The sequence below is a fragment of the Grampus griseus genome (assembly GCF_964374135.1).
Source record: "Grampus griseus genome assembly, chromosome: 15".
In the NCBI taxonomy this organism is placed as follows: Eukaryota; Metazoa; Chordata; class Mammalia; order Artiodactyla; family Delphinidae; genus Grampus; species Grampus griseus.
The window spans coordinates 1,557,806-1,628,649 of record NC_139009.1 but is presented as its reverse complement, the minus strand read 5'-3'; positions in this window follow the sequence as shown (position 1 = coordinate 1,628,649).

Genomic DNA, 70,844 nt, shown 5'->3' with positions numbered 1-70,844 from the left:
TGTGCATGGACCAGAGGTTATGGAATGAAGCTGCAGGTGTGACCAAGGATGCTGAGGTGGGCAACAGAGTTACGTCTCCTGGTACCGTTAACGAACAGACATCTGCCTGGTGTTTCATGGTTCAAGGTGTGAGTTCATCTTCCCTTCCTGGCAAACCAACCCCGTGTACTTTATAGAAAGGACAAGTGAGGGCAGAGGGATGACGCAACTTGTGTGCATCACGCAGACGTTACATTTTTGGCCCCGGATTTGAGCCTGTGTTTGGACAGCAGCTGTGTCATCTTTTCACTGAAACTTTAAGCTCTGTCAGATCTTGTCACCGTCCATGTAAAATTGTCGCCAATGTCAATATGAGCTTTGGGGCCAGAGTCTGAGATAAGTCAGGAAGGTAGAACAGGACCTCCGGGCAGAGCGGCCAGGCTGGCTGTGCTTGTGCTTGGCCGAGGGCCTGGCTGGGATGGGGGTAGCTGAGGCCCACCCAGTGGTCTGTGCGTGGAGGAAGGGGAGGTGGCAAGCCGGCCAAGCCGTGTGACCGCCACATGTCTCCCTGCCCCGAGATACGGGTCCCTCCACGGCACAGGCATCGAGTGCTTGGCTCTGAGATCCAAACCCGGTGTCCAGGGAGCAGATCAAAGCTGACGGTTCCCAGGAGGGACGTGACCCAGGTCTCCGCATTAGAGGGACGCAGGGGGGCGTAAAGCTTCTCCAGGGCCCTCCAGAGCCCCATCCGCTTCCTGGCCCCTCCTCTGGGAGGGCGTCCTCTCTCTCCGGCCGCACTGGGGCAGCTGGGAATGTTACAGACCTTCCTAACGTTTCAAGGTCAGTGAACCCAAATCTACTTCCTTGAAGTTCTCCCTAGACTTGAAGTTTTCACAGCTCACTGCTTCTAGATGTTGTCCCCAGAGCAGTTTGGCCCTGTCACCCTGTCTTCTGCTCCGGGTGAGATGGTCAGGAGAGGAGACGCATGGCGGGGATCACAGGAGATTGCGTGCGGATCCCTCCCTGCCACTCCACCGACCCCGGGTTATCAGTAAGATGCGTCAGTGAGCGGCTGTCTCAGCCCAGATGCCCCCAAGTTCTGATGACGTCGTCTGGTTTACAACCTATGAAAACACGCCTTCCTCATTTCCTCAAGGCCCTGCTGGTCTGAACAGCTGAAGTGCTGATGAAAGACCCTGCCTGCTCCTGGCCCGGAAAATACCTCTGTCCTCGCCGTGCCCATCAAGGCCTCAAAATACAGAGAGCAGACGCAGGCATTTCCAGCACTGTAACAGGACCCGGGAAGTTTCCGTAGGAGGGCTACGGGGTGACCTTCAACCACGTGGCCGTGCGCACAGTGCGGTACCAGTTTCAATAGGCGTGAAAGCAGCCTGGAGTTGCAGTCGGGAGCCACCGTCCCCCCGCGAGGGCTGCTCTCACAGGCTAGTCGCGCATCAGAGGGTCGTCTAGAGCCTCCGTGTTCCAGGGAAGCACAGCGCTATCCTAAGTGCCCACGGTTTGCTGAGAAAGGGAACTCGCAGGTACTTCTGTGCCATTTCTGTGCCAGGTTTGCCACAGGGGCGAGACCCCGGCTCCTGTGGGACCCCAGGGCAAGAGTCTAGGGGTCCAGGGAGGGCTTCACGTGGTGGGAGGTGGGGACGGGGGCTTGGGATAATTGTGTGACCTGAATAATAGCAACCAGGCGGCGGGGACGACGCAGTCTATTCTCATTATTCATGGCAGTTACGCTCCCGAAAAGTGGGCCCAAGCGCTGAGTCGGTGAACCTGGCCCGTTGCTCTTGGGAGATACAGGGTCCGTGTGTTGGTCAGGGCTCCCCAGAGAAACAGGGCCAGCAGGATGTGCATATGCACAGACTGTCTGTGATGGTGGAGGCGGGTGAGTCCACGGTCTGCAGCATGGCCAGCAGCCTCAGGCCCAGAGCAGAGGGGGCGCTGCAGTTCAAGTCCAAAGGCAGCTGGCCGCAGAACCCCCCCCTTGCTCGGGACGGTCAGGTTTTGTTCAGGTCGGGCCGTCAACTGATGGGACGTGGCCCACCCACCCTGGGCAGGGCAGTTTGCTTCGCTTGCAGTCCACTGGTTTAAATGGGAATCTCATCCAAAAACAGCCTCAGAGAAACACCCAGAATAATGGTTAGCCAGATATCGGGACACCGCAGCCCAGCCCAGTGGACACATACAGTGAACCACCACAGAGTCCTGCTGACGTCTGGTCACAGCAGCTTCATTCACCAAACAGTGCACCACCTTGTTCTCTGTGTTTCTGTTTGAAGACACCCAACTTAATAGACATCACTGATGCACTAACATTGAACTCGGGGCCAACAGCCCGTAACTCGTGCTGTATGGAAGCTCCTCTGGGAGGCCCAGCACAGCCTTTGTATGCTTAGGACGCTAGACAGCACTGCAGCGTGACGCCTGGGGACCATTTTAGACAGAAAACCACGAACAAGATCACCAAGATGTGAAGAGCGCGGCTCTCAGTAGACCACGAGGAGGACACCTGTTTGCGTGTGAGCTGGACGGAGAAGGCGGGATGTGGTCCTGTCCCAGTGGAGCCAGGGCGGTGGGTCTGGACGTGCACGTGTTTCCCTGCTCTGCGATGTCTGAGGACGCCCACGAAGGCCCCACGAGTGCTGACTGCAGGTCACTAATAGGTCTTGGTGCGCAGGCAGATGTACCAACACGGAATCCCAGACCAGTAAGGACTGACCGCGTATGAAGCTGGGCGGCTGTGCGCCCGCCTGGTGGTGACTCACGATCAGGTGGAGCCGGGGGTGGCCGTGGAGGTGAAGCTGGACAGCGCAGGGCTGGGGACACGCTTGGGGTTAAAGGACTTTCTCCTGAGCCTGGACTGGGGGTTCAGCTATTGGAAGTGATTGAAGAGTTTTGGAAAGCGAGTGGTGATCTGCCTTGCATTTTTGATGTGTGTAGATGTTTTCATCTATAAAAGTGGATGAAAAGGGGAGGTGCTGGACCTGGGGGGTCCTGATGAAGTCTGCTTCTGGGATCCCAGTGAGAGAAGGTGATGCTCTATGAGGGGGCAGGGGGTGCGGAGCTGGGAGGAGAGTCGGGGGGAGGCCAAGGCCCCGCGGGAGGCTGAGGCCGAGGAGAGGTTCTGTGGTACCCAGGTTCAGGGCTGCATCCCTGGAACAGAACGTGTCTGCAGCCCTGCAACCACGGATCCTGACAGCACCTTCCCCAGGCTTCCTCCACACCCGCGGCAGCAGCTGTGCTTCCTTCCTCCTCTCAGACTTCCCCAGGAGACGCCCCAGCCCCCGCGCTCTTCCTGGACCGTGTGTTCCGCATCCCAGCGTTGCCCCGCACGCCCCGTCTGAAGTGCTGCAGAATCCCCGCAGCTGTCCACAAAAGGGGCCCTCTTCCTTCGGTCTTGGGGGACGATTCCGTTCAGACCTGTCACTCCTGTTTAATAAATCGGGTCCCTCTCCACCAACGATGGTGACGCTCGGTCCCATTCCTGCCCAGAGCTTCCTTGCGGTATTGGAGGGCGGAGGTCATGGCTAAGCAGCCCTTCTGAAGACTCAGCAGACGGGGACAGATCTGAGCGGAGACTCTCTGGGGACTGCAGCCCTGGCCCTTTGTTCACCTCTGAGCTCTGAGCCGCTCTGCATCTTGAAATGAATTACAACCCACCCACAACGAGGTCTGCTTCTTGTCTGCCCTCCATCGGGGCTGAAAGCGTGCTGGTCCCCGTTCCCATCTGTCACTGTCAGCCGGCACCCGAGGACACCACCTTCTCTACGCCAGTTTCATCCTGGGGCCTTTTAAGCTGCTGAGCCCAGTGGAGATACCGACATGTACACCGTAAGGAATAGGTTTTCCATGACCAGTTACAGTCAACCGGGTCTCTCTCTTCCCCCAGCGCTTGATCCAAATATTTACAGGGAATTCCGATCAGATGCTCACCGTCCAAATTAGTATTATTTCTTCTGAAAATGCAAGAGTGTTTTCATCCAAAATCAGCTGGTTTTGAGTCAGTCAGCGTATTATGTGGCAAAACACGGTAGAGGTAGGTGACAGGGGACAGCGTGTGACGTGGCTGGTCAGTTACAGAGAGGGCAGTGTCCCGGTGAGCGTCCGCAACCCAGGCCATGCATGGAGTTTATCGAAGTCCCGAGTCGCCTGTCCCACCCTCTGGTCCCTCCTGCGTGGCCGTCACAGAGTCCCCTCCGTGGGGACCTTCCCCCGAGGGGCTCCCCACCCTGGAGGGGGAGGTCGGCCAAGTGCTGTGGGCCTTGGTAGCTAGTTACACTTTTATTACGATCCTCAGGCGACCACTTCCTCACAGGAGTAAAGAGCAGGGATGGGGGACTCCTAGGCCTCCTGCTGCTCGGACAGCTAAGTGGCTGGGGAGCAGGCGTCCAGGGTGGGCGCAGGATGTGGTCCCTGTCGGGCTGGACGCTGCTGCTGCCACCTCCAGGGCTGTGTGTCCAGACGAGCAGCTCACCTGCGAGCGGCAGGAACAAGAACTCCTGCTCCCCAGAGACCACCATTCTCTCTTCTCCCCCATTTCCTCCCCTCCCCCACCCCGGGCCCCTCAGCATCCGACATCCTTGGGGATCCCTGAGCCCAGACTGTCTCCTGGGGACCCAGGTCCACGTAAGAATGCGGAGGAATACACGTGTTCTTATTTCTCTCCTAATTAAAATTAACTCAGAAAATGACTTGTTTCTGTCACATCTTTACGGAAACTGGAGTCACATGGCTCATGTCCTGGGACTCTGGCCACATCTCCTGGAGGCTGAAGCTAAGCTCCCCCGGCGTTTGTGTGCCGTCTTCCCGTTTCTTATGTCACATCCTTATCTCACCAGTCCTGTATTTTGCCTAATATTAAAAAAAAACTAATCCCAGTCCAAAGCGATACCATCTGTGGGAATTTGGTCTGGTAGCGAGATGTTTCTGAAAAAAATCTTAAGTAAATTCTATTTATTCTCATTCTCCTGCCCACAGGTCCCCAGTTTAATGCAAGTTTGGGCTGGCTCCGTCCTCTAGGGAAAGGGCTGCTCCCCAGCCCCAGGGGTGAAACAGGTCCTTCCCTTTGCCAGAGGGTATTTTAGACTCAGATTTGTAGCGTGATCTGGCCCAGAGGGGTGGGGCCCCGGAAAGGCTTTCCCTGGAGAGCAAAGAAGATGCTGAGGTACCAGGGCCCATTTTCACTTTCTGGATGTTTCATTGACAGAGGCGTCTAGAACTGTTGTGGACTTCTGGCCGTCGTCCGAGGGCTGTCCCGGGGGACAGCAGGAAGGCCCTGACCCGTCAGAACACCGTTGAGCTGCTCACACACCCGCCTCCAGGGATCAGCAAGGTAAGTCTGGGATAGAATCTAGAAAACTGTGTTTTTAGCAACCTGCCCTGGGAATTTACATACAGGTTTTTTACCAGCCAAAATATGTGAAACATCGTCTTAAGCCAGCTTGATAAATTGCTTCAAGACGTCGAATATGTTTGGATCTCAGCCAGGGGCGTTTCTGCCCCGCAGGGGACATTTGGCAACATCCCCAGGTGTGTTTGAGGGACGCTGCTGTCATTTAGTGTGGAGGGACCTGGGACGCTGCTAAACATCTTATAATGCGAAGGGCAGTCCCCACGGGAGTTACCTGCCCGACGTGTCAGCAGCGGGTGGGGAGCCTGGGCTGACAGCCTGGAGGGGCCGTGAGGTCCTTCTGTGAAGCGTGGATGCCTTGAGGATCAGAAAAGAGGAAGGGAGTGAAAGAGAACAGTCTTGGCGAAGCTGGGGACATTCGTGGTCCATTTAATGTCTTGATGAGCGTGTGCCCACCGCTCCTCCCCCAGCAGGGGTGTTGGACGTGAGTCTAGACCTGAGGGTCCTTGAGAAGAGCCTTCATGGGTGGGGGGGCGTATGCGGACACCGTGCTGATCAGGTGTCACTGAGGAAGAACATACTTTGGGCAAATAATTTCGCCAGCTGACCGAGATGAACTGTTTTAAGCATAATTTTTCATTAAAAATAAACAACCTAGCGTACTTTACATTTTCTATATCTTCACAATTAGACTGTGGACCACAGTCTCGTGTCTGCAGGGTCATCGCCAGCACCGATTTATCACATTTTGCACAACAATGCCTTCGGGAAACTTGCTCTAAATTAAACTAGTCACTCCCTCCGTCGCCTCCCAGAAGCGGAAATTCTGAAGTTCGTGTACCTTTTTCTTCTGCAGTTTCCACTGTAGTGGCCAGGCCTGCTGCAGGTCCTCCTGTGGTTTGAGTTCTCTCCTGCGGATGCAGCCGCGGCACTCAAGGCCGCTCAGAGCACCAGAAGTGCTCGCCCGCCGCAGGCCCTTGGGGCAAGGCCAGGTCCAAGCCCCAGGCCGACGCAGAGCGGGATGCCGAGGAGATAGCTCTGGAGGGATGGGCCTGAGGGAGTGAGGGGACTGGGCAGTTACCGCAGATATGGGCGTGTAGTTCCCATTTTTCTTTAGGACTGACAGCATGGTAGGTCCAGTTAGTTTAATAACCGGACATAAATAGGGTGCTGGGACATAAATATCCTTGACTTTGGCATGAGAGTTACTTCTCTTTGATCCTGTCTAGTAAAATGAATGAATTGCTGTTGCCATGTTTTTTCTAGCTGTTTCAAAGCCTGTGATGTGCACACAGACTTGCACCTGCCGCGTGGTCCACCATCGGGAGGGCCCTCAGGTGAGCGTGAGTCAGTGAGTTGCAGCGGGAAGCCCCTAAATACGGAGCCTCGCGTCTGCTCTGTTGGTGCGTCAGCTGCCACTGTGGACCAAGGCTCAGACCTGAGAGGCTCACCAACACGGGGTGAGCAGGGCACGTCGGCCAAAGCAAATCCATGGTCGTGCCCAGGATTGGGGCAGGGAGATACTCCCTTCCCGCGGAGGGGCGAGGTGGAGTGAAGGCTCACTAAACAACAATATAACTTACTTTCACTCTCCTTAGTGCTATACTTTAGGTGGAAATGTCAGGGGCTTCACGTGGTGATTTTGGGAACACGGGGAAACGTCGGGATGCTAGGTGTCTCTGGGTGTGGAGAAAATATGAATGACCAGTGAAAGGTGAGCATTTTCCTGGTAATCACGACTCAAGCAGACCATATGCTTACACTTTGTTCTAATCGGGGTTAAGGAAACACCAGATTTTTCGTGGGTTTTGATGGGAGGAAAGAAGGAGTGGTTTCTAGGCAATGAGGATGTGGCCCCTCGCTTTGCCTGTCGTGGTTCACGTTCTCTCCGGGTCTTCCTGGTCCTTCCTCATCCTGGCGGAAGAGACACTGGAGCAGGTGCCTTTGCACCGCAGGCTCTGGGTCCCGTTCTGGTCAAGGAGGCGCACGGGGACCCGCTGGCTCTGCTACCAGGCTGCCCCGGGCACCGTGCCTCTGCCTGCCCTCTCCCCCCACCCCCAGCTATAATGGAGGGAAGTGACCTACAGGGCAGGGGGCAGCCCCCAAGGATTCGGAACTCTGCATTGGCCGGGCGCCGAGCGGAAAGAAAGGGTGACTTGGACAGTGGCCAAGCACAGAGCTGCCCTCGCATTGTTGGTGCGTCTCCCCCAGGCCTCCCCGGAATCTCAGGGGACCTCACACAGGTGCACGTGAGAGCCTGTGACTGTCACACACCCCCTTCCCTCCTCTTTGTCCTGAGAGCCTCCAGCTGGAGTGTGTGTGGCCCCTGCCCTGTGCTCAGCAGTGGGTTTTGCGGTTACCTTGTGAACTCGGGGTGCCGGTCCAGCATTTAGATTTTATTGTGTGTGGGTCACCTTGTGTACGGAGCATCTCACTGATTCGAATCCATCGATCAGTGCATATCACATAGGAGCTATTCTGAAGAGCACCGCCAGCCGCCCCGTGACAGCCGCACTGGGCCTGGAATTAAGAGGCTGTCAGGAGGGATTAGAGCCTGAGTCCAGCTTTCCCTGGACCGGCTGTGTGCCTTCGAGGAATCACATGGTCTGGCTCAGGCTTTGTTTTCTTGGTACAAAATCCAGATACAAAGGTACTCTGGTCTCTCGGGGCGGCCGTGAAGATCCGAGGAGATAGCGGGCATGGGCGGAAGGGACGGCCCGTGGCCAGTGGCACTGCCACGTTGCAGGGCAGTTCTAATACTCGGGACCCCGGCTTCGGGGTTCAAACACTGAATGGGCGCTGACCTCCCTCCTTCCCTCCCACCCCAGTGAAACAGCTGCATTTATAGAGCCCGGCGACCTTTGATAAGGCTTTTGCCAGGTGTTCTTAAAGCACCTCCTTGCTCAGGAAACCTTAAAGAGAGTGGGCACGTGAGGCAAGGACGAGGGGAAATGGTGATGGGAATCTTGCTTCCGGTACCGATTTGCTTAGCGAGTCCTTTCCCACGGAAGCTGAGCCCCAGCCAGGCCACGTCTGAGTGATGGCAGAGCCTGTGTTGGAGAGTCTCCTTCATGGCGTTCCATTACGTCAAGGAGCACGTGCTTGGCCCATTTCTGATGTTGATGGGAGCATCTAAACACCCACTCGTGGGCCGGTTAAGAATACCTGCAGGTAACGCCTTTGGGATGGACAGCAGGCTGGGTGCGGCCTGTGCACCTCTGACCGTCCTGTGCCGCCCTGGGTTCCAAGCTCCAATCCGCGGATCAGCTCTGCTCGCAGTCTGTGCGTTTCTTAGGGGGCTCCTGGGAGCACGTCTCCATCCGATGGGGACCCTCCAGCAGAGCTGCCCTGCACGGTCCCGCCCCTGCCCTCCGGCACCCATGGTGCTGCCGGCTGAGGGTGGCAGGCTGTCCTTTGAGTCCACACTTGCCTGGCTCCGCCTGCCTCCAGAAACGCACGGTTCTAGGCCTGAGGGGAGCTTTTCTGTGGGGTGGGTGTCCTGTCAGGAGGTGACGGTCAGGCTGGTTCTGGAAGACTGAATAGACGTGTTTTCCATCGGGAGGAGGGGACCAGATTTTGGCAACCGACCAGGGCAGGTGCAAAAGCACAGCTGGCCTAACGCCACAATGATGGGGATGGAGGTGGAGGGGATGAGATACAAACACACGGGCCACGCGGAGGGGCGCGGGCGCTTCCTGAGCGTGATGGGGGCTGACGGGGCCCATGAGACTCCTGGGACAAGGGGCTCAGTGTCTGAGGCCCTGCTCCTCGGGGACCTGGACACTCTCTGTAGAGCTGGGTGCAGAACCACCCACTGTGCTTCCCAGCTGACCTTCTGGAAGGCAGCCCACCTGCCCGGCTGGGGACAGAGGCCACCTCAGGGCAGGCGGGACCCCAGGGGCCAGGGCTGGTGTCCCTGCGTTCAGGGCTTAGGTAGCGCCAAGGGCTGCTTTCGTCAGCAGGTGTTTCCCAGACGAGGTGAGCCTGGCCGGCCGGCGGGGGCATGTGGGGTCCCTCAGGGCTGGAGCGCAACGTCCAGATGGCCTGAGAAGGGCAGAGGGTGGTGGGAAGGTGCTGCCTGAAGGGACGAGGAACGTCTTGGAGGCCGAGCCCGGGCCGGTGGGGGGGGGGGGGCGGGCTCCTGTCTGCTGAGCCCCTGGGTGGAGATGCACCATCTCCCGGCCCCCTTGTCCCCTCGTCCCCCTCCATCCGTCCTGTCCCTCGTCACTAGCCGCCTCCCTCTTCCCCCCAGGCCCTGCCGGCGAGCAGGTCTCGGCACAGAGCCCTCCTGCCAGCGGGGCCGCACGTGCAGGTCCACTGTCGGAGCGTGCGGTGTGGTTGCTGATACTTAGAGCAGGTCTCTGGCTCGTCGCTTCCACGGGGCCGTTAGTCCAGGCATGTGGCTCCAGGGCGCCGGCCCCGAGGGAGCTGCCGAGGCGGTTAGGTGGGAAGGGCCGCCGCTTCCTGCAGGGACCCCGGCAGCAGCCTGGGCGTGGTCCCCAGACCCGGGCCTGGCCTTGGGCCATGTCTCAGGCACGCTTTCTTCAGACGTCTGCAAACAGAAAGACATGTTTCGCATTAACTGGCGATGGACGGGTACAGTCTTCTGGAGGAAACTCGGGGTAAACTTCAGGTGAGGGTAATCCCTTAGGTGGTTACCACCCAGCGATGAGGACCTTTAGTCTCCGGCCATACACGGTTTTCCTCACCTTCCTCCGAATTCGTGTCGCTCCGTACCCCTCTCCGCGCCCTGGAAATTGGGAGCCCTGATTCTGCTGGTATTGCCACGAGCTTTATTCTTTTCCCACAGGCCACGACCTCCCATGGGCTGGGCCAGACCCTCCTGCACAAACCTCTTCACGATGTGCGGCCCCCATGAGTCAGCTCTCCCTTCCGAGGAGCAGACACTCAGTCACCGCTGCCGCCAAGATCTTATACCGTCGTCCCCTTTTCTATTTACTTCTGATCTAAAAAAAAAATGAGGTGAAAAACTGGTTCACGGTGTAGTTGACAGAAAATACGTTATCTGTGCTGCACAGATAGGCCATCCTGCAGCTATTTGAGTTATAAGATTCTATCGCCTAAATAAGGTCATCGCTGCGGGACGGATTACACTGCGGTACCGGCCAGCACAGAGGCGGCTCAGGTGCCCTGGGTGAGATCGCAGGGCTGGGGAGGCTGACGAGTCACCCCAGTGGGACCCAGAACTGCGCACCGGGAGCCCTGCAGCCGGAATCGGGGAAACAGCTCAAGGCCTGGGTCCTGGCTGGGGGCTGCGATGGGAACCACCCCTGCTTGGCCGGTTCGCCGTCTGCTCCCTCTGACTGGAGTATCAGCTTGTTGAAGGTACCGTCCTTCCGGGTGGTGGCTGACACGCTGGTCTCGTGGTTGCCCCTCACGGTGGCGTGGGCAGCTACCTTCTTCTGTGGCCTCAGCTCTCTTCTCTCTGAGTGTTCGGACAGGGCCCCCCCCCCCCCCGCTCACACGGCACCGCGTGCGCTCAGGCCTCGGACCCGTGGGACCCTGACTCTGGGGAATAAGGAGCGGGGCTGAGATGCACGAGCGCACCCTCAGCACAGGTGGGCTCTGACTTATTTCACAATCAAGTTCGTCCTGGAATTGCGGCGTGGATCCCGGGGACCCCCCAACCTGGCGTCCTCGATTTCTGCCCACCAGAAACTGGGGGTTCGAGACGGGCTGTACTCCACCCAAGCTTCCCAGGGGCCCAGGCGCTCCCTGGGGCGGATGACGCCAGCCTGTGTCGGAACAGCCTTTATAGGTTTTCAAAAGCCTATTTACTGCATGTACTATACAATTTTCTTTTTAAAGGAAACCTAGTTTTTTCCTTTTTAAAAAAATCTCCTTAAAATGAGAGTCTCCCTGACCCTGCCCACGCTGAGTTCAAATGGTCACTGCCGTCCCCCCACACCTGAGCGTCTCCACACTCCTGCAACGTTGGTCTAGGGGTCTGCCTGGGGCCAGTGTCTCCTGCTGGCCCAGGTTCTGTGCGAGTGACCCACCGCTCCCCTGGCTCTGGGCCTGACTGGAGCAGTAGCTCCGCCCAAGAGTGAAGGAGAATGTGTCAGAGTGAACAGCTCGGCCCGGGATCCTTCTGCATCTAACCTCAGCGCTGACCCGCCATGGGTTACCCACTTACCCTTGGCCTCCGCATCTGTCAGGCAGGGATCGCGGTGCCTTCCTGGCTGGGTTGTCATGGAGATCTAGCAGCATCTGGTCTGTAAATCACAGAGCACGGGGCCCACCACGGGATCCCTAACCCCCTCCCCTTCCTCCCAGCCCCTCCTAGCCAAGATGTTCACGCCAGAGCTGGGGACTCAGAGCTCTGGACCTGACATGTCACCATGAAGACCCCCGACGGGACCCTTCGTCAGGAGCGCCTTTGGAGCTGTTGAGCCTGCAGTGGGTGTTCGGGTGTCCGAAGCTCATCTGACTATCCCACAATGGGCATCGGACAGATGGAAGGTTCTGGAGGTCTGAGGACTGTCTGGCAAAAATAATAATGTCCTCGTTATTGTTGAAAATTTTTATAAAATACATACAGTTACGGTAACATAGCTGACATAAAGTGGGTGCTTACAGCCTGCCAGCTACATGCCATGCGCTAGTGCTTTAAAGGGAGTATTTTATTTCGTCTTTGTGATACCTTTTCTCCTCTTTTCACATATAAGACAACTGAAGTGCCAGGAAGTGAAGCGGCTTCCTACGTCACATGTAACGGGTCCCGGGGTGGAGCCTGCATTTGTCTGACCTAGAGCCCCGCACTCTCAGCTCACCCTCTAGCTCCCAGGCTCTTTAGGGAACACGGCACCCACCTGCATCTATAGGATTTCATTTTGTTTTTCGGCTTTCTGTTTATTTTTCGTATGAAGTGAAGCAAAGCTTGGCATTTGAATTGTTCCCCTTTAGACAATTCTCAGTGCCGTTTATTGAATTAGCCCATTGTTTTCCCATTGTTTCACGATTCTTCATTTTTTATTGTTCGTGTCTTCGTTCCACTAGAATCTGGCGTTTCTCTCTGTGCTTGACGCGTCACTGCCCCCACGGACTTCTTTCTCCTTCCCTGGGCTACGTCCCCTCTTCTCCTCTTAACTGAGGTGACAGTGGATGGGGGTAGGCTTTTGTGTGACCTATGATGTGTCACACACACTCTCAGAACTTCAGCCCGTCTTGGGGACCCCGTCCTGCTGCCCACAGCAGAGGAGCAGGCGAAGTTCCAGGCATGGATGACGGTCTCATTGAAGGAGCATCTTGTCATTCCAGCTGGGGCCATGGAGCACACACGCCCAGGTCCCCCGGGCGGAGCCAGGCGTGGGGTCACAGCCAGGCGCCTGCTGCCTCACAGTCAGAGCGGATCGCTTTCACGTGGTAAAATGTCGGTGCGTCCCGAGCCCCCAAGAAGCAAATTTTCCTCTCCTGCATGTCCCCTAGTCTCTGTAGCTCGTCTCAGCATCCTCTAAGCTGTGTAAACTAAAACATCTTGTCCCCCTGAAATTCAAATCCGTCTGTCATTCTTGTGACACCCTCCACCAAATACCCGCAACCCCCCCGCCTTGTTCCTGTCCTGGCCATGCCCTCATCTGACCCAGGACAGCGTCCGGCCTGCTCACCTGCCTTCACCTCCCCTCCTGCCCCACACCTGTGCTCCACGGAGCCAGGAGAGCTTTGCAGAAGCATAAACTGCATGATGGTGCCTTTCTGCTTATAGCCCTTTGATGCTTCTAATTTTACTCAAATAAAACCTGAAGTCCTCTTCCTGGCTTACATCCTCCCTCAGACATGCCAGGGTGCTTCCAGCTGGGGCCCTGCACCGACTGCTCCCTGGGCAGACGCCGTCCGCCCCGATGTGGGCCCAGTGGGGTCCAGCCGCTCAGACCTCAGCTCCAGGGAGAGGCCACTCAGGCCCTTCGCTGCCCTCCTGGTCTCCAAAGCCACACACTGAGGCTCTGCGTTGACTGTTTTGTCCCCACCCTCACGGCCAGTGGACACCCACCGGGTGAGGCCAGGCCCTTGTGGCATCGTTCCCGTCAAAGCCCTTCGGCTGGAATTGTCCCTGGTGCCTGGAATAAGGTCAAAAACACTAGGCAGATGAACGCTGGGTTTTGGGTACGACCTTGCCCCACGTGAGTCCTTTTAATGCCCCATCTGAGGGACATCTCCAGCCAGGTAGGGGCCGCAGCGGAGCCCAGGGACGCGCCTGGTTTCACCTCCTTTGTGTGTTTGCTCACGTTTTCCCCCAAAGCTCGGGGGCTGGCAAGGGGGAGAGACCCGGGGCGAGGCCAGGGCACTGGTTTCCTCCTCAGGGCCCCCGACGGCTCCCGCTTCTGTGCGGGGCTGGGAGTTGCCCCAGAGTTGCTTCTGGGAAGTGATCGTGGGGCAGGAATTCAATTTGGTGGCTCTCCGCCGTCTGGAACAGAATCGCAGATGGCTGTGTCTGCGGAAACAGAAATATGCATGTGGATTCAAGCGGGCTGTCCGTCCTGACGGTCCGGACCGCCTAACACACTCTGGTGGCGTCTGCAGGTTTCCGAGAAGTGCGGGTAGAATTGAATGAGTTCTTCTCGGTTTCCGAGGGACGTTAGGGCCTCCACACTGAATGACCGAGTCTGGTCTTCTGGAGACTGTAGAGCTTCAGAAATGCAGTTATGATGGAACCGAGGTCCCCCTGACCTCGTGACAAGACGATGCTGAAACCTTGTCGTCTTTCGTGGTTTCCTCCTCAGATGCCTCAGAAAGCAGAGAGCGCTTCCTTGGACTCATCAGGCCGTCCTCGCTCCCCACAGCCGGTGCCCGGCGAGCTTATCCCTCACCTTTCTTGCCCGACCCCAGGGACCGCCTCGAGCGATGTGCCTCACCAGCAGCTGTGCGGGATCCAGGGCGAGAAGGCAGACGCCACTGTCCTAGCAAAACAGGACTCGTGACGGCAGAGAGCTCAGGACACACCGGGCAGCTCTGGGGCAGACGGGGGTGGGTTCCAGCTGGGAGGGCACTGTGTGTACAGAGAGACGGGAGGCTGATGCAGAGCTGGGGGCCTGGAGCGTTGCCACCCCATGTCCTGCAGACCCTCCCCTCCCACCTGCTGGTATGGCAGCATGGCTGCCCCACCCTGAGACTTAGGGGCACCTAGGTATGCCTTCCCCTGGAGCCCTCTCCGCCCTCTGAGGACCCCTGTGCTTGGCCCCCTGCTCCTGTCTTATGTGCCCTGCTCCATGCAGATTTCCTCTGGGGACACTTCCTTAACGATGCACCTGTACACAGACCGGCTCTTCAGGGCCGGCTGCCGGACAGCCCGACCGAAGACCGTCTGGGCACACAGAAGCTGCTAGGAAGTATTGGATGATTGGATGAAGAGCTGTCGGAGGCGTGGAGGAATGTGGCACCATCTTTGCTTACGTGTCACCTTCTGACCGTGAGCTGGAGAGGCGAGGGCACTGATCCTGCAAGGATGCTCTCCAGACCTCTGTCCCCGCAGCTGGTCCCCAATAACGGGGGGGGGGGCAGAGGGGCTGCTAGGGACAGACAGCTTTGTGGAGCGCTGCACCCTGTGCTCCCCTCACCGATGGTCCCCAGTTGAGACCGTGCATTTACATCTTGAACCAGTGCTGCATTAAATACACGCACTTAACTTTCAAGTCAATCCTCTCACACACTTGGCCTTGGAACCCTTTCTTCACTCAACACCGATGAACGTTCTTGGTGAACAAGAACGTTCACCTTGAGCAAGAAACACGTTGGGTGTTTCTTTCCACAGAAAACACCCAACAAAAGCAATGCTCAGAGACGGACTCCCGTGGTGCAGGAGGGATATTGGGTCTGATGAGTGGTTTGGGCGGACCGTGGGCCCCACACCAGGGCCACTACAGGACGTGCAGAGCACTCTCTGGAGGTAAAGCCATTTTCAGCAAGAGAATGATGACACATCTGTTTTCCATTAAACAAGCGAACTGTGTAATCGTTACACATTATCATTTTTTTCCGACAGGACAGGGCATAGCTGGAAATTAGGCAGATTCGATGAACAGCCAGACCTAATGAACCCTGCAAAGACTGAGCTGTCAGTGGCAACATCTGGAATTGAAGCATACTGTCAGCGAGTGAATGGTGTTAGGACACTAATTATGTGACCACGGGGCGGGGCTCGGTGCAGAGCGGTGACCAGGCCTCTGTGACCAGGGTATGTCGCTGAGGTCGGCTCTGCACACAGCCACCTGCCGGGGCGGACAGCAAGGGTGCCGGTGTGCAGAGCCCCGCTGATGGACCAGCTCCAAGTCAGTGCCTCTGGACGCCAAGTCCAGGCTCCTCTTGCCTCCACGGGGATGAGAGACGAAGCGCAGCTGTGGGCGGTACCCGCCCTCGGTACCTGACTCAGCCACACCCATGTGTGGGGCGCTTCCTGGTCCCTAGTCCCCCTCCTGGAAGATACAGGGGTGAGTAAGACACCCACAGGGGTGGTGCCTTTACCCTGGAGGGCTCGTAATCTGGGGGTGGGGGGCAGCTGGGTTAGTAGCAGCCCTGGAACAGGGCGATGGTTAGGTGATATCCTGGCAGTGGTGCCTGGTGGGCCCTGGAGCACAGCGCTGGTTCCTGGCTGGCTGCAGGTAGGCTGCGGTAATCTGGGCTCGGCCAAAGCTCTGGTTCCTGCCCATCCTTTAGTTCTTGGTCACTCTTGGCGGAGCTCAGCACACCTTTGTCGGACGTGCAGTGTTAGCGCTCCAGTGTGCAGGGCGCTAAGGTGCAGGAAGGGTGCAAACTATGACGCAGCATCTCTCCTGGGAGGCGCCCAGGCCTCGGAGGAGAGTCACACGCTTCTTAACAAGGAGGTGAGTTGGGCAAATTCTCACGTGTTGGGCGTGGGCCCAGGGCATGTGAGGGTGAAGTGGGGCAGCTCCCCCCGGAGGGGATTCGCGGAAAGCTTCCTGAGGATGGCGGCCAGGCAGGGGAGACGTCTCGGAAGAGCTGGTCAGGTGAGGGTAGGGGGTTTCGGGCTTGCTGAGGAGTCGGGGAGAGCATCATCGTGGGGAGGGGGGCGTGGAGGCTGCTCCTCGGAGACGAGACACACGTGACCGCGAGACTGGAGTGGGGTCTGAGAGGGCTCCCCCTGGCGGCCGGCGGCCGGAGACAACAGCTTCGCGGCGACGTGATGGGGATCGGGGAGGCGGGACCCTGGGCTTGGGGATTCCCTGGTCGCGTCAGCTAGACCAAGGGGCACGGCACCCCGAGTCTCCCGTTCTGCTTGCCCAGCACACGCAATCTGCATGGATTGGATTCTGTCCCAGGAAACCCTGAACCTATAACCGCCTGGCCCTGGTTGGGGCTTTCTGTGGCATGGTGGCGTGTGGTGGCCAGGGGTCTCCAGAGAAGCGGAACCAACCGGAGGTATATATACATATAAGTGCACCTGAATGGGACACAGCACAGCATTTCGGGAGCTGTCTCGTGATTACGAAGGCCGAGGAGTCCCACGGCCCACCTGCGGTCAGCAAGCCAGAGGCCAGGACAGCGCAGAGGCCCAGAGCCTGCGGAGCTGCTGGGGTTAGGCCCTGTCTGAGTCTGAAAACAGAGACCCAAGGCACCGAGGTCCGAGGGCGGGAGAAGGCAGACGCCCGGGCGTGAGCAGAGAGAGAGACTTTGTGCTCTCCCTGCCCTTTTGCTCTCCAGGCCCTCCCTGGGCGGATGAGCTCAGTTCACTCACAGGCTGACGGAAGTCACGCTGAGCAGATCTCTGGGCGGCCCGTGGCCAGTCAGGGCGACGCGTGGGATCACCCATCACACCACATCTGGGCGCAGGAGAGAGGGCCACAGCCCTGGACCAGGCCTGGCCGCTGCCAGTGCGGCGACCGAGCGCCGCTCGCGCCCAATGCCAAGGCTGGGGTCTCTTCTTAGAGACTCTTGTGACCGTTACGGACCTGGCCTTTGTCCTGAAGGTGGCGGGAGGCCCTGAAGTACTGTGAGAGCCGGGAGCTGACCGCCGGCGTGGCGATGGAGCGAGGACCCTGTGCGGCCTGCTGGAGGATGACAGCGGAGTCGGGCCATAACAGCCGGTGGGCAGGGCCCGGCTCTGGGCCGAAGGTGCAGGTGCACTTCTCCAACGGCAGTTCTGCAACTCCAGCTGATGTCGGTTCAGCTCTGACCTAACCGCCCGGCCTCCGTGTCAGCCTCCGGCCGGGTCGGAGCTCAGGCCCACACGACTCTCCCACTCCAGACGCCAGGCACAAGCCCAGGGTCGCCACATGTCTGATCAACTGGCCGTAAATTCAGGGGCTCTCGAACGACACCCAGGGACGCTGAGAACCGCTGACGAGACTTCTGACCTGAGCCCTGGGCGAGCCCTGGTGAAAGTGGCTGTTGACGAGAGGCCTCTGGGCAGTGGCCTCGGGACGCAGCGCTGCCTCGGAGGGTGGCCGGCTCTGCTCTCGCTCCTGTATCAGCCTCGCAAGTTTTCCGTGGAGGGGGAACCACGAGCGTCCCTGAGAACCTGCTCTGTGCTGTGTGATCTTGTCGGTTAGAGACGATTCTTTGTTGCAGAGGATACGTCAGTAACGCCCTCACTTGCGTTATCTTGGTCGTTGAAGCAAGTCTATGGAATAAACAGAACAGGTGTCTTTAGACACATTTTACAGATCAAGAGCGATTCAAAGAGCCTGAGTCTCCCGGAAGACTCCTAAGCAACACGATGAGGAACGAGGGCTTGAACTGACACCTGACTCCAGATTCCACGTTGCTGTGTGATTCCTCAGGTAGAGCGATTCTGTGAGGAACCGTGTGCTGCACTGCATTAAACGTGGATCCAGCTGCTATTGTGGGGTAAACACGCATCAACTAGAAAGACACCCCAAACTCCCATTGTCTGGGAAAACGTGAGATGTTTCCATCAACCTGCATTTGAGGCTGCCCTCTACTTGTAGGAGAAAGAGACACATCATGTGAGCACGAATTTACGTTGAGTGCCAAATTACTTTAGTCCCAGCAATAACGTCTGGGGTGAGTAACCCTGTCTTCCACCTTGTTGGAGTCCTGGAAGCAGCCGTGCTCAGAACGGGTTCAAACCCACAGAAGATGCCCATCAGTAGAGGCACTGCTCCACCAGCTTAGAGCTCTCGGTGGGCCGTCCAGGGATGGGGCTTAACATGATAAAGTCAAGATGGGCATTCAGCTGTACCTTTAGTTCCTATAAAAGAGACCTGTCCAGACCCATTCAGACTTCAGGGTGAGCAAGGGTTTTCTTGAAAGTGTTTTCTTTCCTCTAATATTAGAAAATAAGATGCCTGGGATAATATGAAATTATGGTTCTTTAAAAATAAGAACGTTTTAAATCCATATTTATTTATATCTGGTTTTGGGGGAGCCTGTGCTGGACGCTGGGAAGGGAGAGGGACCTGTCAAATACCGCCTGCTTCCAGGGGCCCAGGGAGGGAACGGGATTTGCCCACAGTCACAGCCGGCGGCCCCCCGGTGGAGCAGCGGGCACCTGGCAGCCGGCTCGTCCTGCCAGGAGGAAAGCGGGTCTGATGGATGACCCTCGCCCGCGTGAGAAATAGGTTAATGCATCATCTGGCCCGGGCTGTTGGCATCCTCATGGCCGAGGGGAAGGTGGCCGAGTCTCCCACGGGGCCTCTGGCTTCCTCATCAGAGGACCTGCCCACGTCCTGTGAGGTGACCGCCCTGCACCTTCCTGGAGGCTGCCCTCAGGCATGGGATGGAGGCGTGCGGCCTGTGAACCCTCCAGGAGGGCCTTAGGTGGGGCCTTTAAGCGGCCCACGGTGTCCAGGTGTCACTCTGACTCACTGGCTTAACGGGGCTGTGCCTGAGGGCCCCAGCTGGGGGAGGCACGCTGAGGTCCCAGGCGCAGGGGTCCTGGGGGAGGGTGACCAGTGTCCCAGAGCAAGGCCCAGACAGGGAGCTCTCGGGGGGCCAGTTCCCTGGCCTCCAGGCTGCAGGGCTCAGCGCGAACCAGACCTGCTTACACTGCCAGGCACATGGAGCCCATGGGGGCTGAGTGTGGCCAAGGGGCACCCGTCCCAGCTCTCGCCCCAGCGTGGACACTCCGCCCCCAGACTCCAGGTGTGGACACAGCCCCGTCGGGCCCACTCTGTCCTGCCCTGCCTGCAGCCCAGCTTCTCTTCACCGAACTCCCCTGGCCTCTCCAGGTTCCTAACTGGCCTTCCACCTGGCCTCTCCAGGTCCCTAACTGGCCTTCCACCTGGCCTCTCCAGGTCCCTAACTGGCCTTCCACCTGGCCTTTCCAGGTCCCTAACTGGCCTTCCACCTGGCCTTTCCAGGTCCCTAACTGGCCTTCCACCTGGCCTCTCCAGGTTCCTAACTGACCTTCCACCTGGCCTCTCCAGGTCCCTAACTGGCCTTCCAGGTGGCCTCTCCTGGTCCCTAACTGGCCTTCCAGGTGGAAACTGAAGCCCAATTTTTGAGGCTTGCTGCCTCCAGCTGGGAACTGGAGGCCCTAGACGCAGCTCTCCAGTCAGCTGGGTTAGTCATTCAGGGGTGACATTAACCTTTCCTTTGTGGTGCGCCGTTATTAGGTTTAATGTGTGTCTGCTTTGTGTCAGGCAGCCCCTGAAGGCTGGAACGAGGGAAGATGGTGCCCCCAGAGCCTGGAGGAGGACAGGCACGTGATGAGTGGAGGCAGCAGGGGCTGCTACTTCTGCCCAGAGAGGCCGAGGGAGCCCTAGAGAAGGGAAGGTTTGTTCCTGGGGAATAGCGTCCCCTGCAGTGACAACGGCCTGTCACAGGCCTGGAGGGGACAGGGTGTAAGGAGAGAGGAGGTGAGGGTTGTTTTCCATGAGAAGGCGTGAGAGCGGGACCAGCGAGATGCCCGTGTTGACTGGACCAGGTGCCCGCCGGCTCGGGCACTGCCGGCCGTGGTGGGGACACGGTGATGGTGCTGCAGGAGGGCGCAGGCTGAAGCCCCAGAGTTGTTGTAGGGGCTTGACTGCTGCAGAAACCACTTCTAATTCATCCAGAAAGCCTGCGGGCGCCATCTTTGAAATCCAGCCATCGTGCGAATCTCTCCCCACCCAAGAGTCAGCACCGCGGTCAACATCTCCATCAGCGCCAGGACAGCCTGCAATGGTGTCCTGGCTAGTCAACTGTGCCCACCTCGCGAGTCTCTGCCAGCGCTCAGAGGGACCCTGTAAAAACCAAGCAGCTCTGTCACTGCACCGTGGGGCCCCTCCCAGGAGCTCCTGTCTCACGCACGATAAACGCAAAGCAAACCCCGGGGCCCACCAGCCCTCATGGTCTGGCCTCTCTGCTCTCGACGTCATCCACGCCTCTACCTCTGGCCACGCCCTGCAGCAAGGATGGGCACCTGCTGTCCTGAACAGACGGGGCAGCTTCTCCCATGGCGGGGGGGGGGCTTGTGCATTTTCTCCTCCGTCTGGAGCAGCAACACTTGTGACATCCTTCCTGCCTCTTTGTGATAGGTGCCCTCCCTGTTCACACGCAGCCCCCTCCTGGGTTCTCCCACCTTCCCTGGCCTTCCTTCCTCCATGGGACCCGGGCCCTCTGTGGCAGACAGGCCTGAGCAGGCCCACCTCCTGGTGCTCTCATCCTGGGGTGAGCCCCTCCCCAGGTGTGGGCAGGACCTGTGACCACCTGTGCCTACAGAAGGTGCCCCGGGTGCTGGGGCCTCGCTTGCGGCTCATTGACAGACGTGAGACCCCTTGTTGCAAACTCAGCCTAGAGTCTTGCTGTGGTTTGCTTTGGATAACTAAGCTGTCTGCAAATGCAAGTAAGTTCTGCCAAAGCCTGAGTGAGTGAAGATGGGGATGAGAACGCAGCCTGGCCCGCACCTGGATTGCTGCCTGAGCGGAAAGCCCAGCTCGGCGGTGCCAGGGCTCCTGGCCACAGACACCAGGAGATGGTCAGCTTGTGTGTCTGCAGCTGCTGAGCATGCGGTAGTTGTCAGGCAGTGATAAAGAGCCATTACACCTTCTAACCTCGGTGTGTTTCCCTTGTTTATTTCTGCTGCCTGTCCCCCCAGCACAGGGAGGCCTGAGAGGGTGAAGACCTTTGTCCCTTGGCTCTGCTGCATCTCCAGGGCCTGAGCACACATAGAACTGTAGGCGCTCCGTGAATGTGTGTTGAATGAGGTGACATTTCATTGCTTTTATGCAGATAAGAAATAGATAAGGGGAGAAATATTATGGGCCGCAAAATGCAGAATGTTTCTGTTCTGCAGACACAGCAGTGACTTCCCATATAGTTATTTATTCTTTTTTCTGTAACCTCATTTTAAGGGCATTTCCTTGTCTTAAATAGAAACACAGGATGGAATTGTTGGAAGGGGGCTTGGTGACTGCAAGCTGAGCCCTCGTTTTATAGATGAGGGAAAAGACTCGCTTAGGGTCACACAGCGAGCGAGGGAGGGAGTGAATATTGTGCACAGAAAAGGAGGCAGAACAGAAACTGAGCCAGCTTCCACGCCCAGGGCTCTCCCCCGAGCCCGAGAAACCCCATGCAGGAGGCCGTGAAGCCCAGCCCCTCTGTCCTCCTTAACCGTGGGTGCAACGCTGACGTGAGTAGGTTACCTGCTGTTCATGAACCTAAGGGCACCAGTAATAGGATTTAATTCTGCTATTGGGCAAAGCTGTTTCTCTCAGGAAATGGCAGCACACTGGCCAGGACTCTATAATCCTAACAGTGAGGGAAACGTGACAGCGCGGGTGACGCTCTCGCGATAAGTGACTGCACGTGATGTGTTTTGGAGAATCTCACTTGACATTGGGAAGAAGAAAGACTCTTTGTGACGAGTGTGAGTGTGCGTTTTATTTTATGGAAAGCAAAGTCAGCTATGTTTTCTCTTTGTTTTCCAATTAAACATCTACATTCTCTATTTGATAAAATTTGATACTTTAGTTTACGGCAAATAAGCCTGTGGACATATTACAAATACAATTTTGAACCACCTCTTATACACTGTATAGGCTGAGATGACTTGCTATTTAATGGTAGATGTGTAATTAACACGATTAAGTCATAGATTAGATCCAAAATTCAAGTGGTGCAGCCTCATAGGCAATGTCCTCATCATGAAGTATTTGCTAGGTATTTTCATAGACATTTGATAAATATTACCCTTTAAAATAAGCTTCTGTATTGTCAGATGAGGAACTAGCAATCACACAGGCTTGGTATTCATTTTTGTCTGTTTTCATTATCTTACAGAAAAGATGTTTTATGTTCATCTTTTTGTCTGGTAGTTTGGGAAAATTGTAGAGTTAAGGTATAGTTTTTTTTCTCCTGTTTCTCCAAAGATGCATAGTATTTGCTACCGGTTACAGGGCTTGATTTTAAATGCTCACATCCCGTCACCAATACAGACCCACACAGACCCCTGCACCATCCCACCCTCTCTAGCTGAGCACACAGGGGAAGGAGACTAAGAGGCTGTTACTGAAAACCTCTTACGTGCAGGTGCTGTGTCTAGGGGAATGCTTTGGTGGATTCAGGCCGTCAGGGAGAGGATGGGCACCAAGAGACACCAGGGCCCCTCCCCTCACCTGATCATCTGGCCACCTGACTGTCACCTGGCCATCTGCCCTCACCTGGCCACCTCCCCTCACCAGGCCACCTGCCCTCACCTGGTCACCTGCCTTTCACCTGGTCACATCCCCTTACCTGGCCATCTGCCCCTCACCTGGCCACCTGCCCCTCACCAGGCAACCTCCCCTCACCAGGCCACCTGCCCTCACCTGGCCACCTGCCCTCACCTGGCCACCTCCCCTCACCTGGCCACCTGCCCTCAGGTGCTGCCTGGCCCTGTGGCCTCTGCTCCTCCCTCCCTGTGCTTTCTGATCTCGTTGCAGCCCTGGGTTTCACGGGGCTCACCCCGATAGCAAGTAACCGTCTGGGGCTGGCCGGTCTCTGTATGTACCTGCCCACGTGTTCTCTGCCCACGTGTTGGCCTCCATTCAGCCTGGCTCCCCGCCTGGACACCATCCTGCTCTAACCCGGCATCTCGATGCTACACACATCCTCACCATGAGCCCAGCCCACCAGCCTCTTCCATGTGCCCACGTCATTCAGTCTGAAGTCACTGAGAACAGCGGTTATGGCTTTGGGTTTGGGGGTTTAGGTCACAGGCTCTAGCTGCTGCCAGAAGTGGTAGGTTAGTCTCCACCTGCCCATCTCCTCTGTGACAAAGGCAGTTCAGGTGGCCGCATGACAGGGACAGGCTTGTTAGGAGCCTTCTGTGGGGTCCAGAAGAGGAGACCGGGAGGGGGAAGAGTTCCGTTTGCTGCCAGAGTCTCTCTGTGTGGAGAAGTTCCTCAGGTGTGCTGGTGGGAGCCTGGCTGTGAGACGCAGAGTGGGCGGTGTTAAGAGGAAGAGAGCCTGCCAGTCCCCGGGCACTGAGTCCCCCCGAGGCTTCATCCCGGCTCGTGTGCCCCTGCCTGCCCACCTCCTGGCCTTTCCTTTCCTTGGTGGGGGAGGTCCGGGCTCTTCCCGTGCACAGCGGGGCCTGGAGGACTTCGGTGATTATCCATAGGGGTGAGCGGGGCTCTGGGGCCTTGGAGGTTAGGAGCTGCATTTCCTGCGCCTGCGGCTCCCTGCCGTCTTCATGATCCCGGGAAGCTTCGTACCTGTAGGAAGTGTGTGGTTTCTACTAGATGCTTTATTGCTAATCTCATTATATAGCTCCAGTTTTTCCTTTCAAATGCTGAATTTTTTAAAGACCTAAAAGGCTTAGAAAGCAGATTGTCCCTGGCTCCGAGGAAACCCTCAGGGCGGACCCACCAGTTCCCTGGCCTCCCCTCCGGGTTCTCAGAAGCTGTGAGCACACTGTGCCCTCAGCTCTGCCTGCCAGGGCCTCTTTGGGAAACAGGATCTGCAGGGCGTTGTGTCCACAGCCCTGTTACTTGGGACACACTCCAGCCCCTGCAGGAAAGGGCTTTTGAGCGTCCTTGCTATGCAGCCCAGTGTGGGCTGCTCCAGGCCTATTCTCTGAGCCGGGCAGGGGGCGGAGGGTGAGCCCTGAAGGAGGACCGGGTGCTGGGCACTCCCTGGGGTCACTGTCCTTCCTCTTGCGTATTCTGTGGTTCTGCAGGGGTTTGCCAGTTCGGGTTGTATTGGACTCCAGCGATTGGCCCTCCACGGCAGCCAGCGCCTACGTCTGCGTTCCCGGCCCTCTGCGGTTCCTCTCTCCAGCGGGGAGCCTCTCCCCCCTTCTTGACTCTAGACGGGCCTTTGCAATTTGCTTCATCCATTGGATGCAGAAGGAGGGACATTCCAGAGCTTCGGAGGCCGGTTCAGAAAAACTTGAAGCTCCTGCCTCGGCCTCTTGGAAGCTTGCCTCTGATGGCCCTGGGACACTAAGTAAGAATTCCTGCTACCCACTGGGAGTCACCTGGAGAGGACTGGGCCTCCCGGGAAGGAGAGGGGCCCACAGGGGACCAACCCTGCTCTGTGCCCGCCAAGGTCCAGGCCTGTGGATGGAGCATCTGAGCCCAGCTGCTGCCATGTAGGGCAGACCAGCAGTCCTTGAATTCCTGACCTGCAAAGGCATGAGACATAATAAAATAAATAAATAAATAAAATAATAATTTTAAGTTAAAAATGAACGACATTTTAAAGTTTGGGGGAATGTGCTCTGCAGCCACGGACAGCCGGCACCACGACTTAGCGCCGCCCGTGTGGGGCGGCCAAGGCCTGGAGGCGGCCCCCGCTGCCTCTGGCACGTCTCCCACCTCGTCCTGGGTTGGGGTCTTGGCAGGCTCGGCGGTGGACGGCCGCGGGGAGCTGCCGGGGCCCAGGACTGCCGGCCGCCTTCGTAGCCTCTGCCGGCTGGGCCTCGGGTCTGCCAGGGCCTCTACGGCAGGCGGCAGGGGAATCACATTCCTCTCCAGCGCTCTTGGCACCTGGCTTGTCGTCCGTCTCTGCAGGAACTGCAGGAACTCAAGGACTGTGGCAGGACGAAAAGATGAGAGTAGTGAACCCACGTCTGCTTGCCTGGAAGGGGCGGCTGCCTGCTGCCCTGCAGGAGAAGTTAGCGCTGACGTAGTGTCGGAACCAGAGAGTTCTGTGGAAAGAGGGTAGCAAGGCAGGAACGAGGCGGGTGCACGGGCAGCGCCGCCGTCCAGGGCGGCTGAGTGGGGGGCAGCAAGGGTCATGGGGGCGGCGTTTTGAGGGGAATAATTCCAGAGAAGCAGGATGCACAGAAGGCACACACACTGCAGGGCTGCCAGCCGGAGTCACGCCTGCCCCTGGGACCCTGGACTTGGAAGTGGGAGGTGTGGGCGGCTTGTGGGAGGGAATCCACTGAGCAGACCTGGGCTCTGAGTGGTGGAGACCTGGGGTTAGAGTCTCACCTGTGCCACGTTCTCTGAACCAGCTTCCTCCAGGGCAACAGGAAAATTGGGGAAGTTAACAACAAATGTTGTAGTAGTGCAGACACGAGGTTGACACACCTACGCTTGAGGAAAAGTATTTCACCTGGAGGGGTGGGATGGGGGGAGGGAGGGAGACGCAAGAGGGAAGAGATATGGGAACATATGTATATGTATAACTGATTCACTTTGTTATAAAGCAGAAACTAACACACCTTTGTAAAGCAATTATACTCCAATAAAGATGTAAAAAAAAAAAAACAAAACCAAAAACCAATAATCACACACACACACAAAAGTATTTCATAGCTCAGGTGCTGGTCATCGTGGTTTAGCCGAGTGGAGAGACAAGAACCCCTAGAACCCCCGAACCCTGAATCGCTGCTCTCTTCACACATCGTGGGTGGTGGTCAGAGTGACGGAAGGAAAGGGCTGCATTTTCCCAAAGAACCCCTTCAATTGTCAGCAAAATTAAATCCTGCTCTATGTAATTTTTTACTTAATAGACTTCATTTTTGGAGCAGTTTCCAGTGTACAGAGAAACTGGGTCTAAAGGTCAGAGGATTCCCCACGTTTCCCCCCCCAGTTCCTCCTGGTGTTCACGTCCCGCGTTAGCATCTAGGTTTGTTGCAATCAGTGAGCGTTTCTGATGCGTTACTATTAGCTAAGTTCATGGTTTACATGTTTACATCAGGGTTTACGCTTGTACGTTCTGTGCGTTTTGACAGATGCGTGGCGCCGTGCGTCGTCGTCGCAGCATCGTATAGAACAGGCTCCTCTCCGCTCGAGCTCCACTATTCAGCCTCCCTCCCCCTGGCAGGCGCTGATCATTTACTGTCTCCACAGTTTGCCTTTTCTAGAACATCATATGGTGGGAATCCTACAGTTTGCAGCCTTTGCAGCCTGGCGTCTCTGACTTGACGATGCGCATGTAGGTTCCCCCGTGTCTTTCCCTGCTCTCTGTAGTCTTATTAGTAAATACCTCATGACGTCCTTGTTTTCCAGATGCTGAGAACCCGCGTCACTGTATTCAGGCGGCAGTGGCAGCCTCCACCCGCCGGAACTAGTAGGAACGGGGCTCCACCCTCGTCCCCACCCCTCCACCCTCACTTGTGCTCTCCCTTCCCAGACGGCTCCACTCGCACATCCGGTACCCACGTCCCAGCTGTTGTTGACCTGCTGGCTCTCAGCATCCGGATGTGTCCTGTGGGTGGCCCTGTGCGGCCGCTCCGAGGGGACCGTCCTCCGGGCAGACCTGTGCTCCTGGTCTGCAGCCCTCAGGCACTCACGGCAGACAGCTCCCTTGAAAGGGCCCCGCTGGCCGCTCCCTGTAGCCCTGAACCATTCAGTTCTGTGCATTGTATGTTAGAAAAATCCAGAAGCCCCTCCTCTTTCTATGGTGACATTGTCTAGGTGAGCCGGAGGCGGCTTCTCCTCGGTGCACCTGGCTCCTCTCCTCCAGCTCTGGTCTGTCCTCTCTTTCCCACTCTTCCCCTCATACTTGCCTTCTTTGACGGTGTCACCGAATGAATCTGCCGCATCCTGGAGACCTGAGTCCTTGGCGCCAGCCTCGCAAGCGTGCGGGCACCCGCCAGCGTGTGGGTCTGGCTCTCTGAGCCGGCTTCTTTGGGAGGAATATTAAACAGGACACATGGTATGTGTCTTCCAGGTTCGTATGATGGTTACATGAGATCATGTCTGTGAAGAGTTTGGTGTGCAATGCTCCACAAATGTTCTGTTTTTCTCTCTTTCCTTATTGAACGAGGTGAGCTTCCAGCTGAGCACGGTAGCGTCTAGGTTTAGTTTGGGCAATTCAGTTCACCTAATAAAGCCTGACTGACCGTTCGGTGTCTGCCCTGGACACGCTGCTGACCACACACACACTCACAAACACAGACACGCGCACACCCTCACTAGTGAAGAGCCTCGGAGCCCCAAGCCTACCGTGGCTCCAGCAGTCAGGGTCCTCGCGCCGTGCAGAGCCGCAGGACGGGGAGTGCAGAGGCTCGGGGATTTCAGGGAGGAAAGGACTCTGCGCGTGAGTCTGGGCTGATTCCCCGAGGGCCCGGCCACTTCCCCGCCCCGAGTGGTCCGGGGACGGCCGGGCCTGGTACGGCCCTTGTGGGAGCCCAGGTCAGAAGCTCCCTGCCACCGCCCTGAGCTGGTGATGTGGAGGCCTCACGTGGCTGAGGGCTCCTGGGGTCCCGGGTCCTGTGACCGCCCCACCTGGCCCCAGACTGCGAGGAGGGTGGAGCGTGTGCGGGGTGGAGGGCTGGGCAGGACCCCCGTCACCTCTCATCCCTGCCCTCAGAGCCCCCGGGTCTCACGCACGTGAACCCTGACGGTGTGGCAGCAACTCCACAGCAGGCTCTGGGGCCTGGGCCCTCACGGGCGCAGCCTGAGGACTGAGCTGAGAGTCTGAGGCCACGGCTGGGCCCTCAGCTCACCTCACCGGGCAGGCCGCCCCCCAGTCCTCAGAGCAGGCTCTGTGCTCCACCTGAGTGCCCATGTGGGCCTCCCGTCTTCCTGACCCTCCTGGCAGCCGCTGGGCCATGCTGCCCGCCCGGCCTCGCCCGGGCTCCGGCCCCAGCATCTCCCGCGCCCACACACCCAGTCGCTCCCGACCCCCGGCAGCTCGCCGGGGAGGCTGGGCTTCAGCTGGCTTTGAGGACATTGGCTGTCCTTGCACGAGTCTCCTGGAGGAGAAACCTGCAGCCTGGTCCTGCCCGCGGCGACGTGGACCCGCATACACGAACCTCGGCCGTCGGGGCTGTGAGGGTTCTGTGCACTCATCCAGCGGCAGAGGTGGGACAGGCCGCTGAGCCGCGGGGGAGCGGAGGACCCTGGGCACTGGTGTCCCAGGCGTGGGCGGCACAGGGGGAGGGGCACCAGCCCCGCTGTTGCCAGGGTCTCCTCTGCCAGGCACTCCACACGTGCCGATTCAATTTTCACAGAAAGCCCATCAACTGCTGCGTCTCACAAAAGGGGAAACGGAGTCTCAGAGAGACCCAGCGAGCTGAGCTGCCCCTAGGCTGGCTCGGGCAAAGCCAGGGCTGCAGGCTGTGGCTCCTCCCTGGCAAACATGGCCCAGCCCCACGGAGCAGCGGTGCTCCTACTCCGGGAGAATTTGGGGGACTTGCTTCCTCCTCCCGAGATGAGGTACATCTGCCCAGGACCCCCTGGTAAACCCAGAGTCCCCGCTGGAAGGCCAGGGACCCCGTGGAAAGCCAGGTTCTCTTCCACAGACACCTCGGCCTCCTCTGAGTTTAGTTCCTGCAGATGGTGTTGACTAAAGGCTCCTTTAAAGTGTGAGACAGAGGAAAACAACTGGGCACCTAGTCCGTGTCCTCGACGTGTGAAGTCCTCGCTGGGTGCGTGGGCCGCAGTTTCGAGCTTGTACTTCATCACGCCTTTGATACGGGCCCACCTGCCCCTGTTTCAGGATGAGGGAATCATAGTTTTGAGAAGCTGGTGATTTGCCAGATCTCAACGTGAGTGATAGGGAGTCATAATTTAAAACAAGATCTGTTTTCCTGAAAAATTGTATGCAATTCCTGGTCAGCCTTGTTATTCATTGATTCTTCTAAGGAATCGGTGTTACGTCCTGGAGTCACCAATATGCAGACTGTGTGCGCTTTTGCTAACTGGTGACAGTGCCGACACCTGTTTCCCGCTGCAGACTCACTGACTGTCCCTTGGACGCACAGCCATAGAGCCCTGCGGGGAGCGGGGCCAGAGCTGGAGAAGACTGCGTTTGCAGACTTCCCAGGAGAGCTGCCCTGCTAATGGAGCTAGGAGGCCATTGCCTTGAATACGATGATATCATCCGCCGTCACAGCTTATCCCAGAGAACCTCAAGGCAATGTATAGTTGAAAAGGGCTTTAAGCTCCTTGGAGAAATGGCCCCTTCCAGGAATACGGTGAGCCCGGAAGCTAGGAAGCTCAAACACAGAAACAAAAGCAGACCCTGACAGTGATGTGGGTGTGACGGAGGAGCACGGGAGCCACAACCGAAGGAAGCCCCAGGGGCCAAGGCTGGTGCAGTTTGAGCAACAGAATAAAGTCGTGCTGGATTATAACCCAAGGTATGAAATATATACCCAACGAGCTCACATGGATAGGAATGAATTATTCAACAAATATGTAAATGGAGGAGAATAGACAAATCTCTCGTGCAGAGGAATTCCAATTCATGTAGATATTCCGCCCCAAAGCACGTGGAACGTAACTCCGACTCCTTAAGTGTGAGCTGTGTGCACTGACCACTTCCAAAGAGGACAGGGTGGAAAGAAAGAAATGCAATAAGCTCACTGCCAGGACACCTGGCAGACACACCTGAGCCAGGTCAACGTCCCAGTGATGAGTCAGGTCGATAGCTGTACCCTGGACACGATACGATAGCAACACCCCTTCACCTCGGCGGTCTTTGCTCCAAAACACATCACCCCAGTCTAATCGTGAGGAGAACATCAGACAAGTCCCAACCGAGGGAACTTCTACAAAACACCCGACCGGTTCTCTTCCAAACCATGAAGATCAATGAAAACAAGGAAATTCGGAGAAACTGCCACTGTCCAGGGGAGCCTAAGGACAGATGACAAGTAAGTGTAATGTGGGATCCTGGATGGGGCCTCAGACCAGAAAAGGACACTGGGTAAGAACTAAGGAGTGAAGTACGGACTGCCGTCCATGCAACAATAATGCGTCGTCATTGGTTCATTCATCATCATTGGTGACAGATATCTTACACTAACGTCAGATGTGAGGAACAGGGCGAACCTGCAGAGGGGAGTGTGGGTATGGGAACACTGTGTCCTCTTCACAGCTTTTCTGGACGTATAAAACTTTTTAAAAATGGAAACAAAAATAAACGAGTAAACCTAAAAATGGGAATTTAAAAAAGAACCCTGGCTTTCACATAGTATCTTCATGTCTTATATGTTTATTAAAAAGATGAACCCATCATAGCAGAGATATTGGCATGTTATGGACCTCCATGACCTGGGGTCCTCAGCCTTTTTCTTACTAGAGTCTAGTTTTACTTTTCTTGAAGTCTTAAGATTGGGGGCTGTAGGAGGAACAGGACCTACACTATGTTCATATAAGAAGATGTGAATAAGAGATACATGCAGTGCAGATGAGGGCTGTGGACACGGCTGACGGCGCTGGTTAGCAAGAGGTCAAACGCACGGGAGTTGCTGCCGCTTCTGAAAATCCCCAAGTGCTCCAGACAGCTGTGGATGGAAGAGAGGGGATTGTGCGGTCCAGTGAGACCAGCTGGGGTCGTCGGGGGAGCTGCCAGGCCCAGGCTTACTCTGCGGGTTCAGGTCTCGTGGGAGGCCTCCAAGACAGTGACAAGTGGAGAACTTCCTCGGAGGAATCAGTGGATTAGCTATAAATAACAGAGTTCCGCGGCCCCCATGTTCTCACTGATGGCCTCCTCTGTACCCTGAGCAGCCCTGGGCTTGGGGAACACAAGGAAGAGAGGAGAGGAAAACCATAGAAAGATGAGACCTGGGGTCCCACCGAACTTTTCAGAACAGGCCCAGGAAGGAGGGTGTGTTCGTTCCCTGACTGGTCCAGCTCTCAGCACTGGCGGCTTGACCTTCTCAGACATCAGGCCACGTTGGGACGACCAGAGGCCTGTGGTGGCCCCACTTGTGCCCCTGCTGTCTTTCACTCCACACTGCTGGCGTGCTCCCCTCTGCATCCGGAGCTGTGAGCGCCGAGGAAGTTCCCTGCAGCCCCAAGTCTGTAAAGCCGGGATTCATTCACCACCTGAAGGTCGTGAGCCCATCGTGGGGACAACAGAGTCAGCCCCTGACTCACTGGGATTTCTTTGGAGACACTGGCCCCAGAGTGGGGCAGAGACATTCCACCTACGTGAGCATCCCAGTCCTGGTTTTCTTTGCCAAGAAAAGCAAGATGGGAACATCCTCTGTTGGTTCTCCCTCTGGTGTCAGTCCAGACCCGACTGTCATGCCCAGGTGGGTCCCTCCAAGTCTGTCCGCGTGGCCCTGACCTGCTTCTGGAGACAGAGGCCCGTGTCCCCGGCGTTCGTGCCCACTGCACCTCATCGTGCTTGCCTCCGAAGCTGAGCTGACCTCCGTTCTTTCTAAACGGGTGCGCTTGGCTCTGCTGTTTCGATCCACAGCAGAGAGCCATCAGTTTAATCCTCCAGCCGTAAATTGAGCATTTCCTGTGTGCTGCGTTTTTTTTTTTCCCCCCAGATCGTCAAGAAAATAAAGATGAGCAGGAGAGAAGGGAACTCACACTGATTGATTACCTGCCATGGGATGGGCTTGTTGACACATTGCAGAGTTAGCCATCGTTAAACTCTGAGAGACACCATTTTTGTTCCCTTTGGAGGAGAAACTGAGGCTCACTTAGCAAGGTCAGTCCCCTCGCGTATTCACAGTTAGGAACTGGCCTGACCTGAATCGAAGCCCAGGGATGCAGATTCCAAGGCATAATTCCACCACCATCTACACTCATCTACACCTAAGGGCTTTCAGTGCAGCGCGGGGTATAAGGTCAGGAGCAGCTCAGTAGAGCTGATTTGGATAAAACCCTTTAAAGAAGGGCTCATGCTGAAATGTTTCACTTTCTCCAGTGAGAACTGATCTAGGAGAGCAAAGACAAAAATAGTGGGCAAGCCACCGCCTGAAATAGGAACCGAGTTTATTACCTATTGTGATAATAAGAAGTGTCTTTCCTTTATTAATTCATGTGATCGCAGTACAAATATTTATGGAGCTCTTATACACCAGGTATTGTCTGAAGAGCTGGGGCCAAAACCCACAGGGACACTTCCCTCATTGAGCTTGCATTCTAGCGGACTGACATGAAACACACCATTCTCAAGTAAGTATGTGAGCAGAATTCTGCCAAGTTCTGGAAAGGAAATGTATATCTTGCTCTCTGTGGGAAAATAGCAGGGGCTCGCCCAGACTGAGGGTAGCTGTGGGAGCTTCCCTGAGGAAGTGATGGTCCAAACACGGCCTGCAGGTCGAATGAGAGTTGGTCCTGTGAGGAGGGATGGGGGCTCGGAGGATGTAAAAGAGGTGTTCCAGGCATGCACAGCAATGTGCACCAAGGTTCTGAGGAGAGACAGACGGAGAGAAGGCAGCGGGGCAGGGCTGTGGGCGCAGGTGCCGAGCGTGGCCTGCAGGGCTGATTGTGGACACAACGCCAGGTCCACCCTTCCCTGCAGGGACAGTCTTCTCACTCTGACAGTGCAGCTTCTCCCTCTAGGGCTGCGGTCTGCTTGCCTTCCTCCCCAGCCCTGCATCTGGGCTGGCCTGGCTTGACCATGAGGATACGGTGAAAGTGACCACAACTCAAGCGGCCACTGTGCTCCCTCTCCCTCTCTCTCTCTCTCTCTCTCTCTCTCTCTAATTCCACCACAGTTCTGTGAACGAGCCCAGGCGGAGGTCCAGTTACACAAGCCAAAGCCATCCTCGACCAGCCAGCCCCCAGCTGACACACCAGCCGGCACAGATTCATGTGTGAACCCAGCTGAGAACAGCCCAGCCTGGCCCTCATTAGAAGAACTGCCCAGCTGACTCACAGATGCAGTAAGAAATAAGAGATTGTTGTTATTTCGATCTACTGAATGTTGGAGTAGATTTTTAGGCTGCAGTAGCTACTCCGTCCACATGGAAAAGAAACAGGGATACAGTAGTGAGAATTGTAGGTCACGGTAAGAGTTTTATATTTTATCTTAAGGGCAAAGGGAAGTCAGCAAAGGAGCTCATTCAGTGAAGTGATAGGATTAACTTGGCGTTCTAAAAAGATAATTTCTGAGCACTCAGAGAGCAGCAGCCGTGCAGGAGGGTCTCATTCTTTAGTTCGTGGGTGACGTCACCAGTGTACCCGAGGAGGCGACCCCTGACCCCTTGTCTCTTCAGCTGCCTGGGTGTTCCTTAGCCACATTTTATCAGTCTCTCTAGGTTTTAGGTCCTTGAGCCCTCAGTGTGCTCTGGGTGAGAGGCAACAGCTAAGGTCCTGGAACCCACCAAAATGAATTAATAATTAAGTGAGTATTAATGAATTAATAATTAACCAATCACCCATCCAACCATCCATTCTTTACCCTTCCATCCATCCATCCATCCCCCCAGCCACTCACCCATCCATCTACCCGCTCATCCATGCAACTGAGGATGGTCTCTATGTGTTTAGCCAAGTACACCCCCTCCATCACTCTTTAGACCCCGCATCTGTCACCTCCTCAGAGATGTTATTTTCCAGACACCCTCCACTCTAACTCCTATATTGTCAATTTCCCCCTCTCTACTGTCTTATTTCCAATAGAAGTAATGAAATAGAATGATTTGTTTCTTTATCCTCTGAAGAACCTCCCTTGACTTTTCTTTGTCCTCCAGCTAACACCCCACTTATCTAGTTCCCTGGAAAGAGGAGTCTACATTCATTACCTTCCTTTTCTCCCCACCTTTCGTATATCACGACGGAAATGCTTTCGGTCTATTTTGAACTCTAGATCAGTAGATCTAAGTATTTAAGTATCCAGTAAATATTTATTGAATGAATAAATAACTGAATGACTACACATACATTTGCTGAGCACTTACTGTGTGGGAAAATCAAATTTGTCAGATTCCCCTTGCCTGGGAATCCCTTGACCAAAACTTGAAGTGGGAGAAGTCCGAATGGCCACGTGCAGGATGGAGAACCTCCGACACCACTGATGCCAAAGGGGCTGCCTGGCTGTCCCTGCAAGAGGTGAGCTGAGGGCTCTTCCACTCCTTCTGTTATCTTGCAGGAGAACTGAGAGGTTCAAGTCTCAGTCTCAAATCACTTCGGTAAAGAAGTGATTTCATCTTTACTTAGCATCCACTTTGTGCCAGGGACTATTTTAGGCGTTTGTGAAGATCTGGGCTTGTTGTTAAGAAGTGTGGGCACTGCTCCCCATCAGAGCATGAGGAAATGGGCGACTCCTCCAACGAGGGCTTGGAATAACCGCCAGCTCCATTGGGTCCTCATCCAGCTTTGGGCCCAGGACGACATCGGTCACCTGCTGGCCTCTTGGCTTCATGCTCTGTTCCAAGGCCCCTCCACGTTCCTCATCCCAGCCTCTCAGCCTCTGTGCAGAGCAGCTTTGAAATGCGAGATGCTGGGAGCTCCCAAGCCCCAAATAGGGCTGGAGGGAGGCCCACACTGAATATTTAATTGCTTCTCTCCTGGCTTCTGCTGAGCCTGCCCAGGTCAAGGTCAGCTCTGAGACTGGCTGAGTTCTTTAAAAATCACTACCTTTACCGTCTTCTCCAAGGGTTCAAAAGGAGGCTCAATTTTCGTCCCATTAATATTAATTCCTTTGCTATGGGGGCTTGTACTGATGACATATTTTCTTGTTAAATATTCATTGCTGGAGCTAGCAGTGCACTGCAGAGTAATTATTACTGGGAAGATTGGAGCAAATCACCATTAGCTGCTATTGACAATTGTCCCTGATTTGTCTCCCTGCCCTCTGGGAGATGGCCTCCTTGTCAGGAAAGGTCTGGCCGGGCGTCCCTCCGCGTCCTTGGCTTTCCCTTGGCTGTGCCGGAGGCCACGGGACCACGGCGGTGCTCGGAATTGAGTGCAGGCTTCCTAAATCCCCGCGATCCAGGCTCTGCCACATCTTACTGCCCACAGTTTTTGTTGGCTTTGCAGATAATGGGCTGTTCAGGTGGGAGGGATGAGGAATGAGCTTGAGAGACGTGAAGGGGTCAAAGTCACACATTAGCTGGAGCCGGGCTGGGAGAAGCACCGTGACATGGCTACCTGTGCGTAAGAATCAAAGCAAGGAATCTATGTCCTAGAGATAGTCAGTTCTATGACGTAGCAGTTAGATCCCTGCAAAGACCTTTGAGGTCAACCTGCTCGTTCCCCAGCCGTCAGTCAACAGGACTTGACTGAGAGCCCTCAGGATTTCCAGGCCTGGCCGAGGAGCCCCTCATGTCTGCGTCTGCAGAGCTTCCGAGGGAGAACCAGGCACAGGCATCAACACAAGCGTAACACTGTTCACCAACCTGCAGACCCTCCAAAATGCTTTCAGTCAATTCTGTGTCTTAAATGAGGCAGAAGCAGACTCTACGGCCTGCCTGCAAAGACCCGGACTAATACCAAGGCTTAGCAGGAACGAATTCCTTCCGGCACAGACTCCTGCTTGGGGATAGATGGAGGGTGTTGGTGCTAAGAGTCTCTCTGGCTGGAGACCCTGGCCCACTGCCATCCCTGGTGTCGGTCTAGATCTTCCTTTGTTGTTCATTCTTGTTTCAGTCCACCCGTGGGCCTGCAGCCACCTGAGCTGCACGGAGGGAGGTCAGGCCCAGGTGCCCAGACCGAGCACGCCTGTCCTCGTCTGTCTGTCTCTCTCCCATTATTGCTGCACAAATGCGAGGCCAGAGCAGTGAGACTTTGCTCTGTGACCACCAGTGAGTTCCCTTGAAACAGCTCCTGCTGCCGCCACTGTTGGTGCCACAGCACGGGGGTAATGACCCCCACGGCCGAAAGCAAGACCAGGTGTGACGTCTGAGCCGGTTCTTGACTTCCTGACCTTTGCTCGTGGCTCAAAGTCTGTTTTCTCCAGGATTATTAGCGACTCCCTTGGACAGTTTTCTCATAAAGCCTCTGGTGTTAGTTATTGTCCATTGTGGCAAAATTCTGTCTTGGTCTGATGTCTGTTAACTGAGGATCTGCTGTTTTTCTGTTTTATTTCTAAAAATGACCTCTATATATGAGGGATGAATGGTTCTCCATGTCTTTAGGGCCCTGGGGCTTCAAACGCCTTTGCAGTCTAGGCCCCATCCACTTGGTCTCTGCTCTAAGCTCCTCCCTGTCACCACCCTGCAGGTCCTACTGTTCCCCGTGTACTTACAGGGCAGATGTCTCTGGACACACTCTCTGCTCTCCTCAATTGTTGGCCCAGAATTTTTTAAAAAAGCCCGGGGATGAGATATGTCCAGGTTGCCCAAATTTCAGCAGTGACTTTATCTCCCCAGCCAGTAATTTCTCTGGAATGTGCCTACCCAATCAGACCAGGCTACCTCCTGGCAGCTCCCCCTGGGCAGGTATTAGCACTCCACCTGCACGTGTTCCCTTTAACCCAGTGGACTTGCTCTTTGATTATTGTAAATGACAATGGCAACCATTTCTTCAGCACCTGTTATGTTCTAAACAATTTCCAACATGATAGCATAGCAGGGAATTATTTTCCCAACCTTACACGTGAGGGTCTCTTTTTCTTAAAATGTAGTAAAATACACAAACATACAGTTTACCCTCTTAAGCATGTCTAAGTGCACATCTCAGTAGTGGTAAGTACACTGACATTGTTGTGTAACTGATCTCCAGAACCTTTTCACCTTGCAAAACTGAAACCCTGTCCCCGTCAAGCAGCATCTCCCCGTTCTCCCTCCCCCGGCCCTGGGCAGCTACGATTCTACTTTCAGTTTTCAAGAACTTGATTCTTCTAAGTGCCTTCCTATGATGGAATGACACGGTTTTTGACTGTTTGTGACGGACTCATTCCATTTAGCATAATGTCCTCAAGGTTTATTCACATTGTAGCATGTGTTAGAATACTATCTCTTTTTACGGCAGAATAATATTCCATTGTATGGATGGCCCACACTTAGCCATTCATCTGTCCATGGACACGTGGGTTTTGCTTCCACACCTTGTGGAATAATGCTTGTACAAATATAGGTGTGCAAATATCTATTTAAAATCTTATTTTCAGTTCTTTTGGATGTATACCCAGAGGTGGAATTGCTGGATCACAGTAATTCTATTTTCAAGGTCTTCATGAACATCTATACTGTTTTCCACAGTGACTGCTCTATTTTATATTTCCACCAACAGTGCAGTCTGAGAACGCATGACCCACTCCGCCCACTGGCGGGCTGGCACTAGTCCTGGGAACCAACCTCACACACCAGTCAGTGGACATCAGCCCCGAAAGCTGATGGGTCATGGCCCCATCCACCAGCAGAGGGACATCAGCCCTGGACCACTGAGACCCATCCGCCAGTGGGCTGACACCAACACCAGAACCCCAGGGCCCTGCAGTCAGAAACCCAAAGACCTGGCCCCACCCACCAGTGAGCTGGGATTAGCTCAGGGATCACCAGGCCCTGCAGCCAGAGAACCCAGGACCTGGCTCTGCCCATCAGTGGGCCATCATTAGCCCTAGGACACAGCCTCACTCACCAGTGGGCCGACATCAGCCCCAGGACCACCATGGCCACCAACCAACCGTGTCAAGACCAGCTCCACCCACCAGCAGGCCGGCACCAGCCTGGGTCACCCTGGGCCCTGGCCCTGCCCAGCATCAGGTTGACACCAGCTCCAGGACACCTTGGGCCTGTCAGCCAGCTATGCCAGGACCTGGTCCTGCCCGCCAGTTCATCAATGAATTTGGTAAAGTTGCAGGATATGAAATTAATGTACAGAAATCTGTTGCATTTCTACACACTAACAATGAACTGTCAGAAATAGAAATTAAGGAAACAGTTTCATTTACAATTGTATCAAAAAGAATAAAATACCTAGGAATAAACCTATCTAAGGAGGTAAAATACCTGTACTTGGAAGACTGTAAGACACTGATGAAAGAAGTTGAAGACAACACAAACAGATGAAAAATATATCACGTTCATGGATTGGAAGAATTAATATTGTTAAAATGACTATACTACCCAAGGCGATTTATACTCATTGCAATTCCTATCAAAATATAAATGACATTTTTCACAGAACTAGAACAAATAATCCTAAAATTTGAATGAAAACACAAAAGATGCCAAAGCAATCTTGAGAAAGAACAAAACTAGTGGTATCACACTCCCAGACTTGAAACTATACTACAAAGCTATAGTCATCAAAACAGTCCTGTACTGACACAAAAACAGACACACAGATAAATGGAATGGAATAGAGAGCCCAGAAATGAACTCACACTTACATGAGCAATAAGTCTATGACAAAGAGGGGAAGAATATACAATGGAAAAAAGTCAGCCTCTTCAATAAATGGTGTTGGGAAAACTGGACAGCTACATGTAAAAGAATTAAACTGGACCACTTTCTCATACCAGGAACAAAAATAAATTCAAAATAGATCAAACACTTAAATGTAAGACTTGAAACCATAAAACTTCTAGAGTAAAGAATAGGCAGTACACTCTCTGACATCAGCCTTAGCAATCATTTTTTGGATCTGTCTCCTCAGACAAGAGGAACAAAAGCAAAAGTAAACAAATGGGACTATATCAAACTAAAAAGCTTCTGTACAGTGAAGGAAATTATCAACAAAATGAAAAGGCAGCCAATCAAATGGGAGAAGATGTTTGTAAACAATCTATCTGATAAGGGGTCAATATCTAAAATATACAAAGAACTCATACAACTCAACAGCAAGACAAACAAACAAACAAACAAACAGACAATCAATGCAATTAAAAAATGGACAGAGGACCTGAATAGACATTTTTCCAAAGAAGACATATAGATGGCCAACAGACACATGAAAAGATGCCCAACATCACTAATCATCAGGGAAATGCAAATCCAAACCACAATGAGATACCACCTCACACCTGTCGGAATGGCCATTATGAAAAAGACAATAAATAACAAGTGTTGGCGAGGATATCAGGTAACGGGAACCCTCCTGCACTGTTAGTGGGAATGTCAACTGGTGAAGCCACTATGGAAAACAATATGGAGGTTCCTCAAAAATTAAAAATAGAACTTTTATACAATCCAGCAATTGCACTTCTGGGTATTTATCCAAAGAAAATAAAAACACTAATTAGGAAAGATACATGCACCCCTATGTTCATAGCAGCATTATGTACAATAGTCAAGATATGGAAGCAATCGAAGTGTCCATTAACAGATGAATGGATAAAGAAGTTTTTTATGTATACAATGGAATATTACTCAGCCACAAAAGACTTGAAATCTTGCCATTTGTGACAACATGGCTGGACCTAGAGGGTATTGTGCTTAGTGAAATAAGTCAGAGAAAGACAAATACCGTATGATTTCTCTTAGATGTGGAATCTAAAAAGCAAAAAAATACACATAACTAAACAGAAACAAAGTCATAGATACAGGAAACCAACAGGCGGTTGCCATAGTGAAAGAGGTGAGGGAGATTGAGAGGTACAAACCTGCAGTTACAAAATAAAAGTCACAAGTATGAAATGTACAGTGTGGGGAATACAGTCAAGAATTGGATAAAGGGGGTAAAAAGGTACGAACTTCCAGGTGTAAGATAAGTAGGTACTAGGGATGTAATGTACACATGATCAATATAATTAGCACTGCTGTATGTTATATAGGAAAGCTGCTAAGAGATTAAATCCTGAGTTATCATCACAGGGAAAATATATATTTTGTTCTACTTTTTTAATGCTGTGTCTAAGTGAGATGACGGATGTTCACTAAACACCGTGGTCCTCATTTCATGACGTACGTAAGTCTAATCACCGTGCTGCACACCTTAAACTTCGTCAGTGCTGTACATCCATTATAGCTCAATAGAAGTGGAAGAAAAAACAGTAAAGCTGATGCTATGATTTCCCGTAGTACCACCCTGCCCTTCTGCATGACTTTAAAGTAATTATGATAGTCCGTTACTTTAATCTGAGCCTCTGTGAGTGTAGCCTTTCAAAAACAAGGGACTTACTTCTTCCTTGGGGTGGGGATTACAGCCCAGTTGTCACAAATGACATTGCCGTGTGTATTTACAAAGCACTGGAAAGGCCATCTGTACACACAGCCAAGCCACCGCCCCCGTACATTGTGGAGCCGTTGTGCCCCCGCTGGGCTTGCCCCAGTGACACCAGAACCCTTGGCGGGGGTGGACTAGGGGGACGGACACAGCCGAGCCGTGGCGGGTGGCGTTACTGTCGAGGCCCAAGCGGACACATGACGGGTCGCCCTGGGCGTGTATGGCCCAGAGTTGTTCCCGGGGGTCCATGGAAGGGAGTGGGTTTTCCGGGGGTTCACATGGCTCAGAGCTGCTAGGACTCTGGGAGAATCTGGTGAGACCCAGCTCCCTCCTGGGTGTAGTGGGGACAGAGCGGCAGCCAGGGTGGAAGTCGCAGCCAGGCTCCTTTAGAGCAGGGACGTGGCGCCCGGGAGCACGTGCACACAGTGCAGGCAGCGTTGCACACACTTGGAGGCATCTCCCAAGAGCAAGGTGAGCTCGCGAGAAGCAGCACGCAGCACAGCACCTGGCACGTGCTACCTGCGTGTGTCTCCCGTTCACGTGTGGCAGCGTCACTTCTAACCCGGACGTGGATGTGGGACTCAAGCCCTCCGGGTCTCACTTTCACCGGCACAGAATCTCGGGCCAAGGGGTGGTCTGTAAGGACACTTGGTTTTATTTTATGAAAAATTTATTTGCCAAACCGCCTGCATTAAATGGACTCTCACAATTAGCTTCTTGCTGTCCCTGTAATGAAGGAGCGGGATCTTTGCTTCCCTCCTCACTGTGGTACGGCACTGCCCACGGTAATGGATGAAGCCACTTATTCTCAGGTAATGACGCAGAGTGACATAAGCTAATTATGCACTTTGTAACCTCAAAGCGGCAAAATCTCACAATATATCATGATAATGCCCCTGTATTTCACGGAGGGAACGGCTGCTGAAAGACCATGTTAATTATGCATGCAGTTAATAGGATCGTGGTGTGGGGAGGGGAGGGGTCAGGGGAGAGCCTGTGGAGTCAGCTGCCTCCGCCCCAGTGTTGAGGGGGCTTAGTTTCATCTACTGCCTAAGTTGCATTTATTTGTACGATTATAAAAAGCCCTCACTGGGCAAAGCAACTTATGCTACACGAACTGTATTCTTTGATACTGCCTCATACGATTCACCAAAACACTTAGGAATTAGTAGACACAGAAATACTGCCTGTGCTTTTTACAAGTAAGGAAACTGGGGCTTGGATAGATCCAACCTTGCTGCCAGTTATGAAGCAGAACCAGGACTCAAACCAAGGCTTTGAACTTGGGTTCCTTCCAGGACCACGTGGCCTGGAGGGGATTCTTAAACACGGGAAGGACAGAGGCCGCACTTCCTCTCTCCCAGACCACGCAGGCACCACCTTCTCCACCGGTGTGGATTTTCCCTCTGTAACCCACAGTGCGCTGTTCACTGCATTAACAATTTTCAATGATTTCCAAGTTTGGTTGCCCCTCCCCTGGCATCTTTTATGGCATGCGTGAGTCATAGCTCACCGTCCTGCTGTCCGAGACCATGGTTGGGAGCCTCAGTTACTGGGTGAATCTGTGATGCTCCCGGGCATTCGCTGTTAGAACTTGTTCCCAAACCACCGGGATCCAGGTTAGGTTCCCCCACGCCTCCGCCCCACCGATTCCATTCTCGTTTGTCTTCCACTGTCAGTTGTTTTTCTTGCTGCTGTCGGTCTGTCGGTCTTTACACTGCTGTGTGTCATCACAGTCTACCTGGGGACCAGGCACGCAGGTGTGTGACAACTGCATGGAAACCGGCAGTCAGCGGGGATTCCACGCAGGCCCAGGAGTCTCTCCCCGGACAAGCTGCGTAGCTTAGTTCCCTTCCGACTGCTCGGAGCCCCCCTTTCTCGTATTTTGGGTCTCAGCTGTGTCTTTCACGGATGAGGTCACTGAGTGTGGACATCGGTGTCATTGTCACCAGTGTGCCGTGACCTGCGAGCAGAAGCAGCCGCTTCGCGGTAACGGGGCCCCGCAGGTGGATGCACGCTGCGCGGCCTGCGCCACGCGAGCCCTCCTGCATCAGTGCCTGGAGGAGTCGCGTCTGAGGGGCGGGGCCGGAGGCGCTGCCGGCTGGTGTGGACGCCTCCTCTGCGCCGGCCTGTTGTCAGCCGCGCCATGTCCCGCCCTCCCGTAGCAGGGTCGGGGGCCGGGAGGGGTCCCCGGGGCGACAGTGCGAACCGGGCCGAAGGCAGGCCCGGGTCGGTGAGTCAGGGCAGCGGCGCCCAGCTGCGCCTCCCTGCCTGGGGACACCAGCTCGATCAAGGCTGGAGCCGAGGGAGACAGGGAAGGACACATCCGCCAGCCCCGGAGAGCACGGAGGCAGGAGAACACTAAGGCGAGCCCCGGGCGCGGGACAGGAGCCCGGCAGGGAACTTGTCACACCAGGAGGGACAAGGGAGACAGACGAGGGCCTGGGGGAAGGGGGGGCCGGCAGGGCCTCCTGGGGTCACGGCCGAGCTCCATGGATCGAGGTCTCCAGGTTCCCTAGATGGGGTGCTCACCGCACCCCTTCACCCTGGGGATGGGAAACGGAGGGAGGGGGGTGGCCACTCCATAGGGGACGCGTTCGCCCGCCCGCTGGAGCTCACCGGCTTCTCTCAAAGACTCCTTCCTCTTGCAGGCGACAGAGCAGGGTCTGGGCGCCCGAGATGGCACGGCTGGGTAGGAGGAGGGCACGGGCCGGGCCCAGGGTGTGTTCTGCTGCATCAGCACAGGCCTTGCTGAGTCCTCGGAGTGCACGTGACACAGACACCCTCCCTTCTTTGGCCTCTGACCGCACCTAAGCGCTGTTCTTAAGAAACACCGGCGTGAGTTAATTACACCACACAACATTTGCTCTCTACTTGAAAACGTTGTTTAATTTCTCTAAGCCCCTGTTTCCTCGTCTTGAAAACAAGGTAGTGACAGCCAGTCACCGAGCTGTTGTGAGATGGGAAATGAACTCCACTTGTGAAGCAGCTTGGGGCTGTGCCCGTCAGCCGCCTCTGGTCGTCGTCCCCTACTTTGTTCCCACTGGGCGGCAGGCTCTCTCTCACCGCGCGTGCTCTCTGGGGAAGGGAAAGAGTCCTGGCAAGTCTCCGCCGTCTTTGTGCCTGAGAGTCTTTCTGCGGGGCAGTGACACCTGTCACAGAGGGAGGTAGAAGAGGGGGGGAATGCTCTGGGAGCAGCGGGAACCGTCTACAAATGCACCCGCTCATCACTTCAACATTTCAGTTTCTTGGATGACCTTGGAATCTGTGCTTTTCACTAATTGCATCTTTGCTCTTTCTTCCAGATCATTAATAAAATGGTAAACCCAGTCTGATGTTCTGTTAACACGTTTGCCTCTGAGCCCCTCTCAGCCTCACGGTGAAAGCATCATTGCTTTGATACTGAGGCCAGTTCACAAGTCATTACATTGCATTTATTTTAGATACAATTATAATCAGCTTCATGGAAACTCTGAAAGGTTATATAATTGACACTTCATTAGAGTCCAAATATGTGATATTTACAGCTATTTATCCCGCTGCTTAATGCTGTTTGGAAATGCCTCATTTGTCCAGCTTCATGGAGTGACAAGATGCTGTAACCACTTCAAGGAGTGACAAGATGCTGTAATCAACTGAATTTTGCAGATAACTAAAGTTTACCAATATGGGCAGCAAAACTTAAACACACGCACACACCCCAGTCTGAATTTTATTTTATTTTTATTTATTTATTTTTTGCGGTACACGGGCCTCTCACTGTTGTGGCCTCTCCCATTGCGGACCACAGGCTCCGGACGCGCAGGCTCAGTGGCCATGGCTCACGGGCCCAGCCACTCCGCGGCATGTGGGATCTTCCCGGATCGGGGCACGAACCCGCGTCCCCTGCATCGGCAGGCAGACTCTCAACCACTGCGCCACCAGGGAAGCCCCCCAGTCTGAATTTTAAATTAAAATATTCCTAAAATGGATTGCACCCTTTCTTGTATACAGAATATGAGAAACGTAATTTAACCTTTCATTGATGATGTCATAAATATCACTTATTCCATCCTATAAACAGAGGTGCTCTAGTTAGCAACTATGGAACTGTGTCGGCCTAGACATCTTGTGATTTTTGAGTTTTCAGTGGGATCAATCTCTCATATCTCATGACAAGCTGTAGACGGTATTGGGTGGTAGGTTTATGGGTGATATACTTTCTTTTTAAAAAATAAGTAGGGTATGCACTTTTCTTTTGTGGGAACTATTTATTTTAAATTAAATAGGTGCTAATGGAGGTACAGGAAACCTCTGGGGAAATAGAGGAACTATTTGGTAGTGGAATGGGGAGACTCTGGAGAGAACCATGAACCCGGAGGGGCTTCAGTAAGGAAGCCCTGTCTCAGAGGCTGACAGTGATGTTCAGAGATGCAAAATTTCGGGGTGAATTCCTCTAAGAGAGAGAAATGTGATTAGGGAACAGGGTCATATTCAGTGTGGGTTTCAGAGCCTTGAAGGTGAATCTCCACCCTGGCTCCCCGCTCAGCCTTTGACCTTGGATAAGGCCCACCTTCATCGTGTGTACGTTGCACCAAGGCTAGCAGGCTCTCCGTAACGCTTGCGCGACATCCTAGGTGGGGGGAGCCTGCATGGTTCAGAGTTCCAGGCATCGAGAGCCACTGCAGATCCCCCAGAACTGTGATTAAGGCGAGCTTAATAGGCGTTATCCACGAGCTCAAATAACTGTGTTAATCTCAGGAACGCTCCAGGCACACGTGGGGTCGAAGATGAGAAATCTTCCTGCTCTTCCCTCTGGCCATTAAGACTTCAAAGTCATCATTTTTATATATCTTTTAGTAAATTCCATACAGTTATCTCGATAATTCAATACTTTATATTTTTAAGTATAGCTTCAGTCCCTTTAAAACGGTTCCCCTGCCGCAAATAGAACTTCATAACCACATCTATTTCTCTGCCCCACTCCTTTCCCGTTACTCCTGGTCTTTCTTCTCGGCCCTGAACTCCCTCACTGCTTTAGTCACTAGATCTTCTGTCGCCTGTGATGGACCTTGGAAAGTATTTGATATCTTGTGTGCAGATGTCAGTCTATCTCCTCAGTTAATGTTAATATTCTTGATAGAATACCTCTTGGTTTTAAAAACCAAATTTTACTGTAGTATTTTTCTGCTGATGTCGCATAGAAACGTTTTTCCCAAACTCAGCACAGCGCTTCAAACAGATCATGTGCCGGGGAAAGTCTCAGGTGACACCCCACATACAGCCCGTGCGGGGTCAGCTGCGCGCGCAGGTGTCCCTGGGAGACCTGCGTTTCTCAGGAAGTCACTGGTGCTGGCCCTGTTTGCTGACGCCATAGTCACCATTTGTGGACATGGAGTTACACTGTAAGCGTTTTGTGTACCAGTGTGTTCTTTTGTTACTCACGTGTAAAAGATTTTTGTGTTTTAGTTTTGCTTTGGAAAATCAATCAGGAGTTTTGGATCAACGGGTAACACATATTAAAAAAAAAATAATTGAAGAAAAACTTTTGGTTAGTGTCTTTACACAAACCTGATGTTCAGAAATCAATCACTAATGCTAAGTGGGAGATGCCCTGCGTGCCACCCAGGAGAAACCGGCTTCTACTGCCAGGTGGCGTCCACACGGCGGGTGGCGTGTTACTCGCTTCATCCCCCCTGCAGGTCAGTGGAGGGAGCAGTCTGCTTTGTACAAGCGCTCAGGGTCCCCGGCTAAGGAAAGAGCCACCATTCTGTACCTGTACCATCTCTAAGAAGTCCTTGTCATTTATCTTCCCAATGAGGCACTGATTCGCTTACCTATTGCTGTTCAACAGACCACTCCAAACAGCAGTTTAGATTTCGCATCGTTTCTCCTGGGCTGGAACGTGAGTCTGTGTTCATCTCGGGGATGGCGTGCGCTGGGGCAGGAGTCGCGGTGGCCTCACTCCGGCCATTGTCTGGCTGGTGCTTCTGTGTGTTGACTGGGTGACCCGCTTCTCCTCTGTCTGGTCTCTCTTCCTCTGGCTTGGGCTGCTTTGCGGCGTGGTGACCCAGGGCAGCAAGAACAGGAACAGAAATTCTGGAACGCAGACCCCACAAGCATCACTTCTGCCCTATCCTGTGGGTCAAACCAAGTGACACACCCAGGCCAGATTCAAGGGGTGGGGGACAGACCCTCCTGTTGACCAAAACAGCTTCAGAATCTGTGGTGTGTGCACTGGTAGTGCTCCAGGCACATTTGGGAGCAATACCTCAGGCGGGGCACAAGTGTGGGGCACGAGTGTGAACGGGGATGCTTCAGGACACTGGGACGTAGGGGCACCCTAAACCTGCGACACAACCTCTGAAGTCATTGCAGCCGCGGACACAGAGGCTTTTGTGCTGATTTTCCTATGTTTCAGACCAGAAGTGGTCAGGACAGGACTCGTGTCCCCATGGAGCTGCAAAGAGGCTGAGAAATAAGAAAATGTAGATGGAGCTTTGGTGAATAACAGCTGTTTCTGTCTCACCCACAGTGAGCTCGTGGGTCCACATGGTTTTGCCCCATTACATTTCCAGTGGGATTTATGAATTCCTTCAGGTAAAGTCAGTTTTATGTATGTGCCCCTCATAGCCCCTAACCTAAACATGTGTTATTGGGCAAATCACTTACCTCCTCTTAACGTCAATATCCTTTTTTATCTTTTTTTTTTTTCCACTTTTTGGCTGCACTGTGTGGCATGTGGGATCTTAGTTTCCTGACCACTGGAAGCACAGGATACAGACTCTCTTCTTTCCATCTCCCCGGGGGAGCAGGTAGCCATTTGCTGGGAGGGAAATCCCCTTTGCTGGGGCTCCTGTGTATGGATTAAAGGCCGGGAGGCCTCAGAGAGAACAGGGCATCCACGCTGGAGCGGGGTCGACCCTGCCCATTTCCTTCCCTGTTGACCCGTCAGCCTCTTTTCATTAACTAAAATCACAGGACAGGAATCATCTTTCAACAACCTCTCTCTTGTTGCTCCCAGATTCTAGTTAAACATCTCTAGCAGACCCTGGGGAGATGCACAGCTGCTCCCGGCCGAGAAAGGAAATCCATGGCAAACCCCATTCTTCTCTGCTTCGTGGCTGATTTGAAACACCTGCAAGGCAATCAGGTCCCCCCTGGAGGCGGAGGGTCAGAGGCCCCCGGACACGTGCAGGCCTCTCTCTGCAGGCTTGGGCACTGCTCCCACCAGGGAGATGGGCAGCAGGTCCCAGAGGCTCCGCTCAGGAAGGGGGCCGTCCAGTCCCACTAAAGGCAGCAGCTGGGTGCAGGCTGGACGCTGCAGCTCAGGAAACAGCAGGAGGGACGGGGCCCCAAGGGCCGGCCGTGGAGCCCACCCTTCAGCCGACGCCACAGGAAGCAGGACGTGGAAGTGGACTCGGGGTGCTGAGCGGGCTGCCCCTCCCCGAGCAGGCCTGGGGAGCGGGTGCGGCCGCGAGAAGATGCAGAGACAGATGACATGGGAGGTGCGTCTGGGGTGGGAGAGGTTAGGTGCTCACGGCTTCGCCCGGGCTGTTCACGGTGTTGAGCCCCGGGCTCTGCTTCTCCTCTGACACGCGGTCGACCCCTTCACTGCCCTCCTGGTGGCGTGGACGTCCTTGGAGGAGTGGCACAGTCCCTGAGTGTCCCCTGGCCACCAGGGGCCCAGCCCCCTCCTCGTGTCCCTCGGGGCCGACGGGGCACAGACGACACACAGACGTTAGGGAACGTTTAACCAAGGGCCACATAGAAGGGTGCTGGGGAATGCAGGTGACAGTGGTTGACCGACCGCAGGGCTGGTCGTGGCATTCGGTTAGCGCAGCCGGGCCTGGAGGGACCACGGGAAGGAGCAGGTGTCAAAGCCGAGGGTCTCACAGGGAAGGCCGCCTCTGGCTGGGTGACGGTGTCCACGGAGACCACGCAGGAATGCATCCGGGGGACAAAGACCCGCTCCCCACCCGCTCTCTCCCCACGGTCTCCTGCCAGGGCTCCTCTCCGGTCAGACCCAAGGAGAAGACGGAGAACAAGGAAGCCCACCGCCGCCGCGGTCCGTGTGGTCAGCCCTGTGGGCAGAGAGTGGGCGGGGTGGGGGCGGGGCCATGGGACGAGGGACCCCCCAGCCAGACCTGCCGTCACCTCTTCTCCGTGAGCTGCATGAGCTGCACCTGCAGGTGGAGATAAGGTGCTGCTGCCCTGGGCACCCTGAGGGCACAGGGAGGGGCACAGGCAGAGCGCCAGGCACAGCGGTCCCCAAGCCGCACCTTCCCCAAGCTGGGCCTGGGCCAAAGGCAGCACTGTGAACTTCCCAGGAGTGGAGCAAAGGGGAGGGGAGGCTGCAGCAGCAAATGTCCTGCTCCTGAAATGCATGTCCTCTGCACAGTCCCCAGAGCACTGATGCTATGAGGCTGGGGAGGGAGAGGCACTGCCTCAACCGTGCAGGTGGAGATACCGAGGCTCAGAGACACCAAACCACGTGCCTGAGGCCACACAGCTAGTCAGCAGCGGACTCAGTCCTTGATCAGATTCTGATTCTGTGAGTGTTCTTCCTCCCTCTGTGCTGATGTTTTCTCCACACGATTAAAGATGATAAATAAGTTAGAATCTGAAAATACATAGCAAGGGTGAAAAACAGTGCAGCAGGAGGTACCAGCCGTGGCAACTCTGTTTCAGGTTCCCCAGGTACAACCGCTATTCCAGGGATAAGGAGAGATGAGAGGCACCCCGGTAGGACATAAGCTCAGTGTTGGCAAGGCCACGCCCCCCGCCATCACCCGCCTTCTTCCCAGAACTGGTGTGACTGTCCTTTGAGAGACGCATCAGATTTCCGCGGATGTTCGCGGCCATCCCTCTCCTGGACGCCTGCTGCAGCCGGCAGGCAGATCAATTGGTCCAGCAGCTCCGCCGCCCAAGACACAGAGCTGAGCTGACATCTTCCAGGGAAGCCCCAGAGCTTCAAGCCTGGGCACCTGGGTCTGTTCAGTACAGAGCAACAGGCAGGCGCTAGGCGTGCTGTCAGCTGAGCGGTGAAAAGGGACAAGGAGCTATGTCAAAAATGACACGCTGGCTTCTGCTGGTCTTGCAAAAGATATCTGCAGTGATGTGACTGCCGCTGACAGCCAGCAACAGAAGCGGCTGTTTCTGTGCTGGATTGAAATTCATCCAGCTCCCTGCGTTCACGGCGATGACTTCCAATGCTAATTCTCAGCGAACCAGGCATGAAATATATGCACAGGCGCTACTCGGTTAGGGCCCTTTGGAGTTATTTGAGGTACCTGTGATGGAAACATCTGTGCCACTTGCTTTTGTGCACTTTTGTTCCCTCGGTTTCAATTAGGCACTCAAAGAATATTTGGGCAAGAAGGGGAAAGAGAGAGAGAGAGAGAGAGAGAGAGCGAGAGCAAGAGCGAGAGCGAGAGTGAGAGCGAGAGAGAGAGAGAGAGAGAGAGAGAGAGAGAGAGAGAGAGAGAGAGAGAGAGAGGGGAGAGGGAGGAGGCCGCTGATGTGGTTCTTTTCCTCCCTGTAAGAGCGGGTGCCTGGTCAGGTGTCTGAATTGGGGAGCAGAGGCAGAGAGAGGCAAACTTTAATCTTCTGCGATGACACAGGGATGCACTCTGCGTGATGCAAATGAGGTTGTTCTCAAAGCATCTCCCCACTTCCTGCCAAGCTGCCTGGGGTCGTTTAACCATTCTCCCAGCGTGACAAGTAAAGGGTGAGATTACTGAGAGCACATCTGTGAACATAAGTAATTGATAGGGATGCCCGCAGTGGAAGGGGTGGGAGAAGGACGCGGGGGAGGAAGACACGCAGCCTGGGGCTGTGCGTGCCAGTGTGTGTGTGCTTGAGCGTGTGTGTGTGTGCTTGAGCGTGTGTGTGTGTGTGTGTGTGTGTGTGCATGAGCGTGTGTGTGCTTGAGCGTGTGCACACGTGGGCATGTGTATGTGATTTCCCATTGAATCATTACCTGTGTTTCTAGCTCTTCAGCCTTGAGAAGCCCCATCTTGCCCTTTGTCCTCTCGTGGGGAGGGGGACCGAGCTTGGCGTGCTGAGGGAGGCTTGGAGAAGGGCTAGAGGTCACGCCACCAGCAGAGAAGAGCTTAGGGCGCAGGTCCTCTGGTCTCCCAGGAACTGTGGCTGGAAGAGCCCTTCATCCCTCCTGCCCTCGGGGGGCTGCCCTCCTCGTGTTGACGAGTTGGTGGGTCGCACCTCTCTGGGGATCCAAGCGTGGCTGAGGCAGTGCCCCGGGCTCTGCGGTCCTCTCTTGGGGGCTTCAGAGTGTGCCCTTGGCTTTGCCTGTCTGCAGACACGCCCCGTGTCCACCCTCAGCTCTCAAAGCTAATAGCTAATGGCTTTGCAAGAAATGCCCATTGATTCCTGGAGCTGCCAGCTCTACTTATTATGGGAAATACTGAAAGGTCTGTTCCCCGTCTCCCCACTCCCAGGGTGAGAAAGGCTGCCAGCTGGACATGGAGAGGCAGAAGCTGCAGAAGTGGTGTTCCTGGAATTCCTGGGTCTCCTTGCAGCATCCCCAAGGTGGAGCATCGACTCCCACTCTGGAGAGGATGCACAGCCGTCCCACTGCTGAGAGAGGAAAGGCTAAATGCTTAACCCCACATTCAAGGAGCAGCACGGTCGGTCTGAGCCCAGACAGCCTCCAGGCGGGTGCTGCCCCTGGACCACGTGGGCCCCCCACTCTGCCCTCTGCACGCTGGTGCCTTTTCTCTGCGCAGCCGGCCAGCTCCATCTGTCCCAGCCCTGCCCCCTTGTCCACCTGCTCTGCACCTGAGCCTCGGCCCTGCCGGCCTCGGGCTTCTGATCGCATCCACGGGCCGGGAGCCCTATGCGGGGTCGCTGCCAGGAGCGCCGCTGCGGTGCTGGCTCCTTGCTGAGGGGTTTCCACGTCTGCGTGCTTCAGCCGCAGGGCACAGCCCCCAGCAGCGTGCTCGTGACCCCTCGATGTTACCTTCCTGCGGCTGCCACGGAACGTGAACACAGGCTACCTTATGGTCTGGAGGCCACAGTCCCTACGCAGGGCGCTGGCAGGGCTGTTCTTCTCGCGGAGCCTCAGGGGACGATCCACTTCCTGCCTTCTCCAGCTTCGGGAGGCGCCTGCCTTCCTTGGCTTGTGGCCTCTTCCTCCATCTTCAAAGCCAGGCGTGTCTTCAGATGGCTCTCCCTCCCTCTCTGTGTCTCTCACCTTGGCCTCCGTCCTCACCTCGCCTCCCCCTCGTGAGGGCCCCGTGACGGTACCTGGTAATCCAGACTCTTCTCCCACCTCGAGACCCTTACTCACTGCCGTCAGCCGAGTCCCGTTGGCCGCAGAAGTGACCATATTCGACAGGTCCTGGGGATCAGGGTGTGGACACCGTCGGGGCCCTTACTGTATGCCTGCCCACCTCTTCCCTGCGGTCTCAGTGGTGGAGCTGCCCCATCACTAGCCCTGAGGGCTTTGCTCCCTGTTTCCCTCTCTCCGCCCAGGCCTTTGGGGTTGACCTTCTCCCTAAGCGCTTCTCAAAAGACCAGTTTCTGCTGGTTTGACGGCTCTTTCTCCTTCCAGCCCGTTAGGAACCCCCATGGCATCTTCTTATTGGAGTTCAGGTCTGGACCCCAGAGGCACCTCTCTCGTCCCTGCTTTCCTGTTTAGAATCCCTCCACGTGGCTCCCCCTGGACGGCGCCCACCCTCTGTCCAAAGCCCATTCTTGAGGAGCTCGGAGAACAGTGCAGACAGACCCGTGCGTGGTGCCCTGGACGGGGAAGCGGCTTCACTCCCCTGACCCCGAGGTGCTGACTGCACTACTGCTCTTGCTGCCCACTGGCCCCGCCAACGGGACCCCAGCGTCGGTACTCGTGTAACTGTCTCCTTAGGGCTCTGGTGCCAAGACCCGGTGTCAGGACCCGCGCGTCCTTGGAGCCTGGGGCCCACACGGGACATGAGCCATCTCTTTCTCTCCTCCCCGCTTGGCTCTCCGAGCACTTTGTTCACACTACGTCCTTAGCAGCTGCCGCCTTCTCTGAGTGTCAGGGCGCCTGCTGTCTCCCCGAGACCCAGAACCACGTGCGGGCCAGCTCTGCACCCACACGCCTGCTAAGAAGGACGACAAAGCAGGTGCAGGAGGGCTGGTGGCTTCAACCCGAACGTGGTGAAACCCACCGGTTTCCGTCAGTTGTTCCTCCTCCTGGGGCCATCACCCTCTCGCTTCTCCATAGCCAGGGGACACCTGCTGAGGAAGAAGCCGGGAAGGGAGGGTGTCTCATGTTAGAAGAAAAAGGGAGGAAAAGGGGAATTTCAGCCCAAGGGCGTGGGCTGGGAATGGAGGAGGTTCAGGTCCGAAGAGTGAAATTTGTGAGCTACGGGGTTGGTTGGTTCTGACCAGCCGGCCCCCCCTTCCAGCCCCCATCCCCGAGCCTCAGCGTGCTCAGGGATCAGGGGTCCCGGCCGGGGGCCGGGCCTGTGGGAGACCCTGGGGACACCCAGGTGGGCTCTGTTCCTCCTCAAAGGATGTGCGGCCTCAGCAGCTCTTCAGGTTCCTCGTCTGTGAAGTGGGAGCATTAAATCCCACCACGTCGCTGGTGCTCAGAGCAGTACCCGACGTGTGGCAACTACTCAGAAATGTGCATTTTACTTGCACCCACACCTTAGGCTCATCTTTAGTTCTAGGTAGTGTTACACACGCTGAGGAAGGAAGACCCCAGCGGGGAAGGGGGAACGGGGGTAGGAAATACCTGCCCGCGAGTGGTCAAACCAGCCTCTGCTCCTGCTGGCCAGGACCCCAGGCCCTCCCGCCAAGACGCCAGCCGCTGGGGGCAACACAGCTGTTATTAAACGTGTGTGTGTGAGAGAGAGACAGAGACAGAGGCGGAGAGACCGGAGGCAGAGAGAGAGGAGGGAGAGGAATGGCCGGCTCTTCAGAGAGGAGGGGACTGGAGACTCCGCCCCTGACCACTTCTGCTCAGCTGGCCGCCGCTTCCCTGCATCCTGTCTTAGCTGCCCCGCTCAGAGCGCCTCGGACTGGCCGCGGCTGGTCTGAGAACCCTTGGAAGGAGCCAGTGGGAGCTGAGTTAGCTGCCGGGATGGATAGAGTCCGGCGTGCTGAGCAGAGGCCCAGCCTGGGGTGTCGACAGCCCTGCCGTCCTTGTGGCCCGGCGGGCACCTCTGTCTGCGCCGCCCCCTCTCCGAGCAGGTGCCAGGGCATGTCATGCCCTTGATCTTCAGAGCTGCCTGCGGGGTGGTGTCATCGCCCTCCCCTTCTCCCAAGGGACGTGAGTGCAGGGCCTCTCATCTCAGGGATGGAGCTGGGTGCCTGGCTGCAGGCCGGGAGCCTTTCCCCAGGCAGCCTGGATGGGGCGGGACCCCGCTGCAGGGCCTCCAGGGCGCCGGGAGTGGCATCTGGGAGTGAGGTTTAAGTGGCCTGGGCTCCACTCTCAGAGGGGCGGGACTTGGAGCAGAAGATCAGGGCTGGGTCACCTGTGCCACGTCACCAGCTGGGACCCTCGCCCGGCTCTCCTGGGCTGAGGTGCAGCCTCAGGGCCGCTGTTTACCCAGCCCCTCCCTGGGGAAAGGGGGACGTCATCTCAGGCAGCTCTTTGCCGTTTCCTCCAGAGTCAGCCCAGCCCCCAGACGCCTGTGGGTGGAGATGGGGATGGTGCCAGTGAGGGAGGCAGGGCAGTGGGCTCAGTGCTGAGAGCAGAGGCCACCCGGCAGGGCTGCTGCGGGGTCCTGTGGATGAAACGCTGTCCTAGCGCTGCCCCTGTGCCGGGAAGGGCCAACACAAACGACGCTGACATCAGCCTGGTGGTGGCAGAGGTTAGGCGCGACGACGTGCAGGGCCGTGTCCGGGAGCGTTTGTTTGCCCAGCTGTAGGGCAAGGTGTGTTAGTGCCGTCCTGGGCCTGTAGAGCGCTGGCGGGCTGGGGTCAGGGTCAGGGTCAGGACCCTGCCAAGGAGCTCACGGCCAGGCGAGACCACCCGCTAGAGTCTGCCCCCCTGTGGGCCCTAAGAACATGCCTGAGGCCTCCCGGGGGCAGCAGGGAGACTGCGCAGAGGGACCTGCCTTTCCCTACCCGCCCAGGGGGAGGCGCTCTTGTTAATTCTGGAGCCCAGGAGCACCCTCCACAGCCCCCCCGCCCACCGCAAGTCACAGAGCCTGTGACGGAAGGTCAGATGCAGCCTGATTCTGACAGCCTCAGTCCACAGCCCCCCTCCGGCCCGCTGCCTCTTCAGAGGGACCCTACTGTGGTTTCTCTGAAGGAGGGAGATTCGGGGCAGAGGGCGGGAGGGGAAGCTCAAGGGTCAACCTTTCCTTGCTTCCTTACTTTCCAGTAAATGCAGCACCAGAGCAGGAAGGGGGGAGGGGGTGCAGTTAGGGACCTAGGGTGGCTTTTGGTTCATGCCATCAATCCTAAGATGCATAGTTTATGTTCCTCCAAAAAGACGGCATCAAAAACTGGAGATGCCTTTGATGTTAACCTATGAAAAAGAACATGTGCACCTTGGACTCGATGAAGTACCTCCCCAGCAGTACGCGGTTGGGGCAAACCAGCACCCTTTTGGGTAGACTCTGCTAGGTCCCCATTTCGTCATCCGTTCAATGGGAGAGATAACAATGTCCCACCCTCTGTGGATCTCACAGGCTGTGAGATGTGGTCTCCCAGGGCATGAAGCCTTTGGGGGTGATGGTCACCACCCCCACCGAAAGCTCTCTGTGCTGGGGGGACCCTGTGGCCGCTGTCGGGTGGGCAGACAGCGGGGTCTCCGGGGTGCAGTCCCAAGGCCCCCGTGGTGCTCTGGCCTGGCAGGCCCTTACTGTCCCGGGGAGCACTCCCGCGAGCCCCCCAGTGCCTGGCGCCTGGGTTCACCTCTGTCTCCAGAAGAAAGATCAGAGAATTCAAGAAGCCGCTAAGTGCAGCTGCAGGAGCGGTAGGTTTCCAGCTACTTTCTGGGCTGGTCTGTGCCAGCGCTGGGGCATTTAATAATGCAGACAGAGGCTCTTGTCCTATTAATTATTAATCGCCCTTTTTGCATATCTGAGGGCAGCTCAGAGATGAGCTCTAAGGCGGAAGAAAGAGGGACTGAGTGGGAGCAAGGGAGGAAGTACCCGCCAGCAAACCCTCTGAGAGAGACCTCTGGGCTCGTCTTTGTTGCATCACTGGGGGGCGGGCGGCAGCCTTCTCCAGCCTGGAAGCTGTCTGTGCGTCGTGCGTGGAGAGGCCCACATCTCCAAGGGTCCCAGGTTCTCTAGCAGGAAACGTGGGTGGGCTGTCTTCTTGAAAGGACCTCCCCTGTGACTGGGCCCACCTGCCCACCCACCTGCTCACCCGGAGGTGAAGCACAGCCTCCCTTGACCCAGACGCAGCAGTTTGCCTGCCAGCCGTGGGGGTCGCTCTCCCAGCTCGCTGCACTGCATCCAGGGGGTTTCAGCCTGCCCACCGGCCTTTCTGAGTGGCCCTCTCTCCTGCCAGCCACTTCCCGGTCCTGCATCCCCAGCGGGCCGGCGAGGGACGTGCCAGGCCAGCTCTCGGCTGTCGCAGCCCCTGGATCTCCCTAGAGCAGGACGTGCAGAGACGGCTCTGGCTGTTGGGGGTCTCCCTCTCCCTGGCGACCAGCAGCCTTTCCTGCCACCACAGATCCCGCCCTCTGCTCACTAATGCAGCCCTCGGCCTTGGGGAGTAGAATTAAAAAATAATAACAAAAGGAAAAACGGAAAAGGAAAGAGAAACAGTCCACTTCAGTTGCACATGGTTTTGACTGCGTCCCTTCGGAACCCGTGGTGGGGTGGGTGTGTCACGACGGTGCTCGCTAGACTCTTCTCTGGGTGGCGCCGAGGACAGCAGGGCCAGCCGGGAACGTGCTCACCGGGCTCTCCCTTTGGACCAGCTCCCTGGCCTGGCGAGAAGAGGAAGAGCAGCCAGCATGTTCTGGGGCCTGAGGAGAGACGAGCTGCCTGGACAGGGCTCTCTCCCCGGCTCTTCGGAGACGCCGTGCGGGGGTCCAGGACTGAGCACCAGGGAGGGGCTCGCGGGGGGTCCCCAGGCCAGTTTGTAACAGAGCAGAACACATTCCGCTCTGTTGGGATTTACCTGACTGTGTCTATTTTCCTTACAAGAGTATAAGCACCTGCTTGTGTGTGTGGTTCCCTTGTGCAAAGAGGGCGGGAGCCATCTTGTCTGCAGAGGGACCAGCTCCCTTCCCGGGGTGGGGTAGGGTTACAGGCTCCTCTGACCCCTGGGCAGGCGCCCTGACCAGAAGAGCCAGCTGCGAACCCTGTGTGCTTCCCTGAAACCAGAGGGCACGGCCTCGCACCTCCTGGCACCTGACACTGTGCCCGGCACAGAGTAGGTGTGCGAGAGCTGTTGGAATGAGTAAAGTGTGATGGGCCCCTCGAGGGCGTGGTGGAAACAATTAGAAATCTCTGAGCTGCACTTGGGTTTCTCCCCATCGTGTCCATGAGTGTCTGTCTGCTGCTGTCACCAAGCACTGAGCCAACCCGGGAAATAACATGCGGACAACACAGCCACCACTTCCAGCTCAAGGTCAGTCAAAGTAGCCGCGGGCACACGTGCACCAGGGAGAGATCAACATGCTGGTGTGTGTTGCGCTGTCTCTCCGTTTCCCATGGGTGTGTGTGTCTACAGCCTGGAGGGCACTGCAGTCTGGGTCCAGCCCCGACACATCCCCAGGGGCTCGGGGGGTCCGGCCACTGCAGGACAGCCAGTGGCTGCTTCTCCATCGCGGCACCAAGTACTGTCATTTAATTAATCGCTTCCCTCACTGTGGACACTTGTATTGCTTCCATTTTTACTGCCATGAGGAGCACTGTGATAAATGTCCTGGTTTGTCTACGTTCTCGGTTTAGATTTGTATAATTAGGAAAAGTTACCAAGAGTGGGCCAAAGGATACGAACGCTGAGTTCCCTGATACCTACTGTTTGCCAGAAATACTGTTTTATTTCAAATTTTCACTTCCACCGGGATGTTCGAGAATGTCTTTATTGCTACACTCTCATTAGTAACAACTGGTATTATGACTTCTTTTTAACTTGATGGTGAAGAAGAAAGTTCCTCGTTTTAAAGCACACTGCTCTCATCCCAGAGCGTCCTGGGATGGTTTTGCAGCTCCACGAGCCTTCCCTTCTTCCCCCTCGGGGTCCTCCGCCCCCCGCAGGCAGCATGGTATCAGAGACTCAGCCCCACAGCCAGTGGGCATGGAACTAACCAGCTGCTCCAGGCCTGACATCCGAGGCGACAAGATCCCAGCTGCACACGTCTCGGTCCACCCACGTCGAACGTGTCCTTCAACCCAAGGTCACGGAACTGAATCTTTGTCCCCACTGCTGACACTGTTTGTTTTGCAATTCCCTGACCCCTCAACTAGCCAGGGCCAAGACTGGGCTCCCCTCCCAGGGAGCCCAGCCCTTTTTCTAAATCAGCACCTCTCATGCCCCACCATGTGCTCTTGGACCCTTTGGACTGGAAATCCCTGGTCATGTGGGTTCTCCCAGCCCGACGCGTGCCTGTGGACTCAGCTGCTGATGCCACATCTCGGCTTCAGGACAAGAGGCCTTAGCCTTGCCAGCCGCGTCCAGTCCAGTGGTCACAGGTCCGCTCAGCACACAGGCCAGGCCGACCCCGCCCCAGCGGCTGACACTGGACTGCATCCAAGTCTAACGTTTCCTCCTGGCTGAGGCAGGGCGATGTTGTGAGAAGGAAGAAATGAAGCTCTTAAAGGGCGTTTGACCACTCGAGAAAAAGTGGATATAAAAAAATGCAAAGTTATGTACACAGAACTGCTTACCTGTGCAGATGGGCTTCTATAACCATAGGAGAGTTCGGATCTAAGGAAGAACAATTCTCAATTAATTCTGAGTTGGAAGTGAAGAGAGAGATTTAGAAATCAGAAAGCATGTGGTGAGAACTGTCACCTGCATGTCAGCTTAAGATCTGGTGCTGAAACTGGGCACGGACCCCAGCCCCGGTGATCGCAGCTATGCTGCCCTAACTCTCGGACTTACGGGTGACAGAGACAGGCACGGCCACTGGGTCCAGGGCCGGAGGCACAGGCTGGGGTCAGGGGCTCGGGAGATTGTGGGAGGAGCTCTGGGAAGAGCTGTGCTCTGGGAGTGACAGAGGCAAGTGTGACAGCAGAGTGTTTCAGTGGCGCATCAGAGCACGAGGCAGCGTCCCTGTGTGGTGGTCATTCACGGCAGCCGTGGCTGGAGCCACGCATCACTGGGCTGGAAGATTCACACGTCTCCTTCCAAGTTCATCCCACGTGAGAGTGGACATTCCAGGCAGAAAATGTGTCTCCACCCACAGTGCAGACGGTTTGGATGATGGAGGGTTCCGGGAACCAATGATTTTGCGCAAAGTTTCACAAAAGCTGAAAAATTGGCTGAATCCATCCAAGAGGACTTTCTGCTGCTGTGGAAGCCCCCGGGAGTATTGAGGCAGGACAATGGTGAGGAAGGAAACTGGAATACAGAGGTGTCCCTAGACCTCCCAAGGTGGATGAGGTCAGATTTGCTTTTCACCAAGGGGAGAGAGTAAAGGACAGAGCCACTGTGTCTGCTGGGTTCCAACTCTGCTCAGCCAGTTGGGATCAGGCCAGGCATCTGTGTCTACGTAGATGTGTGTGCAGGGTGGGACCTGCCACCATTATGGAAGGCATACGGGGGAGGAGGACAGGTACGTGTGGGGAATCGCACCCTGTGTCTTACTTCTGGTAGCCCACGGCATCCGGCTGCCTGGAAGGTCTGGGTGTTGAGAAGGCATCCGCCCAGGGGAGGAGGAGGGAGGACTCTGGACAGGCCAGGTTGGGCACCTCCCTCCGCGAGGTGTTCCCGTTGCCACGGAGACACCTTCCCTGAGCAGCCCAGACCTCAGCAGGAATTTCCCAGGAGGCCTCGCCTAAGTTTCCGGCTCCTATTGGTCTCTTCTGGGTTCTCCTTTCCTCCCCGTTCCTTCCTTGTTTCTGTTACATAATCTCTCCTTCTGGGACAGACGTGTAGGAGGCAAGTGAAGGATTCCTGCTTTAAACCCGGGGAGGCCGAGCTGAAGGAAGTGTCAGGACAGCTGCCTTGGCAGCAGCGTCTCCTAAGAGCCCGTATCCTGGCAGAACAGCTGCTCAGTGAATGCGTGTTGAATAGAATCGCAGGAGAGTGTGGGCATGAGCGCTCCTTTCCTGTGTGTTCAGCCCACACTGACGGCTTTCTTGGTCTGTTTCCCCAGCAGCGTTCCTGGTCCAAGGGATACAGGCAGAGGAGCCCAAGCCGTCGCTGCGGGCTGCTTCTCCCCAGCCCTGCTGTGCTTGGGGTAGAAGGTCGCTGTTTTGGTTAGAAAAGAAAGGCCAGTCTAGCAGATTGACAGCACTCCCCCGCGGACGGGCCTGAGTTTGGGGAGAGAGACTAACCCCAGAGACTTCTCATCCCCAGAGCCTGAACGATCTACCAGCCAGGCGTCAAGTTCTGATCATGCGTTCAGAGTGGGGCTCTGGGCCAGGAGGATGGGTCACACGTGGGGTCTCTGCAGCTCCTGTTCACCCAGGAAGGGGACTAAAGTCAGACTCTATCCGGGAGACGTTTGCTCAGACACACAAGGAAAAGGCTTTGGACAGACAGTGCTTCAGGTGGGGCCCTGGCAACTGCTCCCATTTCTCCACCCCCCTGTCTGAGGTTGAGACTGAAAAGGACTCAGAAATCACTGAGAACCAACCGTGTCCTTGGCTGTTGTCCTGGCAACTCATCCCTCAGACATGTATTGAGCACCAACTCCTTGACGAGTGCTGAAGCCGATGTGCAGAGGGACACGTGAATGACTGGGTGTGACGAGTTGGGGGCCAGGCGGCCCAGAGACCTCAGCGCTGGGGCCCACCCACCCGTCGGATCGGGGCCCAGGCCTCAGTTCGGCTCCCCAGGCGAGGGCACCCAGGGGCTCCTGACCCTGCCTGCAGGACATTCCCCTCCCCACCCAGTGCCTGTCCAAGGGGCTGGACCCCAGCAAGGACGTGTCGGCCTGGTCTGCACCTGAGCACTGGGGGGGCCTGAAGCAGCCGTGCGGCCCCATCAGTCATCGGGGACCCTGACTAGGAGACCCCACTGAGGGGAGACCGACGGGGCAGGAAGAAAACCCACTACACCCTGAGACGTGGGGCCTGAACCCAGAAACAGGAGGCAGGGCCCTGCTCTGAGGCTGCCGCCTGGGGTGGCCAACGTGGGCCCTCCCCTGGGGTCCCTGGCCAGCCCCCTGCCCCAGAGCCACGCCCTGGGTGACGCTGTCTGGGAAATTCAGACAATGGGAGTTCTGCATCAGGTGGGTTCGGAGGGAATTCCTTTCTCCAAATACCCACTCCGAGTCGAGTCATGCGGGTCCTGACACGACCCTTGCTCTTTGTAGATCAGGGGCTCCGTCCGCGCCGCCGCCCATCTCAGGTCCCATGTTGATGTCTGCTTCTGCACAAGGACACATGGGAGGAAACGCCCGTGCTCAGAAGGGACACTTATCAGCGCTGCTGGAGGGTTAGGAGCATCTGCCCACCCAAACCCTGACCCACAGGACCCGGCTTTTAGGAGGAACCATGGGAATAAGTAATAAATATTAACCCCTGATTTGGCCGACAGTGGGACGGGGTCACACACACTAGCAGGACACGGGAGGGGTGGGGCATCACTAGGCCGGAGCCGGGGGCGGCGGGGCGCGGCTGGAGTCAAGGGGGGGAGCGGAGGAGGATGGCTGTTAGAATAATCAGCGAGCAGGGCAGGGGCGAGGCCGCCCGGCGCTGAGGCCTCGCTGGGGGGGCGTGCGGCTCCCAAGACGGGGCCCCAGACAAGGCAGAGACACCAGACGAGGCAGAGACACACGTGCTCCAGGGAACACTCGCCCGGCAGAGAGCCACCGATGATCTAATCCTCCGTGCCTGGGGCCCTCCCTCTCTCTCTGTCTCTCTCTCCTTTTCTGTTGCTCTGGAGAATCCTGGCTCGCTTGCTGTGTAACGAATCACCACAAGGTTAGTGGCTTCAAACTATACACGTTTACTGTTCAGTGCGCATCGGTCAGGAGTCTGGGCCACAAATCCACCCTCTGAGCTGGGCCACCTGCTCAGGGCCTCGCAGAGCTGCCACCACGATGTGCTGGGCTGCGTTCCCCCCCGACGCCTGGCGGAGGAAGAGTCCACTTCCGAGCGCCCTCGGGGAGTCGGCAGAATTCCTTTCCTTGTGGTGGGAGGACCAGTGGCCTGGCCTTGTGTTGGCTGTCAGCTGGAGGCCGCCCTCTGCTCCCAGAGGCCATCCACAGCTTCTAGGGGTCACCTGCACCTCTGACGCTCATCTGCAGCTCCTTGCCGTGTGACCGTTCCCCACATTCCCTCAAGTCAGCAAGGTCAGCCTCCGGAGGGCCTGCCAGAAAGGAGTCTTACACAGGGGATGTCCCCCCACCTGCAGCATCTTCCGTGGGGTAGAGTGGAGGGTCTCACACGGCGTGAACCCAGAGGGGCTGGGGCCAAGTGTCCCACCTTTAAGTCTGTCCACCCGTCACACAGAATGGCCCAGAAAGTACAACTCTGAGGCTCACCGGGGTCACATCCAAGTCACATGATTATGTTTTTACTTGCAATACCATATCTCAAAACTTCTAGTTTCTCTTGGGTTTTACTCCTAAAAAAACCAGTTTAAACAAGTTTATCCTTGGTCGTTCCGTTGGTGTTATTTACTAACATTTGTCCCAAAGTTCTTTTCCATTCAGCTGGTTAAGAAAGTTTCCCTGAGGCCCTCCTGTGGGCTTTGTCCTCCACGCACTCCTGGCTCTCTGTGCAGGGTGGGCTCCACCTGGAAAGCCAGCTTCCATCTCAGAAGGGGGGGCAGGCGGTTCTCGGGGGGGTGTCCAGTGAGGGCCGGACCCGAGGGCTTAGAAACGGTCAGGGAAGTGTGAGACAGACGCACTTACCTGTGGAATGCAGTTGGAACCTACACTAACTCCACCACCAGGAGTGCAGAGGGGGGTGGGTGGGCGAGCAGTTTCCGAGGGCGGCATCCCCTCGATCCTGGGCCAGGCCGCCTTCCTGAGGCCAGTCTTTGCTCTCCCCTGCGCTGCCTGCTCCCAGGTCGGAAGCATCCCTGCAGCTCCCATCGTGTTTCTCACGGGCCCCTAGCACCTGGAACACTGAGGACTTTTCTGGGTGCCCGGGTCCCCTCCACCTGCAGCCGTCTCTGGTCTTCGCAGCCCTGTTTCCTGCGGGGTCCTTTGCTCTCTCGTCTGCTTCGTCCCATCCAGTCTGGCCACCCCCTTCTTCCTCCTCGCAGCTCCCCTGCTGCATTTTGCTGAGCCCGCCACGTCCTCGATGACGGTAGAGACAGCAGGTGTGTCCCAGCCTCAGTCCTGCGGATCCTCGCCCCGCGTCTGACAGCTGACCTTGAAACGTCCTCTTCTCGCGCTGCCTCTCTCCCGCCTCTGGCTGCAGCGGCCTTGTTGTCTTGGTGGCCCCCCAGCCCTGGCCGCGGTGCTGTGACAGAACCTCTCTCTGTGGCTCTGTTGTTCTCCTGCTGTAACTTTCCTCGTATGGTCGGACGACTGGTTGTTTGTAGTTTTTGCTAACGTGAAGCAGCGCGCGTGACCATGTCTGTGTTTGTGCCTCTGAGCGTTTCCTTGGGATGAAATGATCCTGAGCCTCCTGCAGGGTCGGAAGTCTCCGTACTTGCCGGTCTCAGTCCGTCGTCTCTGTGCTCCCGGCCCCTGTGCCCTGGCAGGTCCCCCTCTGCATTTCCGTGACCCTTTGTCAGACTCCTCGAGCCAGGCACCACCCTGACCTTGGGCAGCCGTGGTTTCCAACCTCATAAGCTTCCCAGCGGCTGTCCCAGGCCCATTCTTCCCTGTGTTTCCACGTGACCCAACAGGGCCCTGGGTGAGCTGCACTGCAGCCTTGCTTCAAGCCTGACCCTTGGTTTCCTCGTGTAGAAGATGGGAATGTGACCCCACTCCCAGGAGCCACGAGCTCAGAGCTCACCTGCATACAATTGCCAGCATGAGGGCTGGTTATAAGAATTCAGCAAACGTGGCAATGGCCCTGTTATCACCAGCAGCAGGAGAAGTGTTTGATAAATGAATAAATGGAAGGATGGATGCATGGCTAGATGAACGAACGTGTACGAAGAATTCCTTAAGATAGGAGCAAAACCAAGTAGAGCGAGCAAACAGACACAGCCTGGACGGCAGCTGTGGCCACTTCATCAGCCACGAACTCCCTCTCGCTGTGTGACTTAAGCCACATGCTAGCAGCTCTTAAAAACGTCTACGTCCTAAAAGTAAAAGTGTCCTATATTAACCCGTTCGGGAGCCTTGCAAAAGGCTTTCTGTAGATTCCCTTCATCTTTTTACTCCCCTAAGGAAGGAGGAGACGTCAAGGCTTTTAGGGGTGATGTTAGAGCTTTCAGAGTGTTTAAAAATGAGAAGGATTAGAAATTACCAGCATTTTAAAGTTGAGAATTATGTCTGTCCATTTGGATTGAGATTTGAATCTGGACTTGCAAATTAAAGGCTGTTAGGTGAAAGGGTTCACACTTGGCATTTTTTTTTTAGGACATCCACCTTACGTGCACTCGGTAACACGGTCAACAGAAAAATCTTCACATGCTGGTTGGTGCCTCTCCCCGTGGGAACTGGGCCATGTGTCCCCTGTCACTGTCCTTCCCAGTCCGTGCAGGCCGCAGGCCACCTGCATCCTTTCCGAGTGTTCGCCTGTGAAAGTCCGAACCTGGTTGCATTCCTCGTTCCCCTCCCACTCTCATGGCCCGGGTCTGGGAGAGAGAACAGCAGAGGGGAAGCTGCTTCCGGGGATTTGCCCCCCTTGATTGTAGGTGAGGCCAGTCCCCTCTCAGAGTCTTCCAGGCTGCTGAGGAGGCTGTGAGAAGTTCAAAGGCAGGATTTGCATTCTGTGTCCCCAGATTTATTACAGAGGTAGCAGCATGCTGACGTGCACGTCTCCTTGTACTCCCCAGAAATGAATTTCCTGACATTTAGCTCTTAAACAAAATGTATCTGTGTTGCCTGTCAAAAGCAGGGTTATTTACACGTCCTGAGATTCACGGGTTCCAGCAGCTAATCTTCACGAATATTACTTGACGGGCCATTATAGACAAGATTTATTTGATGTTTGTCCTTTTTCTAAATCAGCACATTTATTTAAAATAGCGTCCTGGGCTCTCTGCTAAGGAACGGTCTCTAGACCTAGCCGGTGAGCACCGGGGCTGTCACCGAACATGGATCGTTCAAAAGATGGTCCCGTCCGCAGAAGCCACTTGGGGCGGGGCGGGAAGAGGAGCTCCTGTGACTTCAAAACGAATAAGAAGGCTGCTGGCTTTCCGCCGAGGAGAATATGGAGTGAACACAGATAAAGCAGATGGAGAACAGAAGACAGTTCAAAAAATCTCTGCGTCTCACAATATGCAAGACATTTCCATGCGTTATCTCTGTCCATCCTCTCCCGACGCTGGGGAGTAGCCAGGGAGGGTGTTGCTGTCTAAATGATGAGCAGGGAAGCGGGGGATGGGGGAGCCGATTCCAAAGGCCCCGGAGTCTGGGGCCAAAGGAACGTTTGAGTCCGAAGTGGGGGCCTGCCCCTCAGGGAACCAGCGCGGAGAGGCTTCTTCCCTCCAGCAGCCGGCACACCGGGAGTCGGACTGGAGCGCCGAGGGTCCGCGCGTTTGACTGTCTGGCTGTGACGCTGGGGTCAGAGCTGTGATGTCGTGGTCGGGGCCTGGGTCTGAGCCGTGGCTCCTGTGTCGGCTCAGTCAAGCTGCTTCCCTCCTTGCCCTTCGTTCTGCTGGTGCAGCAGGTGCAGGGGCTGGGCTGCTTGGTAGCTGAGTCCTCACAAGCCGCCAGGCTGTGAGCTTCACTCTTGCAGCCCGTTTCCAACACCTGCTGGGTGCCGACCGGACTCTGAGCTCTAGGAGTAACTCCCCTGGGCATCTGCTCACCCACCCTGCGGTCGTGACCCGAGGCCTCTCCGGCACACGTCCTTCCCCGGCTCCCCGGACTCCAGACCATCTCGGTCTCCCTCCCCCTCCTTGCTGCCCTTTCTTGGGGTCCTCACTGGTCCCTCCTGACCTTTAGGACCTTCTGACCTTGGGCTCAACCCCTGCCCCTCCTGCTGTGTCCCCCGGTTTGAAAGGACGACTCTGACGAGGATCTGTGAGCCGCTCCTTTGGCTCCCATGCACCCTCCACTCCGCCAAGCCCAGTGTCTCTCAGCATCTCTGCCGGGGTGTCCCGCTCTCTGTGCCCCAGGTGGAGCCCCTGCTGTCCCCTGACCGAGCACCTCCTCCAGTCTCCCCACCTCCGCCGACCTCCCCGAAGCCCAGGCCAAAGCCGGGGCGCTGCCTTCTCCCTGGTCTGTGTCTCACACCTGGAACCCGATACGGGAGGGGATCTGATTCCGATCACTCCCCACCTCCTGCCCCGGCCCTGCCTGGGCCCAGGCTCCAACGTGTCATGCCGCGTCCCGGCAGCACCTGCCCACCTCCTGCCCGCTCTGGCCCACCAACAGTTCTGGTCTCAGCACAGCGACCGCTCCTCAAAAGGCCAGTGAGACCATCTCACTCCTCTGCTCAAAATCCTCATGGCCTTGATTTCTCTCTGAGCAAAAGCCAAAGGCCCGTAATGGCCTCCCGGCCCCTGGCATTCACCTTCCCACCCTCACCTTCCGCGCTCGTCCCTGGCCTCACTGTGAGACCACGCGTCCCCCGTGGGGCCGTCCCTGTGGTATCTGTCTGCCTGGCCCCTGTCCCGACATCCCCCAGCTCGCCCCTTGCCCTCCCAGCCTCTGTTCCAGGGTCGCTGTCTCGCTAGGGAAGCTCTGACCACCCTAGTTAACGGGTCCCGTCACCCCACGTCTGCGTGCCGGTCCTCGCCGGCTCTGTGTCTCCTTTTCCATGGCACAAGGTGCCTTCCAACAAATCCCTTCCAACTCCGTGCCTTCCAACTCCGTGAGGCAGGACCTTTGTGATGTGCACTGATGTGTCCTGAGTAAGAAGGGGCGAGTGGCTCCAGCATTGGACAGGGTGAGACCGGGGGTGACGGGAGAGGGAGTGCACACAGGGAAGAGGCAGACTTACAGCAGCCTTGCAGGGCACAGAGATAACCTTGAGGCCGATTCTGAACACTTGGGAGCCTGTAAAGATGGTGAGAGGGGGCTTTGGGGGGAGGTTGGCTGGCCGCAGTGGTGAAGGGACGGATGCAGGTGGCAGACGGGACCCAGGCAAGGGAGGCGCGGTGGTGGGCAGGTGGACGCGTCTCTTCACAGGGTAAGCTATGGTGGGCCTTGGTCCTCGGGGCAACAGTGAGGCTGTCCCTGCAATGAGGGCTAGGGGGACACTAGGTCAGGGCCAGGATGCCCATTTCCATCCAGAAGTCCCTTCCTGCTGGTCCGTCCGGCAGCCCTGGGCTTGTCCACCGTGTTTGCCTCACGCAAACTGCCTGTTCTCTGTCTGTCTCAGGTTTGGGTTTGGGGTGAGCTCAGAGCCACAGCAGGTGTGACTGAAGGGCATGGATGGCGTGTGGAGTCCAAGGTGGGGACAGCGGCCCATGGCCTCGGGGCGGGAACTGGGGATGGAAAGCTGGAGGGCAAGGACCCTGCTTCTGTAAAAGCAAACGCACAGCCCAATGGCAGTTGAGGCGGGGTGCGGCAGGGGTGTGTGTGCGGGAACACACTGACCAGGCAGGGCAGACCCTGCGGGCTGCGTGGATGTGTGACTTCCGGTCCCGGGCATGGAGGCCCCTGGAGACTGAGTCATTGACCAGTTTCCTTCCAGGCTCTTTGGGACCATTGGGCATTGTTTTAGGAAAAGTTTTACGCTGTCAGAGGGCCACCCTTTAGAGCAAGTGGAGATTCCTCTGAGCAAATCCCATGGTGGGCTGCGCACCGTGACGTGAGCTGAAGGGTGGCCTTTGTCACTGAAGACCCCTGTTCTTGACAAAACCTTGGTGTGGACAACGGTGCAGGTGGCCCCTTGCTGCTTCTCCAGCCTCTTCACTTGTGTGGCTTCTCTCCAGACAACAAGTTTAATCGGGGACAGGCATCGCCCAGAGGGGGCTCCAGTCATGTTTTGCAGGTGACCTAGAGTTCGGGGCACTTGGCATTGAGAGGGGAATTAATCAGGACGTCAGTTTTCTCTCCTGAGCCACTGAGCTGCCCTCAGCCTGACCTGTCCTCTCTTCCGGAGGATGACTGGGGGCCTGTACCCAGCACAGCTGCAGGGACGAATAGGGTGACTCCGGAGTCTCCCAGATCTTGGTCCTTTAAGGGTTTTGTTTTTTAACTTCCTTGAGATTTCTGGCTTCGCCTGTGGTAGGCTGACTTGGGTAGAGCAAAGCACTTAATTCATTGGATGTCTAGACTCTTCTGCACGTGACAATGGGCCACCTGGTACCCGGACCACAGCCAGAGCCCAGGGGACAGCTTGGCTAACCAGGCTGGCGGGGCTCAGGGCTACATAATGGACCAGGATGGTGCAAAGGGGCCAAGTCTGAGACAGGGGCTCTACCCAGTGGGATGCCGCCCAGAGTGGCCAGGTGTGCACCTGCGCTCTCCGTAAGGAGAGGAAGTCGTTGTTTACGGAACTTCTCTGGTGCAGCAGGCACGCGGCTTCCTCGCAGTTAATCTCAACAAGGACTGAGCGAGGGGCTTACCTTCACGGCTCACAAGACAGCTGAGACCCAGAGGGATGAAGTTCTGGCAGCAAGGATGTTCCAAATGCAACATCCTTTGACCCCAAAGCTGATGTTTCCCCCTCTCCGGGGTTATCTTCCCAAACATGGGCCACATAGTTCCATAGCAGGGGCTGACGTTGAGCACCCATGTGGGTCGGGAATTGCACGGCACATCTGTGTCCAGGGAGGACGCTGGCCTTACTGGACGTGGCCTCAGACTGCCTGTGGGGCTCAGAGCACGCCCTTGCTGGAGGGTGTGGGGATGCGCAGGTGAAGACGGGTTTCCCTGTAGTCTTCACATAAGAAGAAGAAATATCGAACAAGTTCACATTTTTACACTCAGCTTTCCATCAGTTTTCCATCAGCTTCAATGAACAATCCACACTTCACTGAAGTGGGCCAGTCTCAGCTCAGACTCTTAATGGTTATTCCGAAGGCCAGCAATGGTCGAAGCAGCTCAAGTTCGGGAGAGCAGCTGTGGTCCTCGAGGTCAGGCGCCGGGCCAGACCCTCGGTGGGGAGCCTGCGTCCCTCTCCCAGGAGGAGGGATACCTTTGCAGGATGGTGTGTCGCACATTTTCCGTTTGAGATTCAGACCGTTCAGGGTGTGCTATAAATGCACCCCACATCTGGCTCTGGGGAGGATCTGGAGCTCACATCTTGGAAGATAAATAATAGAAATCTTCCTGTGGCTTAGCTGTGTCTAAAATATGCCATTTGAGGATAAATTAATGGAGAAAAGAAGAAGGAAATAAGTGAGATGCAGCAGGTACAATTTAGAGTATGGATAACAGTGGGAGGATGGGCACGTCCAGGTGGCCTGGGGAGAGCCCGTGATGGAGGGAGTTAGACCTTCCCACCTCCTCAACATCCAACTCAGATTTTAGGAGGGGACAGGCTTGGCCTGCAGGGACAGTGCCCAGGTGGAGGCTCTCCGTCCTTGGCTCTGATCCGAGTCACTCTTCCTTGGTGGTCCACGGAGGGCGCACTCTCTTTTATCTCCATTGAAAGAAAGTGGAGGTGCTGAGTTTCAGGTGGAGCCATATTCACCCCCTCCCACCTGTGTGGGCGCAGCACCAGGGGGATGGGCACGTGGGAGCCCCAGTCCACGGGGAGAAAGACGCTGGTGGGGCGCTCCTGAACCGGAAGGTGACTCCCCAGCGCTCTGCACGGGCGTCAGGAGAGAAAGTCCTGGCTGATGGCGGCTGGCCTGAAAATGGCTTCCTCTCAGAGCAGAGACTCCGAGACTCTAGGGGACCCGGTCTGTGTCCCACTGAATGCAGCTGTTTGTCCCCTCCCCGCCCCTTGAATGGGATTCCAGAACTTGGGGAGCTGCCTGAAGAGGGAGGGGTTGCCAAGGCTGCAGGAAGCACTGTGGAGGGTCTGGGAGCATCTGGACACTGTCTGGGAAAGAGCTCTCAGGTGTGGCCTCTGCTGGGATGGGTAGAGCTGCCTAGTGGTTGGGGACAGCAGTGGGGGACGGTGGCCTCTGGGGTTCAAGACCCAGGACAGGATGGGCGAGGCCTGCTCTCCTGGGAGATTCCCTGGGGGCCTCAAGCAGTTGAAGCTGAATCGCCAGGTGGGAAAGTGGGTCCCTCCTGAGCTGCTTCCACTCCCGTCACACAAAGGGTGGGTCCCTGGTGGGGGGGTAGCCTCACAACAGGGCTGCCCCTGCCCTATAAGGGTGTGACCGCTAGAGACTGGAAGGGTGGCTGCGGCCTGGATGGTGAGCTCCCTGGGGACGGTATGGTCAGGAGAGCTGGCTCTTTTGTGGAGGGTGCAGGTGTGAGCTTGGGGGTGGGAGAGGGAGGGAGATAGAAGCTGGACCCAGGTAAGTGGGAGCCGTCACCCTCGCCAGGGTACCCAGGTGGACGTGCGTCTGGAGTGGCCTCTCCATGCTGAAGGAGTGCAGGGTGGCTGCTGACGGCCCTCCGGGGGGATGGAGAAAGGGTCTCCTCCAGAGGCGGCCAGGGCAGCATTTAGGCCAGGCCTTGCTTTCTGGGCAGTGGTCTTACTCTAAATCCTGGGTCAGGAGGCTTCAGAGGCAGGAATGCCAGGCCTCAGTGAAGGGTCAGCAAACCCTCAGCTGGACCACGAGGAGGCCCTGGCTGTAAGGGCTGCCCGGCAGCTGGAGCACATGAGCCTCGCGGTCTGGGAGGCAGCCTGCGTCCCCAGTGCAGGCTCTGTGAGGATGAGCCCGCTCTGGAGGCCCCGTGGGAGGGACCTTCCTGCATCCTCTGCTCCAGGGGCTCCTGGCTCGTGGCCACGTCACCCCGGCTCTGCCTCTGTCTCCCCTCTGTGCACGTTTCCATGTCTCCTCCTCTCGTAAGGACGCGCCCCAGGATTTAGACGCACCCTAAGCTTATCCTGACTACGTTTGCCAAGACCCCGTTTCCAAGCAGGTTCCCATCACAGGGTCCGGGGCCCAGGACCTGGTCATACCCTGGGGACACGATTCAACCATGAGCCCGGCCGAGCTCCCGTTGCTGGGGGTGATTTGGGGCGGGCGCTGGGAGCCTGGGCTGGAAGCGGGGAGGGCGGACTCACAGCACATAGACGGACAGCAGCACGAAGATGATGGGGCCTTGAGCGCTTGCCGTGAGCCAGGCACCCCCCCGTGCTGCTGTCTGTCCCTGCTCTGTCGCCTGCCTCAACCCTTCACATGGCCTGAAAAGCTGGGCTGGGGCAGCGACCCCCGGCCCGGCCCTGCGCCAC